The sequence below is a fragment of the Glandiceps talaboti genome, chromosome 17 (genome assembly GCF_964340395.1).
Source record: "Glandiceps talaboti chromosome 17, keGlaTala1.1, whole genome shotgun sequence".
In the NCBI taxonomy this organism is placed as follows: Eukaryota; Metazoa; Hemichordata; class Enteropneusta; family Spengelidae; genus Glandiceps; species Glandiceps talaboti.
The window spans coordinates 22,425,855-22,497,943 of record NC_135565.1 but is presented as its reverse complement, the minus strand read 5'-3'; the positions used below and the strand labels follow the sequence as shown (position 1 = coordinate 22,497,943).

Below are 72,089 nucleotides of genomic sequence, written 5' to 3'. Positions count from 1 at the left end.
TGAACCAGGCCATAGTAGGTACCAATGTTAGTAATGAACCAGGTCATAGTAGGTACCAATGTCAGTAATGAACCAGGTCATAGTAGGTACCAATGTTAATAATAAACCAGGCCATAGTAGGTAACAATGTTAGTAATAAACCAGGCCATAGTAGGCACCAATGTTAGTAATGAACCAGGTCATAGTAGGTACCAATGTTAGTAATAAACCAGGTCATAGTAGGAACGAATGTTAATAATAAACCAGGTCATAGTAGGTACCAATGTTAGTAATGAACCAGGTCATAGTAGGTACCAATGTTAGTAATGAACCAGGTCATAGTAGGTACCAATGTTAGTAATGAACCAGGTCATAGTAGGTACCAATGTTAGTAATAAACCAGGCCATAGTAGGTACCAATGTTAGTAATGAACCAGGTCATAGTAGGTACCAATGTTAGTAATAAACCAGGTCATAGTAGGAACGAATGTTAATAATAAACCAGGTCATAGTAGGTACCAATGTTAGTAATGAACCAGGTCATAGTAGGTACCAATGTTAGTAATGAACCAGGTCATAGTAGGTACCAATGTTAGTAATAAACCAGGCCATAGTAGGTACCAATGTTAGTAATGAACCAGGCCATAGTAGGTACCAATGTTAGTAATAAACCAGTCCATAGTAGGTACCAATGTTAGTAATAAACCAGTCCATAGTAGGTACCAATGTTAGTAATGAACCAGGCCATAGTAGGTACCAATGTTAGTAATAAACCAGTCCATAGTAGGTACCAATGTTAGTAATAAACCAGTCCATAGTAGGTACCAATGTTAGTAATAAACCAGGTCATAGTAGGTACCAATGTTAGTAATAAACCAGGCCATATAGTAGGTACCAAAGTTAGTAATAAACCAGGTCATAGTATGTACCAATGATAGTAATAAACCAGTCCATAGTAGGCACCAATGTTAGTAATAAACCAGGTCATAGTAGGCACCAATGTTAGTAATAAACCAGGCCATAGTAGGCACCAATGTTAGTAATAAACCAGGTCATAGTAGGTACCAATGTTAGTAATAAACCAGGCCATAGTAGGCACCAATGTTAGTAATGAACCAGACCATAGTAGGCACCAATGTTAGTAATAAACCAGGCCATAGTAGGCACCAATGTTAGTAATAAACCAGGCCATAGTAGGTACCAATGTTAGTAATAAACCTGGTCATAGTAGGCACCAATGTTAGTAATGAACCAGGCCATAGTAGGCACCAATGTTAGTAATAAACCAGGTCATAGTAGGTACCAATTTTAGTAATAAACCAGGCCATAGTAGGCACCAATGTTAGTAATGAACCAGGTCATAGTAGGTACCAATGTTAGTAATAAACCAGGCCATAGTAGGCACCAATGTTAGTAATAAACCAGGCCATAGTAGGCACCAATGTTAGTAATGAACCAGGTCATAGTAGGTACCAATGTTAGTAATAAACCAGGTCATAGTAGGAACGAATGTTAATAATAAACCAGGTCATAGTAGGTACCAATGTTAGTAATGAACCAGGTCATAGTAGGTACCAATGTTAGTAATGAACCAGGTCATAGTAGGTACCAATGTTAGTAATGAACCAGGTCATAGTAGGTACCAATGTTAGTAATAAACCAGGCCATAGTAGGTACCAATGTTAGTAATGAACCAGGCCATAGTAGGTACCAATGTTAGTAATAAACCAGTCCATAGTAGGTACCAATGTTAGTAATAAACCAGTCCATAGTAGGTACCAATGTTAGTAATGAACCAGGCCATAGTAGGTACCAATGTTAGTAATAAACCAGTCCATAGTAGGTACCAATGTTAGTAATAAACCAGTCCATAGTAGGTACCAATGTTAGTAATAAACCAGGTCATAGTAGGTACCAATGTTAGTAATAAACCAGGCCATATAGTAGGTACCAATGTTAGTAATAAACCAGGTCATAGTATGTACCAATGTTAGTAATAAACCAGGTCATAGTATGTACCAATGTTAGTAATAAACCAGTCCATAGTAGGTACCAATGTTAGTAATGAACAAGGTCATAGTAGGTACCAATGTTAGTAATAAACCAGGTCATAGTATGTACCAATGTTAGTAATAAACCAGTCCATAGTAGGTACCAATGTTAGTAATGAACAAGGTCATAGTAGGCACCAATGTTAGTAATGAACCAGGCCATAGTAGGCACCAATGTTAGTAATAAACCAGGTCATAGTAGGTACCAATGTTAGTAATAAACCAGTCCATAGTAGGTACCAATGTTAGTAATAAACCAGGCCATAGTAGGTACCAATGTTAGTAATAAACCAGGCCATAGTAGGTACCAATGTTAGTAATAAACCAGGCCATAGTAGGTACCAATGTTAGTAATGAACAAGGTCATAGTAGGCACCAATGTTAGTAATAAACCAGGCCATAGTAGGTACCAATGTTAGTAATAAACCAGGCCATAGTAGGCACCAATGTTAGTAATAAACCAGGTCATAGTAGGTACCAATGTTAGTAATAAACCAGGCCATAGTAGGTACCAATGTTAGTAATAAATCAGGCCATAGTAGCCACCAATGTTAGTAATAAACCAGGTCATAGCAGGTACCAATGTTAGTAATAAACCAGTCCATAGTAGGTACCAATGTTAGTAATAAATCAGGCCATAGTAGCCACCAATGTTAGTAATAAACCAGGCCATAGTAGGTACCAATGTTAATAATAAACCGGGCCATAGTAGGTACCAATGTTAGTAATAAACCAGGTCATAGTAGGTACCAATGTTAGTAATAAACCAATCTATAGTAGGCACCAATGTTAGTAATAAACCAGGCCATAGTAGGTACCAATGTTAGTAATAAACCAGGCCATAGTAGGCACAAATGTCAGTAATGAACCAGGTCATAGTAGGTACCAATGTTAGTAATAAACCAGGTCATAGTAGGTACCAATATTAGTAATATACCAGGCCATAGTAGGCACAAATGTCAGTAATGAACCAGGTCATAGTAGGTACCAATGTTAGTAATAAACCAGGTCATAGTAGGTACCAATGTTAGTAATAAACCAGGCCATAGTAGGCACAAATGTCAGTAATGAACCAGGTCATAGTAGGTACCAATGTTAGTAATAAACCAGGCCATAGTAGGCACCAATGTTAGTAATATACCAGGCCATAGTAGGTACCAATGTTAGTAATAAACCAGGCCATAGTAGGTACCAATGTTAATAATAAACCGGGCCATAGTAGGTACCAATGTTAGTAATAAACCAGGCCATAGTAGGTACCAATGTTAGTAATAAACCAATCTATAGTAGGCACCAATGTTAGTAATAAACCAGGCCATAGTAGGTACCAATGTTAGTAATAAACCGGGTCATAGTAGGAACCAATGTTAATAATAAACCGGGTCATAGTAGGTATAAATGGTAGGGGAAAAGCAGGCCATAGTACCGGCAGGCACCAATATTGGGATTAAACCAGGCGATATAGTAGGCACCAATATTAGGGAAATACAGACCATAGTAGGCTCCAACGTTAGCAAAGATACCAAGCCATAGTACTGGTAGACACCAATGTTGGAAATAAATTAGGCCATAGTATTGGTAGACACCAATGTTAGAAAAAATTCAAGATCAGAAAGCCACAAGACAAGTCTCTGGGCTACATCACTAGCTGCAAGACTTTATCTTTGCAAATATATAATCAGATCTTCCATATGATATGACAATAACATTTAAAATATGTCTGCAACCATGTTTAGTTCCAGGTGAATCCATACCAAGGACGAATTACTGAACCATATCTTTGTTTCTTGTTGTCTTCTTATTCAGCTGAAAACACTGAATGTTACCTGTTTCACCATGGAAACGACTATCGCGGAACTGTTGCCACATCTGCTAAGGGCCATACATGTCAAAAATGGTCTTCTCAATATCCTCATTTTCATGGGAAAACACCGGAGAAATTTTCATACGCTGGTATTGGCGATCACAACTACTGTCGTAACCCTGACAGCGCAGTGGCTCCTTGGTGCTTCACCGTAGATGGTGATCGCTTCGAGTATTGTGACGTAGGACAAGCTGGACAGTGTGGTAGCTATTTATATTTATGTTTTTATTTCATTTTAGCAGTAAGAGTGAGATTTTTCTCGGGCCGGTTTGGATTTGTGCCTACTCAACTTGTTTCAATTGAGAAAACATACTTTTCTTCATACATTGCAAGAGATCCCACGCTACCATAGAAACGCTACATGGGTACTTGGCATTACTCCTACATTTGTATAACATATACCCTGTGTAAAATACTAACAAATTAAAGGGGCACAACATGTGTGAGAATAAGTTTGAAATCTGTTTTCAGTTGTTATAAAAAAAATTGTTTTGTGATGTATTCACTTATTAATTACTTCGCATTGGCGTTCTATTATATCATGTATAAGCCAAGTTATGACTTATACGCCCTAGTTATCACAAATCCGTGCCAACATCAGTAGTTTAGTGGTGCTCGAAATATTAGTCAAAACATTCCAAATCGCCAATATTTTTTATGTTTAAAAAAAAGCAAAAAAAACCAAACGTATGCTTGAGGAGCAAAAAACTCATGACCTAAGGGTTCTGGCATTAGAAGTGTATAGATTCCTGGTGATAGGTCCTTTACGTCACTTGTAATTTTGTAGTTGAACGAAAAATAAATTGGGGAATACATATCTATTTATTTGTTACTACCACTCCATAGTACTTATTTGTTTACTACCACTCCATAGAACTTGTATACTTATTTGTTACTACCACTCCATAGTACTTGCATAACAGTTACTACCACTCCAAAGTACTTATTTGTTACTCCCATTCCATAGTACTTATTTGTTACTACCACGCCATAGTACTTGCATACTTATTTGTTACTACCACTCCATAGTACTTATTTGTTACTCCCATTCCATAGTACTTATTTGTTACTACCACTCCATAGTACTTATTTGTTACTACCACTCCATAGTACTTGTATACTTATTTGTTACTACCACTCCATAGTACTTATTTGTTACTACCACTCCAGTACTTATTTGTTACTACCACTCCATAGTACTTATTTGTTACTACCACTCCATAGTACTTGTATACTTATTTGTTACTACCACGCCATAGTACTTGCATACTTATTTGTCACTACCATTCCATAGTACTTATTTATCACTACCACTCCATAGTACATATTTGTTACTACCACTCCATAGTACTTATTCGTCACTACCACTCCATATTACTTGCACACTTATCTGTTACTACCACTCCATAGTACTTATTTGTTACTCCCACTCCATAGTACTTATTTGTTACTATCACTCCATAGTACGTATTTGCTACTACCACTCCATCGTACTTATTTGTTACTATCACTCCATCGTACTTATTTGTTACTACCACTACATCGTACTTGCATACTTATTTGTTGTCACTCCATAGTACTTATTTGTTACTACCACTCCATAGTACTTATTTGTTACTACCACTCCATAGTACTTATTTGTTACTACCACTCCATAGTACTTATTTGTTACTCCCACTCCATAGTACTTGCATAGTTTATTGAACAGTGATAACAGTGAGAATGAATATACTAATATTCAAATTTGCCATATTTTTAGACTACAGATGTACAAGTGGTACCTTTCAATGTGCTGGTAGTGACTTCCAGTGTGATGGTTTGTATGTCTGTGGTGAAAACTCCGACGAAATTAACTGTGGTAGGTTACAATCAGTAGAATTCTTGGCACGCCCTCCTGATTTCCTGCCTGCCTGTCTAGTCTGTTTGTCTGTCTGCCTGTCTGTCTGTCTTCATTATCATATGAACCAGCTCCCAGCCTACAATATTTTTTCCCATTCACATGCAAAGATGAAGTGATCAGTCATAGTGAGGTTTAAATGATGATTGTTATGCACTATACATTGATTGAGTGGAAAATAGTGACTGGTGATATTACAGCACAAAAAGGTCGATGGATGCTACGAGGGAAATTGGTCGCACATGTTTGAATACAAAGTACCCCGGTACTTGTTAACCTTCGCATATAATAAATATCGTGTTGATAACAGTAACAATGACTTACAGTAAACGTTCATCACAATATTACAGTAACACTGATTGTAATATTTATGTATTGTCTTCAAATCGTCCATATTCCTTTCTTCTGCATCCAGACAATGACATTGGTAACTTTATTTGTGCAAGTGGGAATTGTATCCGTGGTAACCTAGTATGCGATGGGCTTAACCATTGTGGAGACAACTCAGACGAATTGAACTGTGGTATGAAATCTATTATATGTTTTTTCTTGTAATATAATAGTGTGAGTCATTTGCAGCTTTAGCAATGTTCATAGCAATCTAATATCGATTGTAAGAGCACAACAATCTGAAATACTAATATTGGGTTTTTTTCTAAATTGTAAGATACGACGAGTCGCTGCTCCGTTTCAGCCAGGCATCATTCAGAAGAATTAAGAGTATTTAGGGCTGAACGACCCGACATATCTTACCATTTACATGTTTTCAAGAGGTTTCCAAATTCATCAGCTAACGATGTATTTCTATATTGCCAGGTATACCTGTCACATGTGACTCGAAAATGGAAAATGTGTCAGCTCACCGTGAAACTAGTCCTACGTATAACATCTCAGTGATGGCTATACGCAATAAAACTTCGTCCACACCAATGCTGTCCAGTTCACCATCATACACTTCAACTGATGAGATGATGTCTGCTGAAATGTCGGTCGGTGAGACCTCTATGACGAATGTTATAGTATCAGAAAATACTGTACCCTCCAAGAGCTTTAACTTGCCCAAAACAAACGGTTCTGTCAGAACACTAAGTACAGTGCGGAATATGATTGTATTTCTCCATAAGAATCATCCTGGATCTCGTCGATGTAAGTCATCAATACTGAAATGTTGTTAACTAATATATTATTATGGAAACTATGTCCCATTTATGTTAATCATATCTATTTGATATCATACAACAGTTAAGGATGATAGTTCTTGGTTAGGTTCATTAATATCTATGTATGATCCTCTTTTATTGACATCAAAATATAAAAAGATTTCAACAAACTTGTCTTTATATTAAATGTTGAGTACGTCCATTATTTTCGTTTGTCTAAGTATTTCAGAAGGGACGATAACAATATTTTAATTTCATTCATACATTATAGGTAAGTGGACGGAGACGGATTACATCATAATGGCTGTTATGGTAGCAATCTGTCCAAGCATCTTCATCATTGGGTCTTTAATTGTGGCGATGACTACTGAATTGTGAAATTAATTTAAGTACCAGTGTCAGTGAGCGATGTACTTCATTTGGATGTTATGTAATGAGCAGGTGTTGTCATATATATCAATTTAAGTACCAGTGGTAGTGAGAAATGTACTTCATTTTGATGTTATGTAATGAGCAGGTGTTGTCACATATATCAATTTAAGTACCAGTGGTAGTGAGAAATGTACTTCATTTTGATGTTATGTAATGAGCAGGTGTTGTCACATATATCAATTTAAGTACCAGTGGTAGTGAGAAATGTACTTCATTTTGATGTTATGTAATGAGCAGGTGTTGTCACATATATTTCCAATCTGATTAAAATCCGATGTTGGTGTGCACATCGCGAGTTCTTTTTGGTTGTTACGTTTCCTGTTGCTAATTCTTTTGTGAGCGCTCGCTACATACATCTGGCACAATCCCGTACCTAGGTCTAATAAGAAAACCTACACGGAGTAGTTTTTATCCTGAGTTCAAAAAAGGGGGTCATTTTATTATTATCTATCATTATCATTTATTTATTAAACCTTCGCAAGAAGAGAAATAAAAAAACAAACATTTTATGAACATCCATTGGCATGGTAACCAAAATCACCATACATGTAATATGTGAGTTATTTTTTTTCAAAATGTGTCATAAAAAATAGAATTGTCATGGAAACAAATACAATTGGGTTAAAAAAATGTCCCTGTCTCTATCATGTATGAGTTGGTGTTATCTGTTGTAACATAAATTGTCTAAAATAGGAGATCTGTTTCCATGGCAACATACATTAGGCTTTAAAATGTTGTTCTGGTTATTAACATACGCATCTGACAGATGATGTTATAATTTCAAAATAATTATTTTATTTGCAAAATTGTCACCCTGCACAGGGTAGTTTGTTATGCTAAGTTTGTTATGCTAAGTTGGTTTTTTTAAAAGTGGTGTTTTCATGAACATCAATAGCCATGGTAACCAATATCACCAGATCATGTAGATTTTTAAGAAATTAGACATAAACATTTAAAAACTTCCTGTACTGTTAGCCTGTACGGGCTGCTGATATCTGTTGTAACACAAATTGTCTAAAATATTAGAGCTGCTTCCTTGGAAACATAAAGTATGCTTACAAATGCTAGGATTTGGTAAAAAAAAATACGCGCTATATACCACCAACAGGCGAATGATTTTGGTATTAAAATAACATCCTGCCCAGAATAATTTGTTACACTGAGTTAGCAACCGTTATCAAAAAATTATAGCATAACACATAAATAAAGGTATACCATATGATATTATGATTTAATGTAAATGACCATCAAACGTCAGTGAAAATACAATCTTATAGTGTCCTTCGACCTAGTACCTTTAAGAAAGTTGCTCTGACATTTACAAGAATGTATGCTAACGATAAACTTCAGCTCTACATACCTTTTGCTATTTAAATTCATATGTTAATTTCCACACAAGCTGTCACATGGTCATTGGATATTAGGTACATGATGTATCATGCGCACCTGCTTACAGGTTTGAAGCCAACGATATAACTCACGTGACAGATTCAAATATGACCGGCCTGTCTTATCACAGTATCGTGGAGTCTGCACGAATATTTATCTTTTTAAAAATAACTTCAAGTAAATATCAGCAATGTGCCTGAAAGATAAAATACGCTTGGTAGAGTATGTATTCATTGCATTTAGCAGTCAACATTCTCAAAGGAGAGATCAAAAGACAGAGTTTGTGTGAAATTTTCTCTCGTCTATCCATATATTACTGTGTACTGTTAAATGATGGGACGATTTGCAATGCGCCATCTAAAGCAAGAGAGGGCGCACTTCAATTTGCAGACGACAAATTAAGCTATGTAAAGACTAAGCTAACATAATAGAAGGTATTATACTTTGTATTTCTTATTTTTGCTTTGTGTTTTCAAATTAAAAAAAAGTATTCCCAAATGAAAAGGACACATCATAATATTAATTAAGAGTATAACGTATGAAAGCGAATGTGTTGAGCATTACTGATGTTTTTTTATTTAATTAGTAAATTTTAAAGGGTCTATTTTAACATTCCACATTTTTATGTAAATGTAACATTTCAGAGAAAGACACATAGTGACTGTAACAAAGTAACATTTCAGAGAAAGACACATAGTGACTGTAACAAGGTAACATTTCAGAGAAAGACACATAATGACTATAACAAGGTAACATTTCAGAGAAAGACACATAGAGACTATAACAAGGTAACATTTCAGAGAAAGACACATAGAGACTATAACAAGGTAACATTTCAGAGAAAGACACATAATGACTATAACAAGGTAACATTTCAGACAAAGACACATAGAGACTATAACAAGGTAACATTTCAGAGAAAGACACATAGTGACTATAACAAGGTAACATTTCAGAGAAAGACAAATAGTGACTATAACAAGGTAACATTTCAGAGAAAGACACATAGTGACTATAACAAGGTAACATTTCAGAGAAAGACACATAGAGACTATAACAAGGTAACATTTCAGAGAAAGACACATAGTGACTATAACAAGGTAACATTTCAGAGAAAGACACATAATGACTATAACAAGGTAACACAGATATATTATTTGAAGCGACATTTGAATAGAATTAATTTGTTATATCACTAATTCGTCTCTGATCAACTCTTAGGGGAGAGATCAATACTTCAATGTAGGATTAAAAAAATTCTTTGAGTTAGGCCTCAAAAACCCTATCCCCCACCCCTCTAACTAAATTGCCGAAATTGAAAATGTTTCAGACAGCATAACCGATTTCAAAACAGTATGTAGTAGTATGTAGGTTTGTCAATACAAAACCAGTATGTAGTAGCTTGTAGGTTTGTCAATACAAAATCAGTATGTAGTAGTATGTAGTGCTATGAATACAAAGCTAGTATGTAGTAGTATGTAGTGCTATGAATACAAAGCTAGTATGTAGTAGTATGTAGTGCTATCGTCTTCTGGTGATATTACAACTGACCAATGGTATAATTATTTTCGTGGACTGCTTAACAACACTACGTCATCTCACATTGATACTGCGTTTCGTGAAACCGTCACCACGCGAGTTGAGAATCACGATCATCATTGTGACCGTTGTGATGAGAATGTTCCCAATGACCTCAATGCAACAATTTCTTTAGATGAAATTATGAAAGCCATTCGCTGCATGCCAAATAACAAAGCACCTGGTTATGACGGGCTAGTTATTGAGTTCTTTAAACAAAGTTTACCTCGACTGAGTACAGTGTTAAACCTCTTATTCAACAGCATTTTCTCTAGCGGTAATTTCCCTGCAAGCTGGAGTAAAGCTATTATTATGCCACTACATAAAAAGGGAAGTCTTAGCGATGTAAATAACTACAGGGGCATTTCCCTTCTTCCAGTAATGAGTAAAATATTCACCAAAATTCTGAATTTCCGTTTGGAAAATTGGTGCTATCAAAATAAAATCATATCGGAAGCGCAGGGTGGCTTTCGTCGCGGTTACAGTACAGTGGACAATATATTTACGCTTCAAGCTATGGCAGCCAAGTATCTTACTATGAAGAAGGGAAGGTTTTATTGTATTTTCATTGACTTTTCAAAGGCATTTGACTCTATTCAACATGATTTATTATGGGACAAACTGATTAGATATGGTATACATGGTAAATTTCTTTCTGTTCTGAGATCAATGTATAGGAGCTTACGGTCTTGTGTAAATACGTCAGCTGGTATTACTGACTATTTTAGGTGTACAATCGGGACGCGTCAAGGCTGTATGCTTAGTCCTGTCTTGTTTTCTTTATTCATTAATGACCTGGTATCTTACACAAATAAGGTTGGTTGTGAAGGTATTTATATCGACGAAGAAGTTCAAAACCTCAATATCTTGATGTATGCCGATGATGTGGCTGAGGGATCGGACATGCCAATTCACACTCAAAGACAAATTAATCAGCTACAGTTATTTTGTTCTCATTGGGGTGTAAGTGTAAATTTAGACAAAACTCAAATTGTGGTGTTCCGCAGGGGAGGTTGTCTAAAGAAAACTGAAAGATGGTTCTTGGGAAAACGACCAATTAAAGTCGTTCCTCACTACAAGTATTTAGGCCAAATTTTTTCGTCAAGACTTAGTTGGAGCCCAACCAAGAAAAACCAGGCTTCACAAGGAAGGAAGGCCATGTTTCAACTTAAGACTTTGCTAAGGAAGCTGGGTGGAATGTCCATGTCCGACTCTTTCAAACTTTTTGATACTTATGTTACACCTATTTTGCTGTATGGTAGTGAAATTTGGGGTTATGAAAATTCCCCCCAGGTTGAACAAGTTCATTATCAGTTCTGTAAATTTCTTTTGAATGTTAGTGGGAAAACAAATGATTTAGCAGCAATAGGAGAGTGTGGTAGATTTCCGATCTGTGTCATGTATTTTAAAAGGTGCGTGAGCTATTGGTTGAAAATATTAGAAATGGACACTGATAGATACCCCTATAAATGCTACATTATGTTGAAAAGATTAGAAGAAGTAAGGAGTATAAAATCAGTCAACTGGGCTTTTAACGTCAAATCTTTAATTTGCCGCCTTGGATTCGGCCATGCATGGTTGAACCAGGGTGTAGGCTCCACTAGTTTGTTTTTGTCTGAATTCACCCAAAGATTAAAAGACTGTGCTAGTCAGATCTGGCACGAAGATATCGAATCATCTCCTAGGCTTCGTTCCTACCACACTTTCAAATCAATGCTTGAACCAGAGAGATATTTAAGTTGTGTTAAAATGTGTAAATTTAGAACAGCACTGTCAAGATTTCGCTGCTCCTCGCATCCTTTGCAAATTGAGAGGGGACGACATGAAAACATTCCTGCTGACCAAAGATTTTGCAAATACTGTATTACACATAATTTGTACTGTATTGAGGACGAGTACCATTTCTTAGCAATTTGTCCGCTTTACAAGGACCTTCGTAAAGAAATGTTACCAAGGTGGTTTTGTTTAAACCCTTCCTATGATAAGTTTATTTCACCTTTGAATTCAGATAATATAACTTATCTAAATAATTTAGCTTCATTTATTTATTTTGCAATGAAAAATAGAGAGGAATCTCCCTCTATGAACTGAAACGTTTGTATTACTGTTTGCTCTTTGGGCCTGTGGCCTTATTGTTATGAAATAAACTATGAATGCAAAGCTAGTATGTAGTACGAGTAGTATGTAGAAATATGAATACAAAACAGTATGTAGTAGTATGTAGGTTTGTCAATACAAAATCAGTATGTAGTAGTATGTAGTGCTATGAATACAAAGCTAGTATGTAGTAGTATGTAGTGCTATGAATACAAAGCTAGTATGTAGTAGTATGTAGTGCTATGAATGCAAAGCTAGTATGTAGTACGAGTAGTATGTAGAAATATGAATACAAAACAGTATGTAGTAGTATGTAGGTTTGTCAATACAAAATCAGTATGTAGTAGTATGTAGTGCTATGAATACAGAGCTAGTATGTAGTAGTATGTAGTGCTATGAATGCAAAGCTAGTATGTAGTACTAGTAGTATGTAGAAATATGAATACAAAACAGTATGTAGTAGTATGTAGGTTTGTCAATACAAAACCAGTATGTAGTAGTATGTAGGTTTGTCAATACAAAACCAGTATGTAGTAGTATGTAGGTTTGTCAATACAAAACCAGTATGTAGTAGTATGTAGGTTTGTCAATACAAAACCAGTATGTAGTAGTATGTAGGTTTGTCAATACAAAACCAGTATGTAGTAGTATGTAGGTTTGTCAATACAAAACCAGTATGTAGTAGTATGTAGGTTTGTCAATACAAAACCAGTATGTAGTAGTATGTAGGTTTGTCAATACAAAACCAGTATGTAGTAGTATGTAGGTTTGTCAATACAAAACAGTATGTAGTAGTATGTAGGTTTATCAATACAGAACCAGTATGTAGTAGTATGTAGGTTCGTCAATACAAAACCAGTATGTAGTAGTATGTAGGTTTGTCAATACAAAACCAGTATGTAGTAGTATGTAGGTTTATCAATACAGAACCAGTATGTAGTAGTATGTAGGTTCGTCAATACAAAACCAGTATGTAGTAGTATGTAGGTTTGTCAATACAAAACCAGTATGTAGTAGTATGTAGGTTTGTCAATACAAAACCAGTATGTAGTAGTATGTAGGTTTGTCAATACAAAACCAGTATGTAGTAGTATGTAGGTTTGTCAATGCAAAACCAGTATGTAGTAGTATGTAGGTTTGCTAATACAAAACCAGTATGTAGTAGTATGTAGGTTTGTCAATACAAAACCAGTATGTAGTAGTATGTAGGTTTGTCAATACAAAACCAGTATGTAGTAGTATGTAGGTTTGTCAATACAAAACCAGTATGTAGTAGTATGTAGCACTATGAATACACAGCCAGTATGTAGTAGTATGTAGGTTTGTCAATGCAAAACCAGTATGTAGTAGTATGTAGGTTGTCAATGTAAAACCAGTATGTAGTAGTATGTAGGTTTGTCAATGCAAAACCAGTATGTAGTAGTATGTAGGTTTGTCAATACAAAACCAGTATGTAGTAGTATGTAGGTTTGTCAATACAAAACCAGTATGTAGTAGTATGTAGGTTTGTCAATACAAAACCAGTATGTAGTAGTATGAAGGTTTGTCAATACAAAACCAGTATGTAGTGGTATGTAGGTTTGTCAATACAAAACCAGTATGTAGTAGTATGTAGGTTTGTCAATACAAAACCAGTATGTAGTAGTATGTAGGTTTGTCAATACAAAACCAGTATGTAGTAGTATGTAGGTTTGTCAATACAAAACCAGTATGTAGTAGTATGTAGGTTTGTCAATACAAAACCAGTATGTAGTAGTATGTAGGTTTGTCAATACAAAACCAGTATGTAGTAGTATGAAAGTTTGTCAATACAAAACCAGTATGTAGTGGTATGTAGGTTTGTCAATACAAAACCAGTATGTAGTAGTATGTAGGTTTGTCAATACAAAACCAGTATGTAGTAGTATGTAGGTTTGTCAATACAAAACCAGTATGTAGTAGTATGTAGGTTTGTCAATACAAAACCAGTATGTAGTAGTATGAAAGTTTGTCAATACAAAACCAGTATGTAGTGGTATGTAGGTTTGTCAATACAAAACCAGTATGTAGTAGTATGTAGGTTTGTCAATACAAAACCAGTATGTAGTAGTATGTAGGTTTGTCAATACAAAACCAGTATGTAGTAGTATGTAGGTTTGTCAATACAAAACCAGTATGTAGTAGTATGTAGGTTTGTCAATACAAAACCAGTATGTAGTAGTATGTAGGTTTGTCAATACAAAACCAGTATGTAGTAGTATGTAGGTTTGTCAATACAAAACCAGTATGTAGTGAGTAAATAATAGTGTTGATATTTTACTTATTTTCGTGCCATGCATTTACTCTAGGGAATGTTCTTATCTTTCTCGATTTGAAATTCTTTTGTACAAACAGATTCATTAAAAGTAAAATCGTTTAGTGTAGGATGGGAATTTAAGTGGCTCAAAAAGTAAAAGAATGTAGTTTTTTATTCTACATTGAACTAAACATCTAGTCCCTTACTGTCTCATTGTCACTACAATCTTATTTAGCTCATCGATTTCCCCATCAATGGAGATGTATGTTTTTTCCACTGGTACATTATCTTTCATGTATTTGTATTAGTATCTGAAGTAAGAGAAAAGATTGTATATTATCTTACCTGTAGTAGAAGCTTGTTTTTTGGAAACTGACCACACACATATAACAAACAGGATCATGGTAGCTTTCATTTTTAACCTACAGAGTACACCAGTCTGGCCTGTTACACTTTGAACGTCAACTCCTAGCAGTGCATTCATATAAAGAAAACTTTAAATATGCTATGCCTCAGCTAGAATGGATATTTGCCGTCACTCATACTAGCTGAGTATGAGACCCGGATGTGTATATGATTAATAGTTATACCTCCTGCAAGGTAGGTTATTACAACGTAAATAGTTCTGTCTGTGTCAGTCCATGTGTGGCTATGGCAACGACTCTGTCATCACTATCATTCTCTCAACATAAATAAATGACCAGAGATATAAAAGGGGATGAAGGATACACTTCGCCAGGATGGGAATTTAGGAAAATGTAATTTTAAGTAATATTTACAAATAAAAACAAATTGCATGACATAAACTAACGATGAGGGCGCAACATATGCCGGCTATGTCCACATTTGGTGTCACATTACCAGAGCAATCTCTGTTCCTTATCAATCCAGTATCATTGCTAAGAGGCTGGGATGTGAATCAGGAAAGGTTTGACAAACTAATACAACAGCACATCCCTTCTACAGGATTTGTTGGTAAGTTTCACATATTCATCACCTTGGAGACACTTCTTTAAATTATTGACAATAATTTTTACAACATTATATACTTCGCGAGTTAAACCCATTACAGTTGTAACTGTTGTTACGTATTCGAGAAAAAAAATAAAATCGCAAAAATTGTGAAGTCTCACGAGAAATAGTGGATGCGGAAACTGACATCAACTTAAAAATAAAAAATGAAACTGTTCTTCCAATCTATAATGGCTGAATATCTGATAGGAAGAAATAAACAACACAGAGACCATTTGGAAAACAATGGAAAACCTGAACTAGACACCCACATTGGAAAAAATTATATACTATAATAAAATAAAAAATCTACCTACCCCACCTATTTTAAAATTGAGCGTAACCGGAAACACACAATTTTTTATTGGGGAAACTAACATTGTCTGCAGAAGAGCAGGCCATAACTTTCCAATTATTATAATGGAATTGCTATTTTTCGTCACAACGTAACATGTAATGTGTGTCTGGTCTGGCCTTTAATCACTAATAATAACCAGATATTCCACCGTTTACACACTGTAAATGCTGTCATTCGTTTTCTGTCATTCGGGTTGTTATTCGTTTTAGGGTCACCCGTCGGACAAAGAAACAAACACGATCACGCTATCTCCATAAATGATTTACGAGTTTCATTTGGTTCAATACGCCGTATTCCGGTTATCGAAAAAGCCCCGAAAAGATAAAAGATATGATTGTTTGGCCACTAGGGGCGCTGTTTTAGAACCGGAAGTGAGGGCCAGAAATAGTAGAGCATTGTTGCAAAGCATAGAGTCTATAGGCATCGTAACCACTGACTAAAGATTGTCTGTCATTCCCCGTAACTTTACGCTATAGTATTGCATTATCGCCCATCAAATAACGAAATAGCAAATTAACCTCTCGTTCTCCTAATATTTCGCGTAAGTTTGGCTCTGCAATTCGAACGTGAGGAAAACCCAAAAGTAGCAACATTTTGAAACGGGTAGTACACTGACATCTCACTCACGTTTTCAGTGTGACCTCGTCCATTTGCGTTACCGTTGGAGAAATTGTAGTGATTGCTTCCAGTCAAACATCGGAACGGAAAAAGGTACAAAAACAGAGGAAAGAACCTTCAAAATCACAATATACGCTACAGTTATTGCAGCTTGTATAAAACCAATCTGATTAAAATCCGATGTAGATGTCGGCTAATCGTTCATTGCTATTTTACTTTCGTTATTGTGCGTGAATTGACCTGCGTGGTACATGTTTGATCGCCTCCTCTACCGATCAGGACAAAAACGTAAACATGTACCACGAAGGTCAATTCAGGCAAAATAACGAAGGTAAAATAGCAATGAACGATTAGCCGACATCTACATCGGATTTTAATCAGATCGGTATAAGACATGGTATGATGAGTGAACCACGTAAACGTTACATGTAAGGCCAATTCATTGAAGGGGTGGGCGGTGTGGTACATCAATCACAATAACAATATTTATGATTCGTTGCCGACTTCAATGGTTTTTTTTTATACACTGATGGTCCTGAATGAAGAATAGCAAGCTAACCAAAGTGTGATAGTAAAGTTGAGTATATCAATACACATATGTTTATGCCAACTTATAACCAATACATGAAATGGTTTTTTCCGGACAAAGTTTTATGATTTCACCCGTGGTGCTACACCACTGTTCTTATAAACAAGAAAGGCCTAAGTATACGGCGACATCAGTTACAATATAAACATGTGGCTTGGTAATTGTCGACCGAACTCTCAATATTGCAATGACTGTAGCTGTAAGCCGTTCAATCTGATTAAAATCCGATGTAGATGTCGGCTAATCGTTCATTGCTATTTTACCTTCGTTATTTTGCCTGATATTATTTTTCTTGGTACATGTTTACATTTTTCAGCCTGATCGTAGAGGAGGCGATCAGGCAGGCTAAAAAATGTAAACATGTACCAAGAAGGTCAATTCAGGCAAAATAACGAAGGTAAAATAGCAATGAACGATCAGCCAACATCTACATCGGATTTTAATCAGATTGGAAGCTGTTGTCAGATTTGTAATTTTCTAATCGTTCTTTTGTCCAGCAACAGACACCAGTAAGGTAAAGAAATATGTTTATCATGTCTACATCAGGTATATTTCGAAGGTCATCCGTCCAACTTTCAATGTTTCCGCTGTCGATTAGTAATCTTTTGATGCCCGACATCCACTATTCGTCTCCTCTTCCGTTCTCTCAGAAAATTATCATTTTCTAGTGTTTCAAGACCAAGGTTGACAGCATTTCTGGCGATATCTAGTAGATTTAGAAGTAGTAATTTTCCACTCTTTTATGAATGCACGGGGTTCTTTTACGCCCATTTTGTTGACAGCTTCATACATCGCCATACTATTAGATGCCATGACGAAAATTCTGGCCCTCACTTTGTCAGATATGGTGCGCCCTCTCGCGATACTTTCCTGCGAAACAACCGGAAGTTCGATAACCGGAATACGCCGTATTAAGGGAGCCTTCAGTATTTACAAGGGGGGCGGAGGAAATCAAACATGGTCTGTTAAGTAAAACATGACCCTCCCCCATTCTCTATTTGTAAAAAGTGACCCTCCCCTTCGTCCCATTTTGTAAAGCATGACCCTCCCCATGACAATTGCATATACTGAACGTTAATCAATACATACAATTGCAAATTAAATGATTTTGACTCTGTATTAGAAAGCAATATTTGTACATATAAAGTGACAAACAGTAAAAGACTGGCTAGGTACCTTTCTCTTATAATCACACACAATCTAGTTAGTATGTAAAACGTGCTTTCCATGTTGTGCATACTCTGACTGATCTGGTCACTTGTAAAAGTTCCCTGATATCATCATCATCACCATCATCATCATTATCACCACCATCACCTTCACCTTCAGTATTGCCATTATCATTGTCACTCTAATCAGACTCACTGGTACTACTTGAGTCAGTACATGTATCACTGTCCATGTTCTCTATGACATTCAAAACTAAATCACCACCACCACCACCACCACCACCATCATCATAATCATCATCATCATCATCATCATCATCATCATCATCATCATCATCATCACTGCTACCATCACCATCATATTTTAACAACAACATTCATGTACAGTGTGAGTGACAAGGTGAGATGGGTACACTCAACAAAATACATCGTTTTATTAAACAATTTTCTTACAATATATGTATTTTAATTTTTGCATTTTTGCATGTAAAGTACTTGTAAAAATAAATGTTGAGTGCTCATCTCACTTTTACATCTCAAAACATACAAAACAAATTGACAATAATTGCATCTTCAATTTGGTTACAAATCTACGGATTGTAAAATGTGACCCTCCCAAAAACATTGTAATGCAATATATGACCATCCCCAAGAATATGTTTGTAAAATGTGACCCCCCCCCCCCGATTCCTCCGGACTCCCCCCCCCCTTGTAAATACTGAAGGCGCCCTAAACCGGGTGGTGATAGACTTCTGTACAAGGCACCTAGGTACAAAAGTATCGAACACAGTGATTCTTTAATAGTCAACAACTGTCAGGATACAAACTATTTTGATCGTGTGACACAACTTGACAGTGAACTTATAATTTAATTATACTTCAACATGTTTGGAGGCAAGAAACCAATGTTCAGAAGAATCTGTGAGACATTGTTTGGAATGCACCGTCATGTGTTGATGCTACTAATAGGGATTACGCTTGGCCTGATCATTGCAGAATTGGTAAGTTGGCCCATACAATAAGGAGTTATTTAATCTCTACACTAGTCTGTTACTTCTTATAATATTGATACACCTATGTACAACAGCATCGGTGCACTTTATTACCAGCTGCAGGGATACTTTGAAAATGGATGTGTTGGGAATAATTAGTACTATTTAACTTATAATTATGATCTGTATAAAAAGATAACATCGAGGCTCACACTGTTTATAAACAGGCTAAATGTCCTATGTTTACCCGCGTGTGGATGTGGATTCTATATTTTGACATCATGTGAATGACAAACATGTATTATGGCAGTAATGTTAAATATAGTTGATTGAATGGGTCAAACAATTTACCAAAACCCGGGGACAAAACGACGATGTAGCTGGAGAATGGAGCTGGCTTTTATCTCGACCTCTATTACCACTGGCTTTTAGGATGTACATGTATACGACGCAACTTACACGTAACCAGACTCTGCACGTAGCGTCGCAATTGTTTACTCATGCAGTGTACTTCCATGGAGAAAATTAGTGCAGAGATTCAGCGCGGTTGTAACACGATGTACACCTTTTAGTGTAATGTATAGTCATTGAATGTGTTGGAATGTAAAAGGGTACGTTTAGAATCTTAGTCGTTTAGAATCTGAACAAGTGGGATCAGGGTTGTCTGTAACGCAAGTGGTGACTCGCTCGGTGTACTTCCACGGCCAAAAAAGGAGTGCAGAAATAAAACACGGGTAACACGATGTACACCTTTTATTTTGTGCAAAAAACATGACGGTAATACAGTCTGATATTTAATGTATATTCGTAAAATGTGTATGAATGTAAAAAGAGTAAGTTTTGAATCTCGCTACCTTCGCTACGTAGCGGAGAGCTAAGATAAAACGATTCAACCCCATATCTTGCACTAGATGGGTATACATCATTACATGGTGTGTGGAGTGCTCTTCTGATTTATGTCTGTTTTTCGTGCATTCGGACTACTTGCTCACCAATAAATCAAGGTAAAGGATATTAATATGCCAAGATAGAGGCTCACCTACTCAAAATCTATCAGCATGTATAAATCGAGAGATCATTTTGGCTCTCTGTCGCATGAAGGCCATAAAGTCACTTTATCACAAGAAACACCTGTTGTAACGGTAAAGATAATGCTATTGTTGATACAACGACTATGGCAACCACATTGCGATGAACTAATTTTTCGGTGATTCTATCTCTTCTAATTATTGATGGAAATATCCATGTTAACCCAGGACGACCCAATCCGTGACATCAAGTGGCCAAGTGATATACCGATTTGATTTGTCATATTCAAAACCAATTTTTGCCAAAATTATTAATTTTGTGTGTTGGAGATGACATTCGCTCATTAAATATTCACCATATTTTTCGAATGTTGGTAACAAATATTTAAACTCAAAATCGTTAACTTTAAAAAACCAATAGAGGTACACAAACTGGCCATCCAATTTTTCATTTAAAAATCACAATTTGGTTAGTACCATTCGTACAACCAAACGAGACTTGTGTAAATGCAGATTCAAATTTGGTCGATAGGTTTTTCGAATCACGTGACCCGATATTACGTTGAGTTTTCGTAATCCCTCCCGACTGCACATATTTTAATATGTAATTATACAGTATCACCCCCCCCCCCCAGCTCCACTTCAGATATATACAGTATGGTACACTACATTACACAATGTAAACTAACAGTGGCAATCAACTTCAGCGTCCATACATAACATGCGGAGAGATTTCTTTACAAATAGATGTGGGCTTTGCGAAAAAGGTCTCACATTGGGTTGTAACCTGTACTTGGAATTACTTAGCTAGTGTTTTCTCCTTCAATGTAATTTTTGGGCAGAAACAGCATCTCCCATTATAGCCAGTGGGGGTGTGGAAGGGGGTGTTCCCCTCCCACGGTAAGCACATTTTTAAAAACAAGGACTTGAAGTTGTAGAAGGCCATTTAGTGGCATAAATTTCAAACCATACACATTATCAGAAGTCATAGAGTACTTGACAATTGTCTTAAATACCCAAATTTTACTCTCAATATATAAAATATATAATCGCCGATATGAAAATGTCACCAGCGAATTAGCTGGAGGAATTCCGAGGGAAATTCCCAGAAATTTCGAACTAGTCGAGAATTTATTATGTCATTCCTACCAAGACACGTACCATTTAAGACCAAACAAATTCGATAATAATGTCATTTTAGACTCCTTGTCTCTAAAGTACAGAACTCATGTTAGACCAAAGGGAGAAAACCCCACCCCAAAGGGTGGCACATATATGTATACCTAATAAACAGGAGACTCCCCTCCGGTAAATGAAGTAAAAAAAATTGCAAAGTACAAGGTAAACGACTGCTCCAAACAGAGAGAGAGAGAGAGAGAGAGAGAGAGAGAGAGAGAGAGAGAGAGAGAGAGAGAGAGAGAGAGAGAGAGACGCTTTGACCCCTCAATTCTTTTCATGCCCCCCCCCCCATTTTTCCCCAGCCCCCTGTAAAATTTTGCTCACAGCCTTATCAGTTGCATCTTTTTATTTCCAGAATGTACAGATATGAAAGTAGGTTGACAAGGCTGACAATACTGAGAATCCTGAAAGCCACGCCTACATTGCATTGAGTGGCAGGAGGCTCATAAGTCATCAAGCGATATTTCAAAAACCTATTGACCGATTTATTGTTTACAATACAATAACGCCCGTTCATTCGTAATCCGTCATTGGTAGCACCATATGACAGATCACATAGTGAGGAATAAATGACCACTAAAAGAAGGGTTGAGAGGGTTTTATGTTTTCGAAAATTGAATGGTCTTGTGTACATGTCCGCAATTGTTTGAAATTTATCCAGATATTTAGAAAACACATAATGGAGATTTTGCTTAAATATCTATATTCTATTTGAGATTTTCAATACGTATATCACTTGGCCACTTAATGTCACGGATTAATTCTCCCAAACATCCATGTGGTGTGTGTGAAAAGGCAGTCAGAAGTAATCAATTTGGTCTGCTATGTTCGACGTGTCATATTTGGTTTCACTGCGCTGTGCGAGTGCATCACAACCTCAGAATACACAACAAAGATCTACAACGCACTTAATGAACCGTGGAATTGTTCTAAGTGCGTTCTTCCCTCATTTTCCCAATCATTTTTTGCTGAACTGAATATTTCTACTCGCAGTACCACGGACCCCGTTCCCCTTGTCACTAATTTATCGAACACTTCAAACGCTTGCGACAATGCGAACATTCTCGGTGAACGAATAGAGCATACACCTGTTGCCCAGGGAAACAAATCACCTAACATTAGACTTTATTATCAAAATGTCGGTATTATCGGTAATAAACTTTAACAAGTTTAATATGTATTTCAGTGACTATACTTGGGACATTATTTCACTCACTGAAACTTGGTTAAATTCAAAATTGTTGATACTGAAATATTGGACAGTTACTACAGAGTCTACCGAAGAGACAGGGAAACCACAACTAGTAATAAATCTTGTGGTGGCGGTGTTTTAGTAGCCTTGAAAGATGACATAGTCGCTACAAGAAGACCTGACCTTGAAATTGATGTTAAAATCATTTGGGTTCAGATTAAATTGAAATGTCATTGTCTCTTTCTTGTGACTGTATTCCTCCCACCTGATACCAAAGATTGGGTTCAGATTAAATTGAAATGTCATTGTCTCTTTCTTGTGACTGTATACCTCCCACCTGATACCAAAGATTGGGTTCAGATTAAATTGAAATATCATAGTCTCTTTCTTGTGACTGTATACCTCCCACCTGATACCAAAGAATGTACAATGAATGACTTTGACATGTCGTGTCAATTCAACAATTCAATCACCAGGTTTGTGTGCAAAATGTGTAGGCATCTGTAGAATGCATATATAGACAAACACAAATTGTGCATATGTGAGAGTTATAAAAATAATTTCATGATATTGGAAATGGCTGCCAAGGTGTGTGTGTGTATATATATATATATATATATATATATATATATATATATATATATATATATATATATATATATATATATAGGTTTACCTGTATATAATTCGCTCTACTACCCGTATTGAGCACTTTTATGTGGTTTTATCTACATCCAGTCAATTATATATATATATATATATATATATATATATATATATATATATATATATATATATATATATATATATATATACATATACATATATATATATATATATATATATATATATCGTGCCTTTGAAATTTCTGGCAATTTTCAAAGGTTAACAGTCTGAGTTGCTTTCCAAACAGATGTATCACTGCTGCCTTTGTGGGTTTTTTTGTATAAATTGAACCTAAGGAAATTCACAGTTAATCACATATCCCATTTGGACATGTGTAACCTACGTACCTTATTTGGCCTTAATATTCAGTCATCTATATGGGGGCCCGTTCTGTTCACAATTATGTAGTGTGCTAGAATTAATTTAATGTAGTCTAGAATTAATTTTTATAATGACTGAAATTAATATTATGCACTCCTTGAATTAATTAAATGTGTTTTAAATTAATTTCATGTCGAATAGAATCAATTTTTATATTAACTGCAATTAATATTATGTATTCCTTGAATTAATTAAATGTGTTTTGATTAATTTTATGCATTGTAATTAATTTCATGTATTCCTTGAATTAATTAAATGTGTTTCCGATTAATTTTATATACTGGTCTTAATTTTAGGTAGTCTAGAATTAATTTTATGTATTCCTGGAATTAATTTCATGTTGTCTAGTATTAATTTTGTGTATGTGCTGAATTAATTTTGTGTATGTGTCGAATTAATTTTGTGTATGTGCCGAATTAATTTTGTGTATGTGTCGAATTAATTTTGTGTATGTGTCGAATTAATTTTGTGTATGTGCTGAATTAATTTTGTGATGTGTCGAATTAATTTTGGCCCTACAATCCTTTGCGCGAGATTTCTTATTCAAAATGGCGGCCCGCAGCTCGCAGTCGGTGGTGCTCAGCGGGTACGCGGGTTGTCATTCGAGAAAGGAATCAAGGAGGATTCTGCCAATTTTTGCTCAGTTGTTCGAGTTTTTCTGTCTCCCCTGAATTTAGGATCGACAGACGATCTAGAATAAATTTAGTGTCCGAGGTCAAACGAGCATCCGGGTATTTATTACTGTAGCCCTATGCATATATGATAACGAACATCCACGACCGAAATCTGGTCGTACGACCGGTCGTGCGTGTAGCGTAGGCATTGAAAACAGTGGTACGGTTCATTTTGGGCCGCAGATGTGGATGATAATCCAACGGGACTACCTTCCCATATTATACAAGTAGCACTGCTAAGTTTACATCAATCTTTGACTTAATATTTGAGCAACATGCTATCAGCTGAGATAGAATTAGGGAAAATTCTGGTTGCTGTAGCTTGGATACCGGATACTTATTAATTTGCTACAGCCGTAACATCGATACAAGCACAGGGGACCCAGGAACCGTGTGACAAACAAAACAAAACAAACAAATAAATAAACTATCTAATAAATGACAAATGAACAAGGAAACGAACGACAAGTATAGGGACAAATAAAATAATTAAATAAACCAGCAAATGAACAGATACTCATGGGGGTATACTAGATATGTTTATTTTCTATAGTGTACCCATCACTATCTGTATAGAAAAAAAACATATCTAGTATACCTCGATGAGTATATGTTTATTTGCTGGTTTATTTAATTATTTTGTTTGTCCCTATACTTGTCGTTCGTTCATTTGTTCATTTGTCATTTATTTGATAGTTTATTTATTTGTTTGTTTTGTTTTGTTTGTCACACGGTTCCTGGGTCCCCTGTGATACAACTTGGACCGCAGTCGCTTGTAAACTGTTATTCCTTTCCTAAATGGTTTTATTCTTGTCTATGACGGTCCTAATACAGAACAATGGCGTTATTATAGGGGTTGGCGATATTCTTACAATCCCCCGTCAAAAACGGCCGCCGAACATGCGAAACTTGACAATTTTGAAAACTCAAAATTGTCTACTTTCGCATGTTCGGCGGCCGTTTTTGACGGGGAAAGGGCAGATCGGGGCGTCGATTGTGCTGCGGGGGATCCCTAAGAAGTGTTGCGGTTAGGAAATGTCAGATTTTCCGTAGGTAGGTCGATATTTTGGCGAAAATAGGGATTGATATGTGCGATGCAGATCCGCATCGCATCAGCTGATTGGAATTCCTCCACTAGGAATTGTAGCGTTAGGTGCGGGTTAAACACTTACACTTAAAAAGTCACCAAAACAGACGAAAAAACCCACAAAACATTGCAGCTACGTTGGATTGGGCCCTCCTCTCGCTAAGTCATCCAAAAGCAAAGACAAAGTCACTGTGGCATCAAACATTCGAAACTTAACTTCATATAGATCGTCTGTCGATCCTAAATTCAGGCGAGACAGAAAAACTCAAACAACTGATTTTAGATTGAGCAAAAATTGGTAGAATCCGCCTTGATTCCTTTCTCGAATGACAAGCCGCCGAGCACCACTGTGGGCCGCCATTTTGAATAAGAAATCTCGCGCAAAGGATTGTAGGGCCAAAATTAATTCGACACATCACAAAATTAATTCAGCACATACACAAAATTAATTCGACACATACACAAAATTAATTCGGCACATACATAAAATTAATTCAGCACATACACAAAATTAATACTAGACAACATGAAATTAATTCCAGGAATACATAAAATTAATTCTAGACTACATTACAATTAAGACCAGTATATAAAATTAATCGGAAACACATTTAATTAATTCAAGGAATACATGAAATTAATTACAATGCATAAAATTAATCAAAACACATTTAATTAATTCAAGGAATACATAATATTAATTGCAGTTAATATAAAAATTGATTCTATTCGACATGAAATTAATTTAAAACACATCTAATTAATTCAAGGAGTGCATAATATTAATTTCAGTCATTAATAATTAATTCTAGACTACATTAAATTAATTCTAGCACACTTTACATAATTGTGACCAGAACGGGCCCCCATACATCTAGATCACATGATCAATGTCTAGATCGGTCATGGTATGTGGATAATACATGTATACGTACATTATGCAAATAATTTAAAGATTTTGAGAATTATAACGAAACTGGTCTGGTAAATTTGGAAGGTATTTGCCACTGTAACTGTATTGAAAGCTTAATGCTATTTTTTTAAAAATCTAATAACAACATTTGCCCCCCCCCCCCCCCACCCCCACATGGTATCGACAAACACTCCAGCTCAAGGACTAATGTATTTCTGACTAGGGCACTAACACTAAGTTACATCGCCTGTTCAACAAAAGTTGCATTAATTAACTTCTTAGTGTCCTTCCCAGAACACCCTTCACATTTATAATACAATAGGTGGAATTATTACAATGTTGTCCATATTCTGTATATTACAGGACCTGAGCGAATTTTTTCCATTGCGAACGAAATTTGAAAGCTTGAACTATACATCGGAACCTAACGTCGCTGTCCTTGGAGATATGCAAAGTATTGAACAGTTAATGGCAGTCATGAGAATTCCGCAGAGAGATAGCAGATCTAACCAAACATTACTAAAAGATTTACCATTTACTACAACTGAAACAGGGTCCATCGATGTAACCTCACCATCAACATCGAAAGTCAGGTAGGTAATACAGGCAGTACTAGTCGGGCAGGCTGCATTAATAGTTCAAACAAGTCACATTCATTGGGTAATATTTGTTTGTAAATACTTACACAGTATCATTAATCAGAGGCTGGGATGTAAGTTAGGAATATTTCCATAAATGCATTGATAGAAAGGCGGATCAGTACAATATTATCTCAGGAATCTAGGGAGTAGGGCACCATACTCATTCTGGTGTGACTGGAATGACTGTTGTAGAAAAATTTAGAACACACTTCTTTAGACTAACCTCTGCCCCAAGATCCTTTGCGAGTTGACTTTTTCATATAATGTTGCTTTGAGAGGAATGACACCATCAAAAGGTGAAGCAGGTGCAAAGAGTGTTGCAAGTGTCCACAGTAAGCGAGTACGTCTTAGCCTTATTTGGTTCAAGAAAACACAAATCAAGAGAAAGAATTCAAACTCCTCTCAAAATTTCAAGGGCCCCATATGGCGCTTCATTAGGGCCTTTATTATGTACATCTTATTTGACTCGCCTCGACAACTTATTTGGCAACTCGACATCTTATTTGACTCGTCTCAACAACTTATTTGGCAACTCGACATCTTATTTGATTCGTCTCAACAACTTCTTTGGCTCCTCGATAACTTATTTGCCTCGACAACTTATTTGACTCGCCTCGACAACTTATTTGGCAACTCGACATCTTATTTGACTCGCCTCGACAACTTATTTGGCAACTCGACATCTTATTTGACTCGCCTCGACAACTTATTTGGCAACTCGACATCTTATTTGATTCGTCTCAACAACTTCTTTGGCTCCTCGATAACTTATTTGCCTCGACAACTTATTTGACTCGCCTCGACAACTTCTTTGGCTCCTCGATAACTTATTTAGTCAACATGTATGACGTTCTCTTGGAGGCGATATTTTAGCATCCCTAGCTCCCCTTCAGTAAATATGTGCTCTCTTGCGCAAACGTCACTTCGCGTCATACAAAATCTGCTGTTACGTCAAAGAGCATCATCAAAGTTTTGTGTAGTTTTTTTGAAGAGTGACTGATGGGTTCTCACAATGTTGACCCGGAAACGCGGAAGTAAATGTTATAACCAAAGTATACGTTCTAAATATGTTGGAGAAAGAGATCAAACAGAGCTGTCCGAGAGGAGAGAGGACTTAATGATGGCTTACCGCTTTATCTCGAGAAGGAAACAACAGATTATCGGATACGTCACGCGTGTCTAGTCTGTGGAGATTACATGTACTTTGTCACAGGTAGAGAAATTTAAACTTTATCTAAATATTCAATACGCTATTTATTATTTAATTATTTGTTGTGATCCCGTCCATTATTACTGTCTGACGATCGTTCCGTGTACGTTCACGGTGACACAGCACAGTCAGTGTCACTTGTATGCTAATAGTTCTAATCAGGCATCGTCATATTCAAAATATACCGTCAGCATTGATAATAGTTTTGAATATCGTAAATACCAAATAACACCATTACTTATGACCCATCACCATTCTTGAATAGGATTAAGGGGTCGGTCAGTTCCTTCGGCCTGGGGGTGGGGGGAGGGGGTCACCCTGTTTTTGAAATTGCCAGTGGGGGGGGGGGTCATGCTGTTTTCAAAATTGTGGATAGGGGGTCATTGTGTTTTGGATTGTGATGGAAGAAAAAAATCCTCTTTCTACAATGGCATATAGCCTTGTCTGAAATGTGGTACATGTCAATATTTGTTCTTCTCCCTGTTTCTTACATGATTTCTTTAAATATTCCTTATTAGTTCACGCATAACAATAAATATACATATACATGTATTACCTAGCTACCACACTAGTTACAGAACATGTCATGTAAATGCTTGGCTGTTTCACAATCAGTGCTTCACTTATATTGCACTATGGGGCAAAAGTGAACTTGAAGGTTTTGTAATGGTAATCTTCATAGATAGTTTATAAAAGAAGTTAATCTAAAATGTTCATTACTCGTCACTATGAACTTGTCAGAAGGGATTAATACACTTTCTATTTTGGACACTACATGTTATTGACACTACAAATCACCACATCTCATCAGATTCCAGTTTCTATTATACACTCGGTATGACAATTCCTAAAGTTCTCTAATGTACCGGTGACTTTACTGTACATGCAATATTAATGCCACTATACCAATGTTACAGGGCCATTTTTATGTGACATGGGAAACTCATTTAAAACTTACATTTACGTTAGCTATTCGAAGCTTGGAAATATTACCTCAAAGGCAATGAATAACCTAAACATTGTCTTAATAGAAGCCAAAAACTGCAGATCTGCCAGGGGGAAAACCCCAAGGACTCCCTCACCCCCAGAGGCCACTCTTAACTTGCATTCAACCAACAATCAGATGCACCAACAACCTGTCATAATGGTATTGAACTTTTCTTAAATATTTTCACCCAATTGTAATTTGAGATGATATTGTCTTTTAAAGATGTGAAATGTTTGCCAAGGTAGTCTAACATTGCCTTAAACTCCAAATCTCCCCTACCAATGATACTACCAGTAGATGTGCTGACCTTTACTACATGTATTTAATGATGCCATTTAACTGTTTAACTTTAAGAACATATTTCAACCCTATGTAAGTTATAGAGAATAGTTTCTGATACTTGATGGTACTGTCTTGTAAAGCATGGATTGAGTTATTGCTTGAAAGGGTCTGAATAGACTAAAAAATGGCTTTTATAAGAGTAAAAATCCTCCAGGGCTTCTAGAGGGAGACCCCCTTGGACACCCCCACCCCCCCCCCACATGAGATGGACATATCCCAGTCTCAAGCTCTTCCCCTCTTACTGTCAAGATGTAAGTAAAAAACCTCCAGGGCTTATAGACCCCATAGGACCCCCCCCCCCCCCCCAATGAGATATACATATTCCCTGCTCAAGTTTTCCCATACCTTTCACTGTCAAGATGCTATTAAACTCCTTTTGGCCCTGTGTAGTCAATAATTATAATTATGATAGTGCTAACCCAGGATCTTATAAAGTAGATGCAAGACAGTCAAGCAGTCCACACTGAGTCATGATCAAAAAATACCTGTTATGTGAATATCATATATATATATATATATATATATATATATATATATATATATATATATATATATATATATATATATATATATATATATATATATATATATATATATATATATATATATATATGGGGGCGGGGGGTCAGCCTGTTTTTGGTTTTACAGATAGGGGGGTCAGTGACTTTTTGTCGGCCCAATTTAAGAATCCACCCCCCTCCAGGCTGAAGAAACTGACCGGTCCCTAAGCTCACAAGTGACTTTAAACTGTAATCATTAGCACATTCCTGATGTTGACTAAATTGTGTGTTTTGTTTAACTGTTAGTTGTCAGCCCCAACAATTTTGGTTGATAAGTCTGCACATACTTTAGTGTAGTTACACGAGTATTATACTGAGGCTCAGTACAGAGTGCTATAGTGGCAAATGTTTGAGTGATAAATAACACAAATTATTATGATATATGTCATCAGTGACTGAAAGTGAAATAGTGTTTGGAAGTTTTTATTTTTTCGAACCAACAATTTTGTCTTGACCCTTTTGAACTTTTAAGGTCATGTCCCCAGATAACCAGCTGTGAAAATGTAACGAGATTAATACATGCGATACTGAGCTGCCAAGTGAATCTGTTTACAGGGACATGATGATGATGAGTGATAAAGGCCAATGTTGTTATTTTGAGTTGTTATTTCCCTTTCCATTTTGTAGAGTGTAAAGTTGTAGTAGTGTTTATTTTCATTTTTCAATTCCAAAATGTTTTACATTCATTGCAGGTAATGCAAGCAATAATATCCAAACTGAAAGTTGTCAAATTGAGAAACATGTAATTCTACTTATGTTTTTTTTTAGCCGGGGGGGGGGGGGGGGATGTAAAAAGTGACCTTCCCTCAATTTTCTTTCTCCAACAAATGACCATGCCCTGTAAAAAGATTTTAATGAAAAACATTTTTAACTGCCTCTCTGTGGCATAGTTGTTAGAGCTCAAGATTAGTCGTCAGGAGGTCCTGGGTTCAATCCCACTAGAAACAGATAATTTTTCTGTAGTAAGATCCCACCACATTGATGATTTTTGAAGGCATCAGTTTGTGTTTGTATCAAAGCCTGTGTTTTGATCTATTGGCTGAGCTGAAGGCCGGAACTACCAAAGCCTAGATGGAGTGCACAACTGACAACCCCAGGGCTGATTGGTCAACATCTCAACTCCACCACATTATTACCAATATCTTGTAATGTTGTTCCCCCATTACTACTGTGAGACCCACTCTGCTCCTCACACCAATTTCCATTTTCTAAACTATGGCCCTCCCTGAGGACCCATTTGGAAAAAGTACCCCCCCCCCCCCCACACACACACACACCTTATTATTTCTTAGGGCTCTATTACATAGCTATTCTGTCACCAATTTCAACTATTGGTTCCTATTTTGAGTGTTTTTTTCATGTTCATTTTGAGATTAAAAATGATGATTCAACATTTTTCTGTTTGATGTTTTATGTTGACAGGTCAGCCTTCAAAGTTGTATTACTCGACAAATCCAGTTCCTTCTCTACACATGAGACATACAGTGTCACAATCCCCATCCACAGGCAGAATGGAAAGATATGAACAAACCATGCAGAGGTCAGAAAAAAAACTCAGTGGACATCAGAGAGGTTCCCTTCTACATATTTTCCAGCAATAAAATTAAACCAGCTGATTCAGTAGCGAGTTTAATAGACACCGAGACTTTAAAAGAGGGACATCGCACCATTTCAACACAGACAGTGCAGTGGTACAGATATTTCTCATGCAGAGATAATGAGACTTTATATATAGAGATTAATAATTTGAGAAATGCACCGAGACGGACTCAACAGAATCAGGAACAGTTTACTGTTTTTACTAAACCATTGATGCTAATAATGAAAAGGTGAAGTTTTATACCGGACTTAAATTTCACGACAATAATGACTGTATTATATTCAGTCAGGTTGAAAGGTACATGTACAGTATTTACTAAATTTCAATAAGTATTGTTGGCAATGACAAAACTTGGCTTGAATTTTTGATTAGCTTAAAGCATAATTAGAATCGTTTGTGGCAAAGTATCCTGTTTCATCCTACTGCACTTCAGTTTTGTATCCTTTCATGGATGCTTCTTCAGGCTGACTGATGACACTCGTGCCCTTAGAGGTTGTTTTCATTACTTGTGTAATGACTCCTACTGAAAACCCCTCACTCACTTGTATTCTCTTTGGCTGAATGAAGAATTAAAAAAATCTTTGGGAATTTATAAGTAATGGCCACCTATGCCTGAGTCCACTGTATTTTGAGACCCACATTTAGTAATTAGAGTCAACTAAGGGTAGCAATATTAGAATAAAATTGGGCATACCTATTAATTTGTGTTGTTTTGAAATATATACAAGGCCAAAGTACTAAACACCTATCACATCAGTATGCAGACATAGTAGCTAAGATGAAATGTAAGTCACCAGGCGTTCATCTTATAAATAAATATTTCTAGTTAATCACAGTTGTAGTTGTTGTTCTAAATAACCCCTCATTATCTCCTTTTAACTTTCTATTTTCACTTGTGGCCCATTGTCTTAACTTACATGTACACACAGTTATACATATGAGCATGTGTCCATAGGTGGATGCATGGTTAGTATACTCCTTTTTTACGGATTTATCTGCAAAATCATTGTTTCAACCACTATATTTCCATCATTGGTCTCACTCTTAGATAATATAGTACTGCCTATGCTTCACATTTTACTGGCTACATTTAAAATTAGCTACATCCCTATGTACATCCATCCATCCATCCATTCACCCACCCACCCACCCATACATTACATTACATTACATTACATTACATTTCATTACAGTACATTAAATTACATTACATTACATTACATTACATTACATTACATAATGTATAGAAACATGAAATAAATCAAATTGAAAATTATATTTTAATATAAAAAACTTGCATACCCAACAAGGTAAGTATTACATCAGAATATTACATGATCATTCACACACGGTCAACAACAGTAACACATGTCAAATTCTCAGGATATAAAGCTGCAGGGCAGCAACTCAATATTCCATTCAGATGTAATGAAGGAGTTTACACAAGACTGGATCTTTCAGTCTACAGATCCTCAAGTAAAGTACTGTAACAACAATGTAGAATGTGCTGCTCACACTAATATACTGAGGATAAATCATATGAATTCAAATTGTCCACCATCTTGATTTCCATAGGTTCTTCTTATAGAATTCTTTGAATACAGCAGATTACCACTACCTTGAACATGCTAGACTGTTTATAGCATGGAAACGGTATGATTGCACTAAAGAAAAGCATATACACATATCTGCTTTATAGTGATGTGACTAAAATACACAGGAAAGGACTCTTCAATTCTTCAGTCAAGCTATTTTTGTCTATAATCATACACACTACCTTAAAGTGGCCATACATGGATGAGGATTTATTTTGAATTGTTTATTTATAAAACAATGTTATCATGGCTTCCTTCAATGTGAAATAATACTGACCAAGTCTATGTAAGTCATTACATTGTAAAAAGCTAAAATAATGTGTAAAAAGTTTGATATTGTACATACAATAACAAACATGTTACAAACAAAGGACTTAACATATGTTGTTTCACATTGTTTTATAAATTTAAAATCCAAAATAAATAGCTAATCCTCATATCCATATGGCCATTTTAATCCAGTTCAGTGACTGACATGGGTAGAGTTTCAATGATTATCAATGACTGACTATAATATATACTTTTGACATAATGGATACAGCAACTGTCTTACACCGATTTTCATTGATTAACTAACACATACTCTTTTAACTGGATTCATAGACTGGGATTCAGAGACTGACATACACTAAGTTTCAATGATTGTTCAGTGACTGTCTGACTTGCACAGAGTCACTAATAAAGTAACCAGTAGGCTTTGTCCCAGTCTAGTCTACAAATGTAGCTGTTTTTGATTTTCACAGATGCCTCAATTCAAGCTAAAATAATAATGCAGCTAAATTGTTACACACAAAAAACAACTTCTTACAAATAATCACCACACAAAAATATGCAAAACACAATTCACAGACATGTCTGGTTTTGCATAAAAATGGGGTGCTTTAATAACCAGCAAGATCAGAACTAAATGTATTAAATTGATTAAACAAAGCACTCCACCTTACAGTGAAAAATGGCAGAAAGGTACTGAAAACGGTGAGCTAGAAAATGATAAAACTTTGGAATTGCAAAACTTGAAAATTGTCTGTACACTGAGTAACTGCAACCCTGGTGAGATTGTCTGTAGACTGAGTATGTGTAACCATGGCATGATAAGATTGCCTGTGGAATGAGTAACTGTGACCATGGCAATAAAATATCGTCTGTACCCTGATTAACTGCAACTGTGGTTGCAGTTAATCAATTATTATTGCAATTAATTAATTTTGGTTCATCTAAGGCTTGTTTAACACCATGAGCACAGCATTCACCAAGACCAGCCATGTAATCAGTGAGCTGCTACTATCTTTCCACCAATCTCAACAATCACTCATGGATTCAGTGGTTTCTTTATCAAGTGCTGACAATACAGGACCTAAAATAAATATATATTTTGTTAGCAGGTTACTAAAATACTGATTAGATATTTTATGCCTATATCTAAATAAGCTATGGTAAAATATTGTTTCTATTCATCTATGGCATGTTTATTTCTGTTTCACATGAAAACACTTGGCACAGTGAATCTCAGTTTGTTTTACTCCATGATTTCTAGGACGAGAATCTCAAAATCAATTAAGATTAGGGACAATTGATTTATCCTCAATATTATCATGCAATACAAAAACATTACAATTAATCAGCATAGATTAGAGATGATTAATTATATAGACTTCTGTTTATATTGTGCATGGAGTGCAAAGCATATTCAAACACTAGACTGCACACATGTATTCTATATTTGTTTCTTATAAAAGTGATGTGATCATTATGGGATGTATGAATGTGAGTTGAATCAGTGCCAGCTGTTTGTGTATACATATGACATGTATCTTATCAACATGTTTTTTTTTAAAATGATAAACATTTAATATTAAATTAAATATGATAAACAGTGTGATACAACAACTAAGTGAGTTCGTTAAATGTGTGCTACATAGCAATGATGCTTCTTTCAACTTCAAAACTGCTGGCACAATGTAATACTTGATTGGGATGTGGGAAGGCGGAGGGTGGTCTTCAAAAATAGTGTCAGTACCTTCGTTGACATTGTGAAGTGACGCTACATATATGAGGAATAGTATATAAATTCTATAGTTTATGTAAATATAACCACTGCACTTCAAATTAGTTTTCAATTGAAAACATAGGCGAAAATCTTACCTGTGGCAGTGCCTCGCTACAATTACTAGTAGGAGTAGTACTAGTACTAGTCGTCGTCGTACGAGTCGTAGTTCATTGTGGACATACTAACGTAAACACTTCTTTCAAGTTTCACCCATCCTGACACAAATTGATTGAATGCCTCTAGGATATTCCACAGATCGATATCTGATTATTGATATAAATATGGATAATGACGATGTGTCTTGTATTGTGAGATTTGTGATACTCTCGAGCAGCAACGTATGGTTTCTGAGTGGTATGCATACCGTCTGATGTATTTCCGGGTCATGATACAACGGTACCTCTAGCCTACTGAAAAGTATTCTAAGAATAATACATGTCACATTTGACTCGACTCCTTTTTCTGATGCTCGATAACTTATTTGGCATGGTAAACATCTCCAGTGACTTGGGGTGTTCAAATTAGGTCTACCAGCAGAACGTGCGATAGAGTACTTGAATGAGATGTACACATGGCGAATATGCAGATGACGACTCAAATAAGTTGTCGAGGCGAGTCAAATAAGTTATCGAGGAGCCAAAGAAGTTGTTGAGGCAAATAAGGTATCGAGGAGCCGAATAAATTGTTGAGGCGAGTCAAATAAGTTATCGAGACGAATCAAATAAGATGTCGAGTTGCCAAATAAGTTGTCGAGGCGAGTCAAATAAGATGTACATAATAAAGGCCCTAATGAAGCGCCATAGGCCCCACTTAACACCCCGAATTTTTTTAGTTTTTTCTGTTTCCCGTTATCTCCCAGCCCCCTACCCCCTCCAACAACATAAATAATGCCAATTCCATTCAATTGCGCGAAAACAATAGTTAAGCTTGTACATTTGTGACATTCTTATCTTGACGTATGTAAAGTTTATATCTTTCAGGTTAGATTCGAACGGACGTAAAGACCAACGTTTGTTAAGGAAAAGCAACATTGTAAATGTGGTTTTAGACACCTTCGATGCAAATGGACGTAAACGATTGAGTGGAGGTGACTTCTACTTTGCAGTCATGGTAAATGCAGAAAAGAGGAAAGCCACAGCTGGGAGAGTTGTTGACCATAGTAACGGTACCTATAACGTTTATTTTTACGCTGGTTGGTCAGGACATGCCAATATAACAATAATACTGAGACATCCAGGAGAAGAGGTAGATTGGATACAAAGGGTTGTCAGACCACAAGAACGGCGTGTCCGTTGGATAGGAAACTTTAAAGATGGTAAAAAACAGGAGAACAGTGCATGTTACGTCTATGGTGGAACAACCTGGAAGGATAAATGTGAATATAGAAACGAAAATTCCCTAGGGAGTACACTTTTCTTGTGCGACAAACCCAAGAATTTAACTTGTGATAAGATAGTAACAACACATTCCGAGATTCCTTCTATGGGTACATACATACGCAAATTGCTTAGCTCAGAGAAAAGGTACCTATTTTCAAGGTAAGATTTGCATGCAGTGAGATAATGATTACGATTTCAACATTGAATTGTACAGTATGATTTAGGTCAGCGACCGATCGCGGTCAACCCATTTCAGAAATTGTTTTCATGAAAATTGAAAATAGAAAACTTATAACCTTAATTCTTATTTCGATAATGCAAATTCTCGTCTCTGTATTTCAAAACACGTCAGTCTCTCAGTCTATCCCTTACAATACTATATATGGTTTACTTTTCCTATTTTGATTTTTGAAATGAAAAACTACAATGAATGCTGAAGAAAAGAATTTCCTCAAAAAGTAAAAAGTATACTTTAGGTCTTTGTGTTGGTAGTCTCGAATACACAATATCTCTTGTGTAGCAATGCTTGGCAACTTACAGACATACAGCTAATTGTCAATACATTTCTAGCATGGTGAAAATCATAATCATGTTTCTATGTAAACTGAAATTGGTCAATTTAGAGTGGTCCAAATAAGATGGCCTAATCTATGACAATGCTAGTGTTATAGAACAAGTGTGTCTCAGCATATTGATTGATTTGACTGATTGATTTCACAACACAATACTCTATTAATTGTTTTGCCACTTAGTAATCTAGGGAACTACCTAATGCCACACACTGAATCACTGATCAACTTTCCCTCCCAAGATAATTATAAGTAATTTATTTAATCGCTGTATTTAGACATAACAAATGTACTTATTGGGGTATAGACAAGGGATACATTTAAAATGTAACCATTCATTCACGAGTAAGCTTTGTGAGTAAATATTGCAATTTAGTTTCCAGTACGATTAGTTTTCTTTCTATTTAGCAAGTGTCCATATGTTACTACACCTTGGGATGATGTTCATAACTTGAAATGTTATTGTTCCTTAATTTTATATGGATTTTAGAAGATTTTGTCAGCAATATGCATATATACATTGTACTTAAGGTAGGAGGTGTCAAATTCGAATTACGTCAACAACGCAAATTTTGGCGCAGACTGAAACTCGCGCTCTTGTCAACATTCGAACGCGAAACAAACCCAGAAGTGAAGTGAAGTGTTAGATGTTTTTCAAGCACTGTACGTACTCTTGGAGATTTAGGGGGTGAACGGAAGGTAATCTCGTATAATTGAGTTTCAGAAGTCCTTGCGAAGAAAATTAGCTTTACTACCATGCATGATTTAAAGAGGAGCTGTTTTATAAATTTTAGACTTGATGAAATGTATCATCAACCACACTCCCGAGGCTATATTGCCGGTCTGGAAACGTGGTCCACAAACCATTCACACCTTTTCAATGTTCATCTCTGCAGAGGAAGTTATACTGTCATGGATATAATTTTAATACCGGTGACGGGTTTTGTCAGTGTGGGTTTTTTGACATGAGAAGGTGACATATTGACCACTATAAAATTGTCTTTGCATTTGATAATTTTCATAGACACAACAATGGCGAAAAAATTGCAACAACAATATTATTCAAATGTACGAAAACAATCAACTCTCAGGTACCATAGAAGCAAAACATAAAATCATCGGACTACGCAAAGTTTTTGAAAAACTTCCCCAGCACACTGAAGATGTTTTGCGAAGCTAATTTGCCATTTTATTAGTTGAAACATCATTTAGCATTTTATGTTTTCCGTCGCTACTTTCTTTAGTTAGTAATCAGTGACCACGTCGCGAAGCGTCGGTGATCGAGAAACTTCAGTCCCTGAACTCCAGTAAAATTGATCATTGAACTCCGATAACATCGTCATTTACCGGCCCTTAAAAACACCATATAACAAATTGATAACAGTAAAAGGCTTGTTTGGTTTCGCTAGGGGTGTAGTAGTCCTGCTTGCATACGGCATAAGTCGTCCCTTACAAGTGTGCACCGTCTGCAAGCAGGACTAGAGTTTCCGACACATGTATTCATTCCCAATAGAACCCCCGGGCCCCAGACATTATACATCCCTGTATCAGTATAACAACGTCATGCCTGTGAATTTTAATGAATGTAGTTTGTTTTTCAGATGAATTCAACCAAAAATAGATTTATTTTTTTTATGAAATAACGAATATAAATTGCACTTAAATACATAAGTTTGTTTGGTGTTCTGGGGATAATCTTGAATTGTTAAAAATAATGTTGTAGTTAATTGTTGTAAATCTACTTATTTTGACCCAAAAATGGATATGTACATACAATAAACGGTCATTATTCTGAAAACAAAGGAGATGACGTAGTAATTTCTCTGCATTTTTTTTTTACATATTCAGATATCTATGTTTGAGTATGCAAAGTATAAGAAAAACTATAGACTTTTTTGAATTTGACAACCCCCCCCCCCCCTTAATAAATCTGTTAATTGTATGAAGTATATATTTATACCCCTAATGATTACTGTAATATCCGGGCACTTTAATCAAAAGGAACCAACAATGGGTTGACCTATAAGTCAACGTTTGTATTGCACCATTGTACATTGCACCTTGCAGTCTTCACTTCCAAAATTAGTCCACCAAGGACTATAATTAACAGGAAGGTTCTGACAAGAGTGGTGGGCATTTAGATGGAACTTGTAGAGTGCTGATTTTTTATGTTGATTTTGAATGTCTCACAAGATTGAATGTCAATAGTACTTTGTGGTAAGCTGTTCCATAATGTCGTGGCGTCCGAAAAATAGGAATGGATAAAGGGAGTTCATGTGTAGTGGTACATTTCAAGTTCTTTAATTTGCTGTGGGTTCTTCTACTTCGCGTGATTTTGGGCCTGACGTAATTTTCTGAGTTGGTGCCTATTTTGTCGATTAGGATTTTGTGTCAGATTGTAAGTAGCTACCTAAAGTGTATGCTTTCCAGATTTATTCATTGCAATGCGTGGAATATTTTGTCCTATTTCTACTTATTGTAATGCATTAATTTGTATGTATCAATGTGTGCCATCAGTCACCAAATACTTACTACTAGACAAGCAATGGTACAGAATTTTGATCAAAGATCCATGTGCATTTTCCATGTTCTGTCTCTTTGCATTTTACCAAATGCTGTCTCTTTCAATAAAATTTCTGTTTTTTCGAGCAGACTTTTTCCAACATTTTCCTCGTTTGAGAATGTGAGTGGATAATCAATGTTGTTTTTCATTATTACACACCTATATGCCAAATGCCTTATTTTAACTTTCTCAATCTGCTACATTGTTCACATAAAAAACAGCCGGTAAGAATCAGGAGGGCTATTCTAACCAACAGGCGTCTTGTTTATTTACTCAACAGATCTAATTTGAAGACAGTAATGGGTGGAGGTCCTATGAAAATTAATATTCAAGGTATAAACCATATGTATTACTCATCTGTTCTATAATAATAATAATAATAATAATAATAATAATAATAATAATGATGATGATGATGATGATGATAATAATAATAATAATAATAATAATAATAATAATATTAATAATAATAATAATAATAATAATAATAATAATGATGATGATAATAATAATAATAATAATAAGTAATAACAATTATAATAATTCAAATTTAGTTGCGTCTAATCAACCCTACTTGGGGTAGTTTGTTATTCTGAGTTCAAAAACGTGGTCGTGGTATGAACACCAGTTGTCATGGTAACCAAAATCACCATATCATACAGATTACTTTTCCATAATTTGACATGAAACATGAGAAAACAAATTTTGGAAAAAGACATCCTTGCTTTTGGCATGTATAAGTTGGTGATATCTGTTGTAATACAAATTGTCTAAAAATGGGAAAGCTTTTTCCATAGAAACATAAAGAAGGCTGAAAAATATCATGTTTTGATAAAATATATGCCGATATAATAATTTGATCGATGATCGAATAACAATATATTTTTATTTGATAACCACAACAATTTGATATTTAATATACTGAGTTAAAAAGTAAAACATTAGGTACCATGATAACCAAAAGCACCATATTATGATGTTTGAAAAGATAGACATTAAGAAAATAAAATTTAGGAAAAAAATTGTGCTCTTTTTGGCATGCATGAGTTGTTGGGTTGTTTTTTGTTGTTTTTATTACAGAACAAACAATGCTGTCCCTAGCTACAAAATATAATTTAGACAAAGTCATGGCAACTAAAAGAAATACCTTAGTTGAGATTATCTAGCAATGACCATTTCTGATAAAAATTATCTTGCCTGTTATTTCTAATAGCAATTTGTTTTTCAATCTTATACAACTGTTTGAGATGTTCGATAAAACATGGAAAGAAGGTAATAGTGCAGATCTACTGGCCTGGAAAACAAACTGCTTGGCTTGAATAAAAATGTAATTAAGAATCACTGGACAGTTTGTAGACCCATACAGAATTACATGAGTTGTTGTTGTTGATATCTGTACATGTAAATACAAATTGTCTAAAATAGGATAGCTGTCACCATGGAAACATAAAGTAAAATGTTATGGTAAAATATATGCCTCTAACAATAAAATCGTAATAATTGAATAATAACACGTTTTAAAATAAAATGACTACTTTTATGAACTCGAATTACACAGCACACCAGATAACATGTTTGTAACGAAAACATAGCGTGTATTATCAAAAGTCACTTTTTGTCACGTTGAGGCATATTTTATATTATTTCCAAACATATATTTTTTTAAAATCTACAGTTTCCATGGAAACAGCTAACCTGTTTTATTTCATCTGGATTTCACCGACTCATAAACAGTTTGCACAATTAAATTAGTTCCTACAATTTTTCTTCCATATGTTATCGCTAATTTGTAGAAACATTCATTATAATATGATGATTTTGGTTACTGATATTCTTGAAATGGCTACCTTTTTGAACTCGGCATAAATAAATTACCTTGTATATGATGGATATTAAGTATAAATCTATTAGTATTCATATCATTATTATGTTATTGTCAGAGGCATATATTTTTAACCAAAACATGGCATTCTTAATCTTCTCCTTTATGTTTTCATGGAAACAACTATCCTGTTTTACAACGAATGTCACAAACTCATAAGTACAATAAATAAGGAAATATTTTCCTATATAATATCATATCATTTATGTCTACTTTTGCAATAAATACACATAATATGAATATTTATATTGTCATGGCAACTGATGTTCATGAAATGACTACTTTTATGAACTCAGTATAACAAATATGATGGGTTTCAGGCAAAATATAGTCTTGTTTAAAACATTAATAATTGTCACAAATTGAATTGAAATGTTGTGTGAAAGAAGAGAGAAAAGTTTTGGGTTTCGAGGAAAGTTTTGATACATCTTAAGAATGACATAGGTATGGTAAAACAGTTGAATTTATTTCAGATACAGATGCCAGTCAGGTAGTGAACATAACGCGTCCATCTTGTGGACCTGATCTACCAATACCTACTTCTGATGGTTTCTGGGAGAGTGATAATAAGTGGACATCTCTGGTTTGTGCAGCACGTCACTGGTCTACAGATGAAGCGATAGGATGCCTTGAAGGAAAGAATGTATATTTATTGGGAGATTCGACACTCAGGCAATGGCATGAAGCTGTTACAGTCCTCTTCAATGAAAGAGTAACTACACATCACATGAGGCGAGGATGGACAAACACCAAATACAACACAAGTGTTATATTCCGATTTCATGCAATTGTAATAGGATCTAGAACTTTTAATCTAAGGGACCAGATATTCGAAAGTGATTTTATCAATACCCTTGGGACAGATGATTGCAATATAATCATTGTCTTAAGTCTATCCTATCATTTTACATCGTGGACCCAAAAGTCCTACATAGAAAGACTCTTACATGTTCGCCAGGCAATACTACGACTGAAAACCCTATGTCCCGACATCATTGTTATCATAAAGGGTTCCCATCCACGGGAGCACAAAACACAGGAATCACACATTCACAGCAGTGACTGGACACTGTACACGATGAACCAAACATTGAGACGTGTATTTGAGGGTTTAGGTGTTTGCTTTATTGATATTTATGATATGTCTTTGGCTCACTTCGCGGAAAATAATGTCCATATGCCAATGAAGACTGTTATTCGTCAACAGGTCGATTTATTACTATCTTATATTTGCCCCGTTACTGTATGAATTACTGCAGATAATAACAAAATGCGCCAATGGCGTTGTAGCACAACTTTACAGTTTTTAAAAATGTTTATCCACATGCTGGTCCATGCTAGATATATAGGTGTTCATTTGCTGAATGATTATCCAGTTGCCTATCCAGTCATGTTATAGTCTTTGCAATACGTGCGATAATTTGGCTGTTGCTACGGGCGTTGTCTTGTTGCTAGGTATATGTGCATATATTTTCTGAATGTATTATCACCTGTCTATTAATCCCTGCTGTTACTTTTGCAATATATGCGATTATTTGGCTGTTGCTATGGGCGTGGTCTTGTTGCTAAACATATTGGCATACATTTTTGAATGTTTGTTCACTTGTCTAAGAATCCCTGTTATCTTTGTAATATTCACAATCGTTTAGCTGTTGCTATGGGCGTGGTCATGGTTGCTAGGGATATTTGCATACATTTTATGAATGTTTACTCACTTGCCTACCAGATGATGTTGTTATTTTATCAAAATATATTGGCATTTGGTTGTTGCTAAGTGCATGGTCATGGTTACTAGGGCCAATTGTGTCAAAATGTTTTGAACAAAATCTGCAGAATAACACTTCTAGAAACATGTCACCAAATTTCAGTCTCATTGACCAAGTACTTTTTCAAACATAAGTTTTTGACCAAAATTCACATTTTTACACCTAATTTGCAATCGTTGATGAGATCATTATATTTTTAATATTTCTTCTATTATACACCCCCCCCCCAATGCATCCCCATTAAATTTCAGCCCAGTCTGCTCACTACTCACTAGTTTTGGAATTAAAGATGTTATACTTGTATAGTACGAGTTCGACACTCACTTTCAGAAAATTAGCATCATTTTTTGTCTTGGGCAAACATAGGCAGTAATTAATTTTCCTACCACACTTATTTAATATCAAATTTTACAGTACTTCTCACATTGGGCTGTACTTGGAGATACTTAGGCCTAAAAAAAATTAGTTCCGGTTACCCGACCCTACCTAGTTTTTCACGCCGACCCTACACTTCTTTTTTACGTATTCGAGAATAAAATAATAAAACAGCAAAAATTGTGAAGTCTCGTAAGAAATAGTGGATGCGGAAATAGATGACAAACAAACAAACAGACAGTGAGATGTGTAAGAAATGTATCAGAGTCACGTCACCTTACAGACCGAATATTGAGAAAGCGTGGGTTATGGCTTCATATAGCCAACAGAAATCAAGGTCTCTGATTGGCCAAGTCTGTCTAGTCGTAGTATAATATTGATAATATCTATGTTGTGAGTTGTGACGTCAGGAGGAACCTAATCATAAGGCTGGGGTCAGAATTTACGACAGGGGGGCTGGGGAGAAATTGGGGGGGGGGGCATTAACAAATTTGAGGGTTCGAAGGGGGGGGTATGAAAATTCCGATGGTCTGAAAGGGGCGTCCCCGAAATATTTTGACATGATTTGAACCAAATTAAACCTCAGGAGCGGTCGTTTATCGAGTAAAGTAAAAAAATTCTGCCATGTCCGCTCTCAGCGCTAATTATGTACAGAAACAAAGTCACTTTGGATGTGACCTATAAGTTAATAAAACAAAATAATTCTAAATTTAAAAATAAAAAATGTCAATCACGCCGTAGTATAAGTAAGATAGACAACTCGTTCGGTACGGTTATGTGCCAAACACTCGTGGGTACGCCCCATCGTTTATTAACACATAAACCCTCCCGAACGAATTGCATGACTATCCATTACTTAACCTGAATGCCTTGTGACGCTTGTATATTAGTGCTGACGTCACAGATTGCAACATCCACTTCTTACGAAATATGTTATTGATAATACCCAATTGGGGATGGGACCACTAATTGCGGTATGAACATTATCGTCAGCATTTCGTAATTGTACATAAGTTTGAGCTTTCTATTCATGTTATTTCACGGCCATCAACAGTCGACAGCGATCACAGTCAACTTGTCCCACTGTACAGTTTTCAATCTATCAAACTGTAATGTATATAGCAGCAGATACAAACTCGACTCACAGTCGCTAGTCGCGGTGCGTCTTCGTTACAGTGTTGCCTTTTCCGGTCACCACGGCACGACTACATCCATGATTACATCCCGGAAGAAACGAAACTGTGACGATCTTCAAATTTGAATATTCATGAGCTAGAGCGGCCAGCCTCTGATGACGTCATTGGGATTCCCCTGTATTGTACTGTACTGTATTTCTATATGTCATTGTCTTGTTATACCCTGTCCGATCTTGTTCTACTGAATTGTGTCATGGTAAAACCCAATATTATTTTAAGAATGACATTTAAGGGGCTTCTAACTTGACACTCAGCATAACTTATAGTAACATATACGAGTTGCTGTCGATTCTATTCGCTCGTGATCGGTCAGGGGAGACAGCAAGTTCCTGTATATTCTCTAGAAAGTACATTTCTTATACTAGATGAAAAATCTAATTATTTCTGTATTACTATTGCTAGCTGTGAACCCAAAGGTAAGACTATAATTATTCTGTTTTTAGACAGTATCTACCGTAATTGTACAGTATAGAATATATCAGATACTTGTACCTACATAGAAGTATTGTGTATACATGTATAAACCCATGGTTCAGCTACGAGGCGCCGAATGTCAAATAATTGTTTTTCAATTATGACGTAAGTGGTACACATTACAGGTAAATGACGCATGCATGTACAGTAATTGACACACACCCAATATATATGAGTGTCTCGTTCAACAATTACAGATTGGTAACCCGAACCAAACAATTTTTAGGCCTTATATGCGTCATTTATATTTAAAAATACGTCGTTTGCTTTGTGTATGTATGTATGTATGTATGTATGTATGTATGTATGTATGTATGTATGTATGTATGTATGTATGTATGTATGTACATGTATGTATGTATGTATGTATGTATGTATGCATGCATGCATGCATGCATGTATGTATGTATGTGTGTGTGTATGTATGTATGTATGTATGTATGTATGTATGTATGTATGTATATATGTGTGTGTGTGTGTGTGTGTGTGTGTGTGTAATTTATAATGTACGTGCGTCATGTTCATTTAGGTGTGTGTCAATATTACTGTCATGCATGTGTCTTTTACCTTTAATGTATATCACTTATGTTATCACTATAAAACAATTAGTTAACATTCGGCGCCTCGGAGTTCAGCTTTGTAACAGGAAGTCTTCCTATCTCTATAATTGAAACAATAGGCTGGCTGTACGGCAATTTTGTACGTACAAGTTTGTTTACAGCCTGCTTGCCATTCTCGCATGGGATCGGTAAATTCATAAGTTGTGTTTGTGATTGATTGATTGATTGATTGATTGATTGATTGATTGATTGATTGATTGATTGATTGATTGATTGATTGATTTGTTTGTTTCTGTGTGTTCGTGTGTTGTTGTTTTTTGTTTGTTTGTTTGTTTGTTTGTTTGTTTGTTTGTTTGTTTGTTTGTTTATTTGTTTGTTAGTTTGTTTGTTTGTTGGGATGGTTAGTTGGTTAGTGAGTTAGCTAGTTAGTGGAGTAGGTACTAGGTAGGTGTTTGGGTGGGTGGGTTGCAAGTGAGGATCGAGTGAGTGAGTGAGTGAGTGACTGACTGAGTGAGTTGAAATACATTTATTTATTGATCAATTTATGTATCGATTTTATCATTGCTGTTATTAATTTTAATGTAGATTGGTTCACTCGCCTTTCCAATCCGATTGAAATCTAGCACACAAGATGAGGGACGTTCAGACAAGGATGTCGTTATTTCTTCTAAAGCCTATAAATTATTGGATATAAACGACACGCTGGTATATGGTAAGGATATTTTACAGTAGATATGTATATTTGCCGACAATTAATTATGACGATGTAAATACTACGTTATGAGTCTATCACATTATTACACCAGGTGTAAAAGGGTGGTTGACATTTCTTGTGTTCAAGTTGTTGATATATAGACACCATCACATTAAAGGCAATTAAAATACCTATGTGTAACTCTGAAACATGCAAACATTCATTCATACCATAACTATTGTAGACTGGAATCGGTTACCGGAAAACATTGTCACTAGCAACACAACAGAACAATTTAAGACTGCACTAGCAGCCCACAGGGACTAATGACTGAGCGCACTCACTTACCCATTCTTACATTACACACATTCTTACACCAGGTGTGAAAGGGTGGTCGGTATTTCTTGCGTTCAAGTTGTTGATAGACACCATCACATTCTTACACCAGGTGTAAAAGGGTGGTCGGTATTTCTTGTGTTAAAGTTGTTGATAGACAACAAGATCATCCAAATCATATGACGGATAGTTTCCAGTAGTTTCCTTCAGTCTGACGCATGCTAAAAGCGATCGATTTTTCTTGTCTTAAAAACATCCGACCCACCCACCCACCCACCCACCCATCCGTCCGTCCATTCATCCTTCCATCCATCCATCCGTCCGTCTATAATGTACATAATAAGTTCCACTTTGAAATGGTACAATGGATTTGTTGCTAGTGTCTCTTGCATGCATATGCATGATGTGTGTATTTCCATTTTGGGTTATTTCAGTATATATTTTTTAAAGAACTAGCAAAACTTGGTAAAACGCGCAGAGTAAAGTTACTAACACAATATAAATTTCCAGGAAATAGCTATGTATATCAACATACGGTAATTTACCATTAAATTCCTGGTGTGTGTTTTTTCTTCTTAATATAGGTAGTGAAACACAACTGTTGAATAAGACCCATAGACTTATTGAACGGTCACTCGTTGGAAATACAGTTGAACCTGACAGCGTTGTAGATGACAGTCCGACATTCCCTACCTGGCTGTACGTCGCTATACTAGGTGTCTGTATTACCATAACTGGTTTCTCATTCGTGGTGGTATCAGTCGTTGACTGTAGTAAGGACGTTAAAACGCTACCAGCAGCTAGGAAGAACACTTCTCGTTGGTTGTGTGATTTCAGCGTAAGTTACTCAGAATTTAGAACATTTCAACTATCATATCTAATATTTCAATAAAATGATTAAAGTATCAGGCTTAGAAGGAAATAATACCCAACTAGACAACCATGTTGTCCATCGAAGAATAGTATATAATTTAAGGCTGCATTCACAAATAATGGGCAGGGGGTTAAGGAATTGAGGAGGGGAGGCTTGGAATTTTGGAGGGGGGACTTAAAAATTTGTGGTGGGTTTTTTTTTTTTTGGGGGGGGGACCTAAAAATATTGTTCACATATAATAATGATGAAAACACATTTTGAGATACCCAATGTCTTTTTAATAATTTAAGTGTGTGTTGAGTTGCTTATCTAGCCCATTGTTGATCACACCTATTAAACCAACTGTAAAATGAGCACAGGAAGAGACTGAACAATATAGATAGCCCAAAATCACTGCAAAATGAGTATGACATAGTCTATGGACAATTGCACTATTTATCATACTCGACATCGGCTGGTGGCATGTTGAACTGTCCTGAAGTGAATTTTAATCTTTTAAATAAACGTTTTGAACTATCTTGAACTACATAAATAAATAGATAAATAAATAACAATGATAAACAAAACTCTTCCAAAAAACATGTACATACATACATGTAACATTTACATGTATATAAAATCATTTATGATTTCAGGCAGAAAATACTAGTGACATTTCTTACAATTTACATTTGTAAAAAGAATGTAAACTGGTAAATAAGAAATGTATAAATATAAATAAATTTTGTAAAAAATAAATAGTTTAATCGTTTAAAAGTTAAATTTGCACCGTCCCTTAATTATTTGTTATCCATTTGTACCTGATTGATTACTGAAAGTTTTGAGCAAAGGACATCAAGCTCTGCATCTGAAGGCACATTTTGATAAATGTGAAATGAGTATAAATAGCCTCTCAGGCTGTCACTGATATTTGGTTGTTGGTGGTGGATCAACAGGTTTGATACTAATACAAATACATAGTTACCAATAAGATTGTTGTTGAGACCCTTCATAGGGCTAATAACCACACGGACTAATAGTCTTTGCTAATTAGGCTCATCTAAAATGTCTAGAGATGCAGAGCTCATTGTGTAGTACTATTGAGTGAAACTTTCTCCTATCCAAAAAATAAAACAATGCAATATATGAAAGGCCGGAGAGCAACAACATGGAAGACCAGAAGAATTGATGAATAGTTGTACAAAGAGACAGTCAATTAAAACAGAATTGTTTCAAACTGAAACATTATATACAATAATGGCCACCATTTTACCTGTTATTTATATTTAAAAATACGTCGTTTGCTTTGTGTATGTATGTATGTATGTATGTATGTATGTATGTATGTATGTATGTATGTATGTATGTATGTATGTATGTATGTACGTACGTACATGTATGTATGTATGTATGTATGTATGTATGTATGTATGTATGTATGTATGTATGTATGTACGTACGTACGTACATGTATGTATGTATGTATGTATGTATGTATGTATGTATGTATGTATGTATGTATGTATGTATGTATGTACGTACGTACGTACGTACATGTATGTATGTATGTATGTATGTGTGTGTGTGTGGCTATATATATGTTATAAAAATAAATGTGTGTGAGGAGGGGGAGGCCTTGAACATTTCTGACCATGTGGAGGGGGGTCTGAATTTTTTGGGATTATAAAGGGGGGGGGGGCTTGAAAAAAAAAAAATTTTTGTCATGATTCCTCCGAACCCCCCCCCGCCCATTATTTGTGAATGCTGCCTAACTGTAAACAAGCTCATAGTCTTCTTATGTTTGTCTTTTCTTCCAGTGTCTCAAAGGTACTCTTTTCAGCTGTAGATCGTCTGACAAACTGAATGATACAGTCGAACATAAACAACTTGAATCACTCTTAAACATAAGTGAACAGAAGAACTCGTTTGAGTTTTTTCCCGTCCTATTTGAGAAGGTTTATGATTTGGCGTACACAAGCCCACCAAGCGAAGCAACTGAAGAAGCGATTGAATGCAGCGCCCTCAATGGCATCGTTAGAAGTGATTCAGGCGTTTCCGACTTGAACATTGTTTCAGACGATGATACAACAGAGACGATTGAACTAATAAACGAAAATAACCTAAAATGGACGGAAATGTATGGTAAATTCAACAATGAGGGCGGTATACTAACATCTGAAAAGTCGGACGTCAAATTGATTCTTCCAGAAGGTGCGCTTCCTTCGGAAGAAATGACAGAAATTTACGTGAAGGTGTATGTTGAGGTGTCAAAATTTCCATGTGGGGGTGGTGACGGGGATTCATTCTTCGTTACTCCGATTGTCGAATGTGGGCCCCCGGGACTTCGCTTTCTGAAACCCGTACAGATTGTCCTCCCACACAGAGTTCGCATGGGTGGGCCTTCAAAGAAAACAGTTCTAAAAATAGACAGCAATCTATTCAGTGCCGTCTACAGTAATGACGTCATCGGGAACTCAACGAAACTGCAAGAGATATCGTTTACGCCTGTACCTCATGTGTCTGAGTCTTGTCCCCAAAGTTCGTTAACCTTTGACGTCGATGAACGATTTGTAAACATTAACACTACACACTTCACTCTGTTTGGATGTATCGGACCTAGAAGAAAACACCAATTGAAACTTAACACATATGCATATTATAACTATATGGTTGATGATGCCAGAAATCGACTTATTGTGCAATACAGGCTGTATATCTCGTCTAATGATAGAGATACACGAACAGTAAGTATTCGATGTGTGTACATTTTTTAGTTTGAAAGAAATTGATGGATATTTAGTAATTAAGGCAAAATAAAAAAATATTGTGTTTTCGACAAAAAACGTTTTCTAACAAACAGAAATTATAAAATAAAATCTTACCTACCCATTCACTAAGGCCGTGTTATCGGAAATACACACTTACTTTTTTCGCCTGATCATTTTCATTTTAATCTTGAGTGTTATAAATGTGTATTAATCTGTTCATTCCATCTTTGTATGTTATAGCATATCGAAGACTCGGAGAGGTCATTCAAAGGTCGAATCTGTACGCCAATCAAACCATTTAATTTACTTGACAAACATAATGTAACTGTAGACTTCTTCTTGGAAAGCGCTGAAAACTGGAAAGTAGCGATAACCCCAGAAGTAAGTAAAACCATTGCTCTCTCCAACGTCTATGCACAGGGGCTTGAAATTGGCCATATTTGTTTATAAATAATTGTTTTTATATTTTGTTTATGTTCTTTCTTTCTTTCTTTACAAAACAAATGTTTTTTGTTTGTTTACTTTTTTTGCTCTTTAAAAATATATTTTCCCTACGAGGTGACATGTAATAAAGTGATGATTTGAAAATCTGGTTTTTGTAAGGAAAGAAGGTAAAAAATGAACAAAAACAACAATTTGTAAAACAAATGTGGCCAATTTCAAGCCCCTGTGCTACTCATGTGATATCCAAACTTTATGTTAATCTATCAAAGTTGCAAAGGTAATTTTATATATGATACATTGTAATTGAGGACTTACAAACAAAATTATTTCAGCTTATTCCATGGAACGAATTCTATGAAGATTCATCATCCTGTTTTCAAGTGACAATGTCATGGTCTATGTCAGACGACGGTGTAATTGCTTCGAACTGCCTGATAGGTAAATTCCGTCTCCACCAACAGTCAACTGAGAAGAAAAAAAAGAAGACAGAGCACACGTACTTTCAGGAACTTGAGTTGACAGGAATTAATCTCCGTAATTGTCTGGTAGGTTGATATATATGTAACAGATACATTAAATTATAAGGCTACTGTTATAACTGTACATCTGTCCACTCGTCTATCTATCTATCTATCTATCTATCTATCTATCTATCTATCTATCTATCTATCTATCTATCTATCTATCTGTCTGTCTGTCTGTCTGTCTGTCTGTCTGTCTGTCTGTCTGTCTGTCTGTCTGTCTGTCTGTCTGTCTGTCTGCCTGCCTGCCTGCCTGCCTGCCTGCCTGCCTGCCTGCTTGCCCGCCCGCCCGTCCGTCCGTCCGTATATATATATATATATATATATATATATATATATATATATATATATATATATATATATATATATATATATATATATATATATATATATATATATATATATATATAATATGGGAGGACAGTGCTTAATACAATATGAAGCGCAGAGTGGTATAAAGTAAGAGTGAAGTGTGTTGTTTTTAGATTTTAGAAAGCAGACTTTGTCCAATATGTACTATAGTATCATTCATTCCTTTTTTCAGAACAAAGTCAAGCTGACTAGAAAGCAGATATTCAACTCCATTAAAGGTACGTTTTTTACTTAATTTTGTTGATGACAACATATGACCTAGGTCATTACCATGTCAACATATGACCTAGGTCATTACCATATCAACATATGACCTAGGTCATTACCATATCAACATATGACCTAGGTCATTACCATATCAACATATGACCTAGGTCATTACCATATCAACATATGACCTAGGTCATTACCATATCAACATATGACCTAGGTCATTACCATGTCAACATATGACCTAGGTCATTACCATATCAACATATGACCTAGGTCATTACCATATCAACATATGACCTAGGTCATTACCATGTCAACATATGACCTAGGTCATTACCATGTCAACATATGACCTAGGTCATTACCATACCAACATATGACCTATGTCATTACCATGTCAACATATGACCTTGGTCATTACCATGTCAACATATGACCTAGGTCATTACCATACCAACATATGACCTAGGTCATTACCATATCAACATATGACCTAGGTCATTACCATACCAACATATAACCTAGGTCATTACCATATCAACATATGACCTAGGTCATTACCATGCCAACATATTACATACGTCATTATAGTGACATTTGATGGGACTAACTGTACACTCCCTCGTTGTGGATTAAATCGAAAAGATTGTATTTACCACTTTTAAAGCTGGAGTGCGTGCAGTGCCATGTTTATGTATGTATGTATGTATGTATGTATGTATGTATGTATGTATGTATGCATGCATGCATGCATGCATGCATGCATGTATGTATGTATGTATGTATGTATGTATGTATGTATGTATGTATGTATGCATGCATGCATGCATGTATGTATGTATGTATGTATGTATGTATGTATGTATGTATGCATGCATGTATGCATGTATGTGTGTATGTATGTATATATGTATGTATGTATATATGTATGTATGTATGTATGTATGTATGTATGTATGTGTATCTCTATGTGTATCTGTGTGTGGGTGTGTTGTGCTGTGTTACTCATTTTCTCGGAGTATGTCATATATGAGTGCTGTATATGTAGTGGGTAACTACATCTATCGATATAAACAAGTGCTGTTTTTTTTGTTTGGCTGTGTAGACATTTCTGAAGACAAGATACCATCGATGACAGATGAGTTCCTATCCTTACTGTCACAACATCTACTACCAAAACAGTTAAGACAACTTGGTAGATCTTTGGGACTTAATGAGGTCACAATCCAACAAATAGAACATGATAACGACAAACATGGATCCAAGGAAATTGCATTCCAGATATTGAAGACATGGAAGAAAGGGGAAGGATATGAAGCAAGCTTTGAAGTACTGGAAAAGGCACTTGAAGATAGTGAATGCTTTGAGATTGCGGAGAAGCTATACACAATTTAGTTACAAGTGATTAAACTACGAGATTTATAGCAACATTATGTCATTATATAGAATTTATTTATTAATTTATTTGTTTATTTATTTATATCATTTTAAAATTCGTTAGATAACTTGGTTTTCAGAAATCTATCTAATTTGCATATTACTGATGGGATCACCATGCCATGAACAACTCTTAATCTATGTACCCCTAGGAACGTTCATGTCATGAATAATTCTTAATCTATATACCCCAAAGTGCTTCATCGACATCAATATATTTTGTATTGAATTACTGGTGATCTTCTTTTGATTTATATTTTTGAATTTAGGGCCTCATGAGTATATTATCAAAATTGTCAATGACACCAATCAAATTTGCCTATGGTATTGAGACCATGTTTCTATGAATATAAAATATCCTGATCATTCATCTTAAATATGACATTTATACCCTGGACGTCTTTCCTGTATGATGTTTTACTTTATGTAACAAACTCAGTACATTTCTGCCATTCTGCCAAGTGTCCAGGATTAGGACATGAAACTGTTGCCATTCAAAAACAACAGCAATTCCAATAGGATAGATTGTAATTACTTCGTTAATCTTAACTTCATACCTGGATGATTGAGAACATTCATAGTCAGTCCAAACTTAACATATTCATAGTTTTGTGCAATTTATGAATATATAATTACTCAGAAGTATACCATAGCCTATGATGTTGAAATTCATAGGTTGTTTATGCATATATTGTATTATTTATACACATATACACAGTCACTATTTTGATAATACGTCACAACTTGAATGGCCAGTCTGTGAAATCTACAAGAGATAAGATACTTTACAAAACTAAAGAAGGTCACATGTATCTCTTACTGACATTAAAAACAATTAAACCTTCTTAAACAATGACAATCATAAATGACAACGTAAGTGCTACAGAGAGTATATTTTTGTAAAGTTGTTACTGTTTTAAGCAATGTTTGTTGTTGTTGTTGTTGTTGTTGTTGTTGTTGTTGTTGTTGACTAGTTACCATACTATATCTTTTGAAGTATAGTTGAGAAATAAAGTTCCAAAATTCCCATATATTTTTCATCATGCCACGGAATAAAGTTAAAGACAGACTAATAAGTAAGACACATCCTAAAAAATATCATAGCAACATATTGATAATAAGCTAGCAACGGAAGTTCATGCAATTATTATATTCGTATAACCAAGGCACTGTTATATATCACCCACAGTTATCTTAATTACTGGGTGATTATATCCGTATAACCAAGGCACTGTTATATCAACCACAGTTATCTTAATTATAGGGTGATTATATCCGTATAACCAAGGCACTGTTATATCAACCACAGTTATCTTAATTATAGGGTGATTATATCCGTATAACCAAGGCACTGTTATATCAACCACAGTTATCTTAATTACTGGGTGATTATATCCGTATAACCAAGGCACTGTTATATCAACCACAGTTATCTTAATTATAGGGTGATTATATCCGTATAACCAAGGCACTGTTATATCAACCACAGTTATCTTAATTACAGGGTGATTATATCCGTATAACCAAGGCACTGTTATATATCACCCACAGTTATCTCTATTACAGGGTGATTATATCCGTATAACCAAGGCACTGTTATATCAACCACAGTTATCTTAATTATAGGGTGATTATATCCGTATAACCAAGGCACTGTTATATCAACCACAGTTATCTTAATTACTGGGTGATTATATCCGTATAACCAAGGCACTGTTATATCAACCACAGTTATCTTAATTATAGGGTGATTATATCCGTATAACCAAGGCACTGTTATATCAACCACAGTTATCTTGATTACAGGGTGATTATATCCACATAACCAAGACACTGTTATATCAACCACAGTTATCTTAATTATAGGGTGATTATATCCGTATAACCAAGGCACTGTTATATCAACCACAGTTATCTTAATTATAGGGTGATTATATCCGTATAACCAAGGCACTGTTATATCAACCACAGTTATCTTAATTACTGGGTGATTATATCCGTATAACCAAGGCACTGTTATATCAACCACAGTTATCTTAATTATAGGGTGATTATATCCGTATAACCAAGACACTGTTATATCAACCACAGTTATCTTAATTATAGGGTGATTATATCCGTATAACCAAGACACTGTTATATCAACCACAGTTATCTTAATTATAGGGTGATTATATCCACATAACCAAGACACTGTTATATCAACCACAGTTATCTTAATTATAGGGTGATTATATCCGTATAACCAAGACACTGTTATATCAACCACAGTTATCTTAATTATAGGGTGATTATATCCGTATAACCAAGGCACTGTTATATCAACCACAGTTATCTTAATTACTGGGTGATTATATCCGTATAACCAAGGCACTGTTATATCAACCACAGTTATCTTAATTATAGGGTGATTATATCCGTATAACCAAGACACTGTTATATCAACCACAGTTATCTTAATTACTGGGTGATTATATCCGTATAACCAAGGCACTGTTATATCAACCACAGTTATCTTAATTATAGGGTGATTATATCCGTATAACCAAGGCACTGTTATATCAACCACAGTTATCTTGATTACTGGGTGATTATATCCGTATAACCAAGGCACTGTTATATCAACCACAGTTATCTTAATTATAGGGTGATTATATCCGTATAACCAAGACACTGTTATATCAACCACAGTTATCTTAATTATAGGGTGATTATATCCGTATAACCAAGGCACTGTTATATATCACCCACAGTTATCTTAATTATAGGGTGATTATATCCGTATAACCAAGGCACTGTTATATATCACCCACAGTTATCTTAATTATAGGGTGATTATATCCGTATAACCAAGGCACTGTTATATATCACCCACAGTTATCTTAATTATAGGGTGATTATATCCGTATAACCAAGGCACTGTTATATCAACCACAGTTATCTTAATTATAGGGTGATTATATCCGTATAACCAAGACACTGTTATATCAACCACAGTTATCTTAATTACTGGGTGATTATATCCGTATAACCAAGACACTGTTATATCAACCACAGTTATCTTAATCATAGGGTGATTATATCCGTATAACCAAGACACTGTTATATCAACCACAGTTATCTTAATTATAGGGTGATTATATCCGTATAACCAAGGCACTGTTATATCAACCACAGTTATCTTAATTATAGGGTGATTATATCTGTATAACCAAGGCACTGTTATATCAACCACAGTTATCTTGATTATAGGGTGATTATATCTGTATAACCAAGACACTGTTATATCAACCACAGTTATCTTAATTATAGGGTGATTATATCCGTATAACCAAGACACTGTTATATCACCCACAGTTATCTTAATTACTGGGTGATTATATCTGTATAACCAAGACACTGTTATATCAACCACAGTTATCTTGATTATAGGGTGATTATATCCGTATAACCAAGGCACTGTTATATCAACCACAGTTATCTCTATTACAGGGTGATTATATCCGTATAACCAAGGCACTGTTATATCACCCACAGTTATCTCTATTACAGGGTGATTATATCCATATGACCAAGGCACTGTTATATCACCCACAGTTATCTTAATTATAGGGTGATTATATCCGTATAACCAAGACACTGTTATATCAACCACAGTTATCTTAATTATAGGGTGATTATATCCGTATAACCAAGGCACTGTTATATATCACCCAAAGTTATCTCTATTACAGGGTGATTATATCCGTATAACCAAGGCACTGTTATATATCACCCACAGTTATCTCTATTACAGGGTGATTATATCCACATAACCAAGACACTGTTATATCACCCACAGTTATCTTAATTACAGGGTGATTATATCCGTATAACCAAGACACTGTTATATCAACCACAGTTATCTTAATTATAGGGTGATTATATCCATATAACCAAGGCACTGTTATATCAACCACAGTTATCTTAATTATAGGGTGATTATATCCGTATAACCAAGACACTGTTATATCAACCACAGTTATCTTAATTATAGGGTGATTATATCTGTATAACCAAGACACTGTTATATCAACCACAGTTATCTTAATTATAGGGTGATTATATCCGTATAACCAAGGCACTGTTATATCAACCACAGTTATCTCTATTACAGGGTGATTATATCCGTATAGCCAAGGTACTGTTATATCAACCACAGATATCTTGATTACAGGGTGATTAATATTATCTGTATAGCCAAGGCACTGTTATATCAACCACTTGTCTAATCTACCACATACAACAACAAAATTTGTATCAATGTTCACCATGTCTAGCTTAATTTCCATAGTGGTATTTATATGTACTGAAAAAAATGATTATTTTTTGCTGAAGAGTGTTCACATAGTTGTAAGTTCCGTACAACTTTCGTTTGTAAATGTAATGGGATGTCATGCATCAATGCAGAATAGTAGAGTAACATAATTGTAAGTCGTTGAATACAGTTGATCTATCATACTTTTAACTATTTTTGAACTACATGTAGTCTTTTTATTTAAACTGTGTAATTGGTTCATTTTTTGACCTTGATGAATCTTATTGGTAAAGATTGAATTAAATGATTTATTTATACTTTGAACCGGTCTCTCTTTCTCATTTACCAAATTCTGATAGATGCACACACACCATGTCAATACACACACACACACACAGATGCGACATCAAAACATATTGGGCAACATCACTTTTTTTTACAATATCACGTGTCAGTTCTAGCGAATGACAGTGTCTGTGGCACCAGTGAGGTGTAATAATATATATATATATATATATATATATATATATATATATATATATATATATATATATATATATATATATATATATATATATATATATATATATATATATATATATGGTGTACTTGAGGTGAAGTTAAACATCGTTTTAATTATTAAAATTTGATAAATTACATAGTAAAAGTATATTTCCACACAAGCTCATTTTCTGCACTTTGAAAGTATTTTTTTAGTACAACCCATGCAAAACTTGCAAGTGTGCTACAAGTTTGCAATGCATGCTCCAAGCTTACAAGCTTGTGAGATACTGTCAATAAGTGTGCTACAAGTTGGCTGCAATCAAGGCGGGAGATTGAAACAAGCTTGCAGCAAGCTTGCGCAGTTAAACACTATCAGTAAAACAGACAGGAATTTCTTTAGAATCAAGATTTATTAGCATAAATTATGTATTTCATTTACCATTCATATCAATGTCCAATTCAGTACTTTTATTCAAGTTTTTTTTATCCATAACTGAAATACACACAGATTGAAAATTTCATAAAAATGATAAAAGACAAAACACGCAAATCACTCAATGAGGTGTAAAATTGATATTCATTAGAACTATATAGCAAACAATTATGGATGGTGAATTATACATAACAAATAAAACTTTCAAAACAGACATTTCTTATGAAAAACTGGAATAAAAACTTACAAATCTGTTACGAAAGTGAAGCACACATATTAAATTAATTATCATAACATCAAACCATAACCTGATCAAAGTAGACGGGACTAAATATAATTTTGACAACAAATTAATCTTTTTAATATATTAAGCTCTTAATTGGTGACAAATTAATTAAACACATTTTATGTTAATTGCCAGCTTACCTAATGACTTAATACCCTGTCTGAATATAGTAGAAATATAGCTTTATTATATTATTAATATTAATATTATTATTAATTATCAAACTATACCCAAGCTGATTCCTTGATGAATCTTAGATGAGATATGGTTTCTGATTAAATTCTGCTTAAAATTATTTTTAGGGACACTTAACCGTCACTTGGCGTGAGATATGACAGCACCAACCAAGATTTTGGCTTTAACTAAGATAGATACAAACTAAAACTAGTGTTATCATATACCAAGTATCACAATAATGTTATTACATGGAGAGAATGCACCCACATTGAACCTGGGCAATTATTTTCTGTATCGCACACCAGCACACTTTGCCCAAATATGGTAAGTGGTGTGATTATCGATATTTGGTTGCTCATTGATTTGGCTGTGTTAATTTCATCATTTTACATTTTTGCGAAAAAAATAATACTTCACTATCAATGTATGTAGTTGTGTGATTCAGGTGATGTTTCCATGCCACTACATGGGTATATGATAAAACATTTATGGCCCTGATATGGATTTACTGGACCTCAGTAATACGACTTCAGGATGGACCCTTCTAAAGTTGGGCCCTTCCACCATACAGTCTTGGTCTACAAAAGCCCATATCCGGGCCATCAAGATTATTGTTCAATGTGGTAGATTACTCAGTAGGTGATAGCAGTTCTTCAATTGTGCAGATAATCACTTGGTAATCATTAGGTAGTGAGAACACTGGAAGTCCGTAAAATGTACATTGCAAGATTATGGAAGTCATCAGAAATGCCACCCTTCTGTGAGTATAATTAAACCAACATCCATTCAATATCAGCATATTGCAACAAATAATTTACACAGAATATAATGCTCAAGCAGCTCAAAGTTTACAGCATTGAGATTTTAACTGCTTGTGTGTTATATTAACCTTTGTAAATCAACTGATCTACCAAGCTGATGCATATTTGGTCATATAATGCAACAATAGTTTTAGTGTGAGTCTATCTTAGTAATCTAAAACCCAACTTCTGTCTGTTGTAATATACAATTATGTAAAACAACAGACTTAGAGTTAGCCATATGGATGCCAAAGGGTATTAGTTTGGATTTTTAATTTATTAAACAACTTCACCATGTCTTTCCTACTAACATCAATACAGGCCATGTTTGTGATTTGATAACTTACGATTGCAAAAAGCTAAAAAAAAGTGGTGCCAAGGTGCACTGCGTGTCTCTCCATACAATACCATGTATTGTGTACGTGCTGAGGGGTTTGCACGCACTACTCAGGGAGATGGTTGTCACCTGACTGTACCCTGAGTTCATCCATAAAATCCCTCTCTGTCATTGATGGCATTTAGTCTTTGTTCTATAAAATCACTCATAATCAAAGAGGTCAGCATGTCTTTCCATCATTTCCTGATGAAAATGTTATTTCAAACGTAATAAAGACAAAACAAGACTAAATGTAACAACAAAAGCAACATCCTCTCGTGTAATGCTTCTTGGAAACCAGAAAATCAGCTTTTAAAACAAGTCTACTCTGACATGACTAAAAACTATAAAACTAACAAAGAATGAAACACAGTTGTTGAAATGTCAATCATAAAAAAATTACCCATGTCCTCAAAGTTGGAAGAATCTTGCTTTTAGAAAAGTGTGTCTTATTATTATATTTCAAAGTCTAATCAGTGAAAGTGTCACAGGTTTATTAATTTCCAAGCAGTATTCCAATCTATTACTTTGGTCTGTGATGAGAATATAGACATTTTAACATTTGTTTACATCTATTTTTAATAAGCAACTGATTGATTTCAGTTTTACAAACATAAGTCTTAAGACCATAATGATATGTTTGCTACTGACAACATTAATCTGTAAGGTACACCATGACAGGGTGCCCTCACACATCGGTCAACCCACTTTCAGAGCAAGCTGGTGAGGGTGGAGTGACATGAGGTATCTTACAGTGTATGTGTAACATATGCTTTGAACAGAAAGTACAAGATACTAATACTATATATCGAATAAAAGGTCTAGAAATGTGCAAGATACTTAACACTATATATTGAATAAAGGGTCTAGAAATGTAACCATTTGTCAACAAATTTTATCTTTGACATGTTGATGTATATAACTACGTGATAATGCTTTGAACAGAAACTACAACAACATACTTCATTGTTCAAACTTGTCAACAATTGTAAATCCATGGGACTGATAGCATGTGATTACTATTCAGTGATCATTCATGCTTTATCATGTGCAACACAACAAAAAAGAGAGAGAAAAAAAAATGGCAAAAATCTTTGAATACAATTGTTCCAGTTCAAGCTACAGTTAAAGCTACACAGCTTGTAATTCTTGATAAAAATAGTATGCAATGTACCTTTGATTTAAGAAAGACTCAGTAAAAAATGCCTTCAAAAACATAACGTTACTTACACATATACAGTATACAGAAAGATAAAAATTACAAGGATAAATATTCATAAAATTTACATCCAAAATTTGATGAACAGAATATTTTACAATAATTTTCCCTCAAAATAATACAAAACTTTTTTCTTTTTTTTTTTTTTTTTTAAAGCAAAAGATTAAGAAGATCGTAGAAAATGTCCATGTAGCCGGGAAATAAAAAAACCCACAATGCAAATACTACCAAACGTAAGATAGATATACAGCTTAAGATATAATGTGTCTCTGGAACCTATTACCCTGAAAATAAAAGTTCATGAAATCTCTCCAAACTTTATAATATGAAAGCTTGTTCCTGGGCCTTTTTGAGATAATAAAAGAAATTTGGAGGTTTACCATCTTGTTTTCACAGAAATCTTTTATTGTCTAATGGTGTTAAAGCCCTCATGGGGTCTGATATGGAAATACAATTATTGTGTCCATATTTTTTCAAGACTGCTGTCGGGTTTTGTTCAGAAAGTTTGAAATCTTTTATTTTCTAATGGTGTTAACACAGTATTGAGCAGCCATATTGGATGTTGGTGATATTGGATGGTGGCCATATTGGATGGTGGCCATCTTGGATGGTGGCCATATTGGATTTGTAAATGGCTAAATGTTGATATTGTTTAGACATCTATTAATAAAAATTTGCATGGTGACCCCAGATTTATTTTATTGATTTGAACTGAGAACAGAATTAAATTTTCTTGAACAAAGTAACGGCAAAAGTTTAAAGAGTTTATTTTCAAGGCACATTTTACATTAATTATGAATTTAATTGCTGTCAACAAATAACATAAGATAGTTTCAATGTTAATGCAAATATTATGGGTTCAAGTGATTCACCTGATAATATTAAGGCCAAACTGACAATTGCTAATTGTGTTCTCTTAACATGCAAATTATCTGGTAAAGTTTTCTTAGTGCATTTCAAATTCCTAACCAAATAATTAATATTTTTTTCAGTTTATTATTACATTTTTTCTTAATTGAATTTCTAATTAACGTCATCTTCTCTTGTTCTGATTTTCAATCAAACTTTCAGAAATAATTATCTGAAAGAAATAATAAAACATTTGTTTTTATTAATCTGGGTATTAGAAAATCAACTAGTAATATTATTAATAAAATTTATTTGAAGTCTGAAAACTTATATTATCAGTAACTATTACACATCAGAATTTTAACAATTGTGTTCAGAAATTGTAAACTGTGTGATTGGTATGCTTGAAATGATTTTGTCCTGAGTTCGGCAACCTTGTAAATTTTTACGTCCCTATAACAGAATTCGGCAACCTTGTACTAATTTTTACGTCCGTATTAGAGTTTGACAACCTTGTGCCAACATCCCTATTACAGAGTTCCACAACCTTGTGCCAACATCCCTATTACAGAGTTCTACAAAAAGAGAAACCAGGTCAAACTTGCATTGCTTTCCAAGTGTTGCAAATAATTATAGCAGAAAGCCACAATAACAGAGGGAGCTAAAACAAACTGGTAAAACTTGCATTGATTTCCATATGTTGCATCATGATCATTTTTGGCAGAGATCTCGAACCCTGCATGGTCACAGATGATCGAGGTCAAATGACCTGATAAAATGTTCACTGATTTCTACACCTTGTACCATCGATAATCTTAGTGGAACAACTCTAAGGGTGAATCTGGTAAGTCAGTGATTTCTACACCTTGTACCATAATCTTAGTGGAACAACTCTAAGGGTGAATCTGGTAAGTAAGTGATTCCTACACCTTGTACCATAATCTCAGTGGAACAACCCTAAGGGTGAATCTGGTAAGTAAGTGATTCCTACACCTTGTACCATAATCTTAGTGGAACAACTCTAAGGGTGAATCTGGTAAGTCAGTGATTTCTACACCTTGTACCATAATCTTAGTGGAACAACTCTAAGGGTGAATCTGGTAAGTAAGTGATTTCTACACCTTGTACCATAATCTTAGTGGAACAACCCTAAGGGTGAATCTGGTAAGTAAGTGATTCCTACACCTTAATTGTACACATCATAATTTTGGTGCAGCCCTTTAAATTACTAGTACATGGAACTAGAGGTTAGTGTACATATAACTCTTGTCAAATCCCTTACGGAAATGGTCTATAGTATTCTTATAGGATTCCTATAAGACCTATAATATTCCTATAGGATTCCTATAGGACTGAGTACTGTCCTAAAATATTCCTTTAGGACTATCCCCTACAAGATTCCTAATTCCTATAGGAATTGTAAAGTATTCCTTTAAGAAAAGGGCCAAAATACTATAAGATCTTATAGGAATAATCTTTTAGGAATACTTTAGGAACTTTCCGTAAGGGTTAAAACACTATAGATATCAATTTCTGATTGAAGGTATGTGAAGAACATCTTAAGTTTGTTTTTTTAATAATAGTATAAATATATTAATATCATATATCCTTCTATCACTATCATAAAATGATAAACATAATTTTTTTTATTAATCTCTTACTGTATATAAAGACTTTCTAAAGATATAATAAATGTTAATGCAAAGTGAAATCATGTAGCTATGACTGTAATGTTTAGAATAATAATTCAGATGAACTATTGCAGCTTAAAAGACTTAAATCATCTCAAGGTCATCGGGTTGAACTTTTATATAAATTTGGTTGTGAAACCCATACCCATCATGCAATAAAAGTATCTTAATTGTTATCCAACCCCAAAAAATGTTATTTTCTTGCTCAGTGTATACTGTATAGATAATAAGTTATGCACTCAGAGCATTTATTTTATGTTTCATATTTCAGCTGAATCACTCGGCCGTCTTAAATGACAACACATAATTATAGTTCAATGAGACAGACTTGTTCAATGGCAATTGGACAGCTCACAGACATATAGCAACAGAATTAGTCTGAATATTTCAGTCGATATATACAATGTAACAAATCAATACCCTGAGTTTGGAGCTATTAATATCATTTTCGTTCCATTTCTTTATGTTTATCTCGTCAACTGTTGATAAAATACGGCTGAATGATGTCATTACCATGATAACATTTACTAATTGTCATTTCAAATTTTTGTTTATTTATATTTGTCTAAGAATCATAATGACTCATTAAACATGGTTAAAACAAAACACAATGTTTAAATTAAACTCATCTCTTCTTTGTGAGCATTTCACTAAAGTAGCGCGAGTGAAAATGTAAAGATACCCTAAACTACACCGAACATCAAATAGATTTAATCTGGTGAATGCACCAGTGAAAGGTGTTTTCACCTCATATTAATAATTTCATAATCCCCGAATTTCATGTACATTATTGTTAAGTTTTGTGATCCTGTGAGGTAAGCACTCCTTGCAAGACAGCACCCTCTATGGAATTAATAAAATGACCTACGGGGTCACTTTTTATACTTATTGAATTATAGTAAGTGAATTATTGAAATATTTTATCAATTGAACATTTTGCATTTTTTTTTGCAGATGAGCTGTTGCCATTATAAAACAATCTCACCATAGTACTATATATTTGGAGCAAATGTGGTCTATTCTAGTTTTCTATGTCTGTAAGAGAGACTTACAAATGTAACTACACTAACAGAAGTGGGATGACTGCAGAGACCAGTGATGTCACATGCAACCATCCCATTGACACCAACACAATCATCAGGTTTTGAAAGGGTTCACTTGTAAACTTTTCACTCCATTCAACTATTTATGAGATGAATTGAAGTAGTTTTGTATACCTATTATAAACATTTCTATTCACACAATTATAACTCGATAGTGTATACATCCTAATTCAACGATGTAATGACATAGATGTACAGTATAGCCTTAAATTGAAAGATTTAATGCAGGATACTGATTATCAGAAAATTTGTTCACCTGACTTTAAAATCTGTATAAAAAATGTTCTGATTGTAATAAATAGCCAGGGATTCAATCCCAGCTATTGTCTTAAAACTACACAGTTTTTATACGGCAACATTTCTACGGCAACGTTTGACCAACGTAACTGTATAGAGGCTATGGTTGAATTGACTACTATTCAGCAGATTTAGAAACCAGTGTCTCAAACTATTATTATTATTAGTTTTCATTGCATCAGCAGAAAAACTGCACTCTGGCTTGTGAGAATATCCCAGGTTAGTAGCATTTTTAGTGTTAATATCTTATCAGTGAAGTCATAAGAATTACATACAGTCAAGCATGTGGTCATTGTTTTCTGCAGCTCTGCCAGAGAGCTGTTGTTAATTCACACCTGAAAATGTAATCCAATTCAAAACTGGGTCTATAACTCTTCATGATTGAATTCTAGGATTGTGACGTAACTCATGAATACATTTTATTACACCTATCACACAATAATATGCATTTTAGCATTTTACTTTATGTCAGTTATCATCATTAACACTCACAAAACGTAAGGTAGTTTTAAAATGACTCCAAGCTTTTAAAATTGCTCTTACATTAACATGGCATATCTAAAAGACAGTAACTTGGTCTTAAAGACAGTAACTCAGTAACTTAGTCTTAAAGACAATAACTTAGTCTTAAAGATAGGCTGTGTTTGGCTGTCAACATGAATCGGCCAACACCTTAAGGATTATTTTAAATTGAGACAATATATCTCACAGTCATGAATATCAAGTAAGAAACTTACGTTCAATTCTTGTTGTATAATTATCCTTATCATGTTACCATGGTAACTTTGAGATGTGTCTCTCACAAATTTTATTAAGGAAGCCTTTTGGTAAATTAGGGAGTCACTGGTTTTGAAATAATTAAAATAGTAATTTTGTTTATAATATACAAAAATAATAATATTTTTGGGGTAAAAAACCCTAGATTTGGATATTTTTGATGTTATCCATGTATACATAACAGTGGAAGGTATTTGTATTGTATTCACCTTTGGCTGGACATACATAAATCAACTGTTTTGGTAGTATTCTGGTTTCTATAAACTAAAAACATTTATGTTTGGTGATTTTTTTCTATAAGTGGTATGATGACTTGATGAATATATAAAGCACATACAACAAAAGACATCAGAGAAAATTAGACTGAGTTAGACGAACAGAATCAAAGTTGTAAGAATTTCATTGACTTATTTATATATGCACATTCCTTAAAGCTCAAATATTGCATATTCTATTTCATTTTTAGCCATATGAAATATCAATTTACAGATTAATAAATGTCATGAGATAGTAACAGGTATTGTGTATAAAAGAACTACTTAAAACTCATCTGGTGATGTAGGTATCTAAGAGTCTTTTCTTGGTTTTTGAGACCTCTTTCTCAGATCATAGTTTCCATTAATGACATGATTTGTCTGACCATTTGTCTCGTCAGCTTTCCTCTGTTTCTTGGGAGCTAAATATGTCTTCTTGAAGAAGTTACCAAAGAGTACAATATGTGAGAAAACGTAGACAACCAAGGCATATAAATATCCCCTTGGATAACCACAGTCGAAGTAAAGTCCCAACGAAGTGTGTACAATAATTGAAATAAATTGTGCCTGGAAATAAAAATAAAACAGAAAGTTTGTTTAATCCATGGACTGAAAAAATGTATTCTTTATTCGAAATTATACCAACATTTTGGTCTCACACAAGAGACTTTCTTTAGGAATAGACTATAAAAAACAAAACTGTAAAAAGAGCACAATGCCTACCAGTTGGAGCATGTATACTTGCTCCGGCATACCTGCTCCAACCGGTAGACATCGTGCACTTTTTAGTTTTTTTTATAGTTTGTCTCTGAAGAAGGTCTCTTGTGTGAGACCAAAACATCGGTGTAATTTCTAATAAAGAATATATTTTCTCAAAAACTGTAGCTTGCTCTCTTTCATACCCACTACCATATTTCCCTCAAGTCTTGTTTCTGTATACAACAACCTGTGTACCCTCTAAGCCAATTTGATGTGCCACTAATGCACACAATTTCTAGTGACGCACCAAACTTTGGTGTTCCCCTATCTCTTACTATGTGGTGACTCACAAGAAATCCCAGTTTTTCTCATTTTGATTCACAACAACACTGCCAACAACTGGTGTTCATCTGTAGTTGCACTCATGCTTACAAACCAATCAATACTATTTTTCCTGTGTATAACAACCTGATGACAGTTGACAGTAAAAGTGGTATACTTCAAGTTTTAGCACAAGTGTTTGTGGTGTTCTCTGCAGCCATACTTTCACAACCACTATCAAGTAAAAGTGCAGCAAGGAAACACTGAAAGCGCAATTGCAAATAATTCTCTCATATTTCAATCATATTACCTACAAAATTTTAATCTATATATTGTATAATTGTGCTTACATGCTAACAAATTCCAACAATTGCATGATATACATAAACTTTACTAGAAAATTTCTGAAATTGTGCACTATATGTAAATGTGACAAGAGGTGCAGAAATTGAAAGAAACTCACCAGTTGCATTGAAGTAAGGTATTTTTTCCACCACAAGTATTTTTGAATTCTTGGCCCAAAAGCAGCCAGTAGATAGTAAGAATACATTACTGCGTGTATAAAACTGTTAATCATCGCAGAAAAGAAAGCTGTTGAGATATCAAATATTCATAGCTATAATTATAGTCTGTGAGGTAAGTCGTGACGGGGCGCCCTCACACATCGTTTCACCCCTGCAGTCGGTAAGGGTGAAGCGACACAATGTATCTTACAGTGTAAGGTATACATAACTGAGAAGAAATTTGTTGAAATATATATTCATGTTTAGCCTGTACTGGTTCAAAAATATCATCTTGCATGATATATTAATCGATCAATTTTCTAAAATGCATTAAGTGAGTTATTATCATAATTTTGAATTCAACAAAATATCATGTCTGAGAATTGACTGTTGTAAGTCAATTAACATATTTTCCTCAGAAATGACTCAAGTCTACAGACTATACTGAAAATGACATCAAAATTTAATGTACTCTTTATAGATACATGATATAAATGGAAGAATCCTTAAAAAAACATAACATATTATATTAATTATATGGAAAATTAAAAATTGACAATTTACTTTTAAATTAGTGAAACTGTAAATCAACATTTTACTACTTCCAAGATGATTGATGAATGATTGACAGGGAAAATAAGGACTACAAAATTATGACAATTAATATACAGCATAATTCAGAATTCTAAATTAAAGTATACAATATGTGTTTTTAATGAGGGTGAATGCTCATTGTGTCCACCTGGTACCCATCTAACACCTATCCACCATAACATTGGCATTGTTGAATGGTGATAAACATGTAAAAATACTCATTCTGTCCACCTGGTACACATCTAATACCTATCCACCATAACATTGGCATTGTTGAATAATATATAATGATAATAATAATATGATTTATTTCCCAATATTTAAACATACAATATGCAAGGAAACAATGCAATTACATGATAACGGGAAAGAGGAGATTGGAAGTAGTTATCTAGTAACTAATCAAGTCCATCCCCTTTAAATACATACAGTGTACTTAATCAAACAAAATACAATAGTCTGGGCTTATGTTCAAAAAACATACAGCTACAACATATAATGTATACAAGGAAGAAAAATAACTCACTATTAACTAATTATTGTTTACAAGAAAAACTATACACATGCAAATAGTTTTTGTATTCTCGTTTGAATTTGAACCTGTATTGAATATTTCTTATATCCAGTGGTATACTATTCCGCAGTTTTGAGCCTGCATCCTTCACGGTAAATTGTCCTGTCCTACATGTATGTTTAGTTTTTGGGATACACAAGTCATTCCTAATACTTTGTCGAGTTGTGTATGCGTGGTTAACCGGAATAAAAAAGTCTTCGAAAACTTAGGGTGTATTCCTATGAAGTACATCATATACAAATATTGCTAACTGTAATTTATGTTGCTGGTAAATGTTTAAAATACCTAGAGTTTCTTGAATAATGGTTCTGTTGGTGCAGTACAGTCACTATATGTGATAATACGCATGATACGTTTTTGAATTAGAAAAAGGTCATTTAAATATGTGGTGTATGTACTACTTCAAGCCCCTAGATAATGTGTGGGTGAACAAGAGTATTATAAAGCATGACTAAGACTTGCTGTGGTAAGACAGCTCGAAGTCGTTGTCCCAAAATGGAGCCCTGGGGGACACAATGGTGATAAACATGTAAATGAATGGTGATAAACATGTAAAAATACTCACTCTGTCCACCTGCTACCCATCTAACACCTATCCACCATAACATTGGCATTGTTGAATGGTGATAAACATGCAAAAATGACAGCTGAGTATTCTTCTTCCGTAAAATGAAAATGAACTGGAAAAATTAACAAACAAACAAAACATTACACAGTAAAAACACACTAAATAAAATAATATATGCATAAATTCACATGCCTGTGAACAGTCATTTTTTTGGAATTTGTATTTGAATATATACCAAGTTGGCATTGAAAAATCCTTGTAAATCAAAATATTCAATATTACAATTTTTACTATTTCCTCATTTGTAATTTTTTTAAAAAGCATTTTGCACAAGCACTCTTGATCAATATCATTGACTTTTGCAAAAGTTAGTAACACTGAAAACAGAGACTGCATGCTGCTGTATATAATAGAGAACTACTTGGTACTGGTTTTATAATTTTGATAGAATACTGCCCTCTAGTGGCAAAGAAGCTAAATAATCAATGATTGAAAATCTGTTGCATAAACTGTACACTCTGATTTGTCTAGTAATTTGAATTGAATCAGTTTGCTATATTCTGGTTACCTACTTTGCAGTCATATTTTAAAGAACAAGGAGATACCCAATATAAGGAAAAGTGCATGAAGCAGTGATCAAAATTCAGTCTGAAACACTGGGTTCCTAAAAATTATGTTATCAATTGGAAAAATGACTACTAGAGTATTTTTACTGGTATAGATTACAACTACTTTATTTGTGCAACACACAGAAATAAAATTCTCTCATAGAAGCCTATGTAGACTCTCTTACAGCCCTCGGGAGCTTCGCTTTACTAAAATTAAAGCTAAACGAATTATTTTGTATGTACCGATGCCAGCTAATTAACCGTACTCGAATATCCTTGTACTGTGCGCCCTCATCGACCATGATAGAGATAACCATTCGTTGACGTGTGACTGCGACGCTCCGTGTTATCGCGAAGCCTCGGACTTCGCGAAAATACGGAGTGTCGCAGTCACACGTCAACAAACATATATCTCTATGTGGTCGATGAGGGCACACAGTACAAGGTTGTTCGAGTACGATGGAGTACGTTATGTAGATGGTATCGGTACATACAAAATAATTCATTTAGCATCGATTTTAGTAAAGCGAAGTTCCGAGGACTGTGAGAGAGTCTAAAGCCTATGCTACTCAACTATAATAACCCTGACTTCCATTACTGGGACAAGCCATTAGCCAAGCAAGTGGACTTGTTATCAAAGAGTACCAATATTTACACATGTGATGATGGGCTCTTACATAACACAAGTAAACAGCTGTAAAAGTGTAGTTCACAGCGTAAGATCATTTCTAAGGAGTGAGTCAATTGAGGCAAACCTTATCTCCGTCTTATATCAGTTGTTATCAATTTATTAGGCTATTATAAGTAACGCTACAAACAGCTTTAGAGATGCAAACAACTTTTATGACACCCGTTTTCACCAGGCAAGCCCGCGGGTTTGTTGCACTTGGACCGCTAATGGTTTGTGACTGTCGTGTTATCTAAGAGCTGGTGCCGAACAGCACACCTAGAGGCCAAACTATAGAATCTTTTGTTTTTATGTTAATTGTGTAAGAACAGCTATGTCAGTATGATAAACTAGGAACTTACTGTATCCATGAATTCTATAATCTTTGACAAGTAGAATAACCAGGTTGCATTCGCTAGCTGCAAAATATGAAATATATTAATGTCAGATTTCAATAAAATACTTTCAAAACTTTAATCGTGTTCATACTGAGGTATAACTGAGAAAATCTGACTGAAATTTTGACTC

At 34.9% G+C, this 72,089-nt stretch overlaps 3 protein-coding genes across 3 annotated transcripts in view; 2 read left to right on the top strand and 1 right to left on the bottom strand.

Annotated features, from left to right (window-relative positions):
- Positions 1 to 36,120: 36,120 nt before the first annotated feature.
- Positions 36,121 to 43,204, top strand: LOC144448204 (NXPE family member 4-like). Its single transcript, XM_078138358.1, has 4 exons — positions 36,121 to 36,173; positions 36,543 to 37,100; positions 41,287 to 41,345; positions 42,429 to 43,204. The coding sequence occupies exons 1-4, from the start codon at positions 36,121 to 36,123 to the stop codon at positions 43,202 to 43,204; spliced, it is 1,446 nt and encodes a 481-aa protein (XP_077994484.1).
- A 1,855-nt stretch (positions 43,205 to 45,059) lies between these two features.
- LOC144448287 (uncharacterized) lies at positions 45,060 to 54,914 on the top strand. Its single transcript, XM_078138475.1, has 8 exons — positions 45,060 to 45,708; positions 46,912 to 47,038; positions 47,941 to 48,194; positions 50,027 to 50,953; positions 51,218 to 51,358; positions 51,754 to 51,966; positions 52,487 to 52,532; positions 53,633 to 54,914. The coding sequence occupies exons 1-8, from the start codon at positions 45,658 to 45,660 to the stop codon at positions 53,920 to 53,922; spliced, it is 2,049 nt and encodes a 682-aa protein (XP_077994601.1). The 5' UTR covers positions 45,060 to 45,657; the 3' UTR covers positions 53,923 to 54,914.
- Positions 54,915 to 67,339: 12,425 nt separating this feature from the next.
- LOC144448689 (very long chain fatty acid elongase 4-like) overlaps positions 67,340 to 72,089 on the bottom strand; it is a 7,858-nt gene continuing 3,108 nt past the window's right edge. Inside the window, exons 4-7 of the mRNA XM_078138977.1 lie at positions 71,924 to 71,980; positions 70,284 to 70,398; positions 68,511 to 68,638; positions 67,340 to 67,594 (exon numbers count right to left, since the gene is read on the bottom strand). Of these exons, the coding sequence (XP_077995103.1) occupies positions 67,340 to 67,594; positions 68,511 to 68,638; positions 70,284 to 70,398; positions 71,924 to 71,980 (555 nt within the window). The remainder of the gene's footprint in view (positions 67,595 to 68,510; positions 68,639 to 70,283; positions 70,399 to 71,923; positions 71,981 to 72,089) is intronic.

What these genes read in the sequence shown, in the direction of transcription:
- LOC144448204 (XM_078138358.1), top strand. Translation starts at nt 36,121, where the DNA reads ATGAGATGTACACATGGCGAATATGCAGATGACGACTCAAATAAGTTG. An exon ending in GACTCAAATAAGTTGTCGAG is followed by an intron (nt 36,174 to 36,542) that starts GCGAGTCAAATA and finishes TATATCTTTCAG; the next exon opens with GTTAGATTCGAACGGACGTA. An exon ending in CGATAAAACATGGAAAGAAG is followed by an intron (nt 41,346 to 42,428) that starts GTAATAGTGCAG and finishes AATTTATTTCAG; the next exon opens with ATACAGATGCCAGTCAGGTA.
- LOC144448287 (XM_078138475.1), top strand. Translation starts at nt 45,658, where the DNA reads ATGAAAAATCTAATTATTTCTGTATTACTATTGCTAGCTGTGAACCCA. An exon ending in AAACGACACGCTGGTATATG is followed by an intron (nt 47,039 to 47,940) that starts GTAAGGATATTT and finishes TTCTTAATATAG; the next exon opens with GTAGTGAAACACAACTGTTG. An exon ending in TTAATCTCCGTAATTGTCTG is followed by an intron (nt 51,967 to 52,486) that starts GTAGGTTGATAT and finishes TCCTTTTTTCAG; the next exon opens with AACAAAGTCAAGCTGACTAG.